General features: G+C 46.2%; 3 protein-coding genes and 1 non-coding gene across 6 annotated transcripts in view; 1 reads left to right on the top strand and 3 right to left on the bottom strand.

The window, feature by feature from the left end:
- The window catches only part of TRIM4 (tripartite motif containing 4), a 20,385-nt gene extending 10,154 nt beyond the window's left edge, over nucleotides 1-10,231 (bottom strand). Inside the window, exons 1-6 of one of the 2 annotated variants that reach the window (XM_029220688.1) lie at nucleotides 9,582-10,231; nucleotides 7,229-7,303; nucleotides 2,872-2,967; nucleotides 1,951-2,181; nucleotides 922-944; nucleotides 558-655 (exon numbers count right to left, since the gene is read on the bottom strand). In XM_029220688.1, coding sequence (XP_029076521.1) covers nucleotides 558-655; nucleotides 922-944; nucleotides 1,951-2,181; nucleotides 2,872-2,967; nucleotides 7,229-7,303; nucleotides 9,582-9,974 — 916 coding nt within the window. In that variant the 5' untranslated portion in view covers nucleotides 9,975-10,231. The remainder of the gene's footprint in view (nucleotides 1-557; nucleotides 656-921; nucleotides 945-1,950; nucleotides 2,182-2,871; nucleotides 2,968-7,228; nucleotides 7,304-9,581) is intronic. The other variant, XM_029220687.1, reaches the window with a different exon arrangement.
- A 4,908-nt stretch (nucleotides 10,232-15,139) lies between these two features.
- GJC3 (gap junction protein gamma 3) lies at nucleotides 15,140-16,534 on the bottom strand. The gene has a single exon (XM_029220699.1). It carries the CDS (start codon nucleotides 16,532-16,534, stop codon nucleotides 15,710-15,712), a length of 825 nt encoding a protein of 274 aa, XP_029076532.1. The 3' UTR covers nucleotides 15,140-15,709.
- A 28,015-nt stretch (nucleotides 16,535-44,549) lies between these two features.
- On the bottom strand, nucleotides 44,550-44,656 carry LOC114895102. The gene has a single exon (XR_003793412.1). It is a non-coding gene; the product is annotated as a U6 spliceosomal RNA (small nuclear RNA).
- A 19,129-nt stretch (nucleotides 44,657-63,785) lies between these two features.
- The window catches only part of ZKSCAN1 (zinc finger with KRAB and SCAN domains 1), a 38,779-nt gene continuing 32,600 nt past the window's right edge, over nucleotides 63,786-69,964 (top strand). The window contains exon 1 of one of the 2 annotated variants that reach the window (XM_029220672.1): nucleotides 63,786-63,932. The gene's annotated coding sequence lies outside the window, so the exon portion shown is untranslated. Of the gene's footprint in view, nucleotides 63,940-69,964 lie in introns of both variants that reach the window. The other variant, XM_029220669.1, reaches the window with a different exon arrangement.

Raw genomic sequence — 69,964 nt, 5'->3', positions numbered from 1 at the left:
AGTCTTTCCTACACTCATCTTCTCAAACTCAATTCCTGCCTTTCCCCATATGCACCTTATGGTTGAGTCACATCAGATACCCTCTCCTCCATTTTCTCCACACCTTAGCTCATGCTGCTGCCTCTGCCTGGAACAGGATTCCCTCATTTTCCACTTGGCAAACTGCTACTCATCCTTCAAATTCCCAAACAACTGTCATCACCTCTGCTGTGAAAACTTTCCCACTTCACCCCCAACAGAGGTCTTCCTCTAGTTTTGCAGTATTTTATTCATACCACTGATAAACACTGGATCCCACTGTATTAGAGTAAAGTGATATGTGTCTGTCTCTCCAATTTGTAAGCAAATAGGTCTTTTTCTTTTTGTATCACAAGTACCCTGTAACACACAGTATGTGTTAAATGGATGTTTCTTGAATGAAGCATATATCCATTTATTCCTAACTACTTATTACCATTTTCCTGACCCTCCTGTCAGCTGCATGCTCTGTTTTCTCTTTCCTTTCCAGACTTCTCTCGTTCATTCTCTGAGCTCCAACTCCCAGAAATTCTGCTCACCTTGAAATCGCTTCAGCATTTCCTTCATCATTGGTAGCCGGCACACAGTCTTCACCTTTAGAACTTCAAAGGAATAGTTCACATCCTGGTTCTCACACCTAAGAGAAGTGCAGAAGGCTGCTCTGCTTAGGAGACAACTAGGACACCCAAGACCCCCAACTCCCAACTGAAGGTTCAAATCCCAGAGCTCAGACTACTTCTCTCCCATTCCTCCCGGCAAAAGTGAACAGTGGAACTCCTCCCCGACAACCCCCTCACGTCAACGTCCACACTCATCTATGGAGCCCAGGCCTCATTTCCCCTCTGCTTGGCCTGTATCTTTACCATTCTACTCAAGCCCCCATAAGAAGGCAAGAGTTTGTACCTGGTCAACACATCTTTTGGATTCTGTGAAGAGAAGAAAGAAATAAGTTATGTACCTTCCCCTAGAGATCTGTTACTCAACTTTGTGAGCAGGTATTTTTCTGTCAGTTGCTTTTATTAACGTCACATATGCTCTCATGCTGTCAAACCCAATGCATTAACACAATGTAGTCTTTGTTTCATGTGACCCCTCTGAACCATTTAACAATGTTGACCAATCCTTTCCTTGAAGCCCTCCTCTTTCTCCTTTGGCACTATGACATTAGCTCTCTCCTGGCTTTTTGCTTACTTCTCCGTCTACACTCTTTCAATCACAGACAAATGTTAGTGAGGATGTGGTGGGAATATAAAATGGAAAAAGGTAGTTTGGAAAAAGGCAGTTTCTTTAAAATTTGAATATAAATATAGCATACAGCCTAGCACAGAGAGAAATGAAAACATATGTCCACACAAAGAATGACAGACAAATGTTAAAGCGGCATCCTTCCTAATAACCAAAAGGTGGTAACAACCCAAATGTCCATCAACTGGTGAACAGATATAAAAATGTGGTATATTCTACAATGGAATACTATTCTGGAATTTAAAAAAGGGATGCAAATACAATACTAATATATGCTACAACATGAATGAACCTCAAAAACATTACACTAAATGAAAGAATCCATATACAAAAGAAATGTGTTATTTCAAAGATTCTTCTATAGTATATCTTTAGATACGAAATTGGAACTTCACTGCTCAGTCAAATTGTAAAAGTTCTAGACAGTTCTTGGAATCTAAGTATCTCATATTACCTGAGCTCATCAGGCCTAAATTTCACATTAATTTCCTTTGAAAGATGAATCTTTGACTCTTTAATTGTATAATAAAAATAATAACACAACAGCAACACAGAGAAAACATGTCTTCTACTAAACCCACTCACCAGGAAGGACATTCAGTTCTAAAGGCAAGAGGGAGTTCAGTTAGGGATGTTAAATAACAACTCTGTAAAGACAAAGACTACGCCCTTCCCTGCCGGTCTCACCTGGAGCAGCTCCAGGGTGGAGCTCTGGCTCTTCTCCCCCACCTCGAAGATGAGCTTCTTCATGGAAGTGATCATTTGATTGAGCCTTAATGTGTTCTCATTCTGTTTCTTCTTTGTCTCTTCTTCTTCTTGGCTCAGTCTCTTAATAAACAATTGCTCTTCTTCAGCCAGGAAGACGTGCAGCTTTGCAAACTCCGCACTGACTCTCGTTCGCTTATTCTTCATCTTCTCCTATAGCCACAGGGGACTGGATCAGTCCTTGTTCTGCCTGGTCCTTCCTCCTAAATTCCTTGCACATGACTCCCTAACAACCCCTGATCCTTCCATCCAAATCACCTCCTCCAGAAAAGTTCCTGCCCAGCCCCTACAAATTTCCCCTACTCCTTTCTTTACACCTACTTGATATCTTTGTACTAGTCTATATAGTATTAGTTCATTCTTTGTAACATCTGAGTCTCTGCTATGATAGCAATGCCTTGTCTGTACACTTTTTAAACTAAAATGCACTTGCACATCTATTATTTAATTTAGCCCTCAGATCACCTACCATTTAGTTAAATCTTAGATGTGCATATGTGCGCCACATCATGCCTCCCAACTAGACTAGCATCTCTGGAAGCAAAGTCCATTTGCTTTCCACAGTGCCACAGACCCAAATCAACTTCAATGTAGGAAGCCAACCTAGGGAAAAAGCAGGAAGGAAAGGAACACTACCCTTGAGATATGAGGATGAAGTGTGTGGAACTCATGTTGCCCAAAGACACAGGTCAGTAGAGGTAGATTCTTCCTGTTCTATCACCTTATGTGAAAGGGGCCTAACAACTGGTGAGATCCACAAGCTCTTCCCAGCGAAAGCCCTTGAGCGGCCTCAGACTGAAAGGACTCAAGGGCAAGAAATACCCAACCAACTTCTGCTCTTACCTTCCACTCTGCAGCATTCTTCACTTCCATGTCCTGTAAATGCATGGCTTTATTCATCTTGGCTGTCAGACTATGTTGAGTCTTCAGAAGTTTTTCCTGTCAGCAGAAACACGCATAAGTAAGAAATCATCTCTCCCAGCATCTTCCTTGTTCAAGAGCTAAAAGTCACCTAATTCAAACAGGGGATGAGATTGAGAAAATGCTGAAGATGACTTCAGGCTAATGCATAAGAATTATTCTGGGGCTTCCCTGGTGGCGCTGTGGTTGAGAGTCCGCCTGCCAATGCAGGGGACACGGGTTCGTGCCCCGGTCCGGGAAGATCCCACATGCCGCGGAGCGGCTCGGCCCGTAAGCCATGGCCGCTGAGCCTGAGCGTCCGGAGCCTGTGCTCCACAACGGGAGAGGCCACAACAGTGAGAGGCCCGCATACCGCAAAAAAAAAAAAAATTTATTCTGGTCTAAAATCACCATAATACAATATAGAGTATGCCTATTAAATAGACAAAAATTTAAAATTGTTAGAAGATTAATAAATGCCTAGTCCTGGCAAGGGAAAAGGCCTCTGGCACCATAATAGTAGGAGAGTGAAGGTCCCATCTTTTTGAAGAGCAACTGGCAGGATTTAACAAAATTTAAAATATGCATAATCCTATTTCTAATAATATCCAACAAAACATTAGCAAAAATAATATGTATAGGAATGTTAACTGCAGCATTATTCACTACCCATCAATGTGAAATCATTAAATTATGGTATATTGATACTCTACATCAATTTCAGGTAGCTCTCTATATGATTCCGTTTTGAAAAGAACAAATATACATGTGTCTGTGCAAGTGTGTGCGTTTGTATCTGAACAGAGGGAAAATCCGGAAGGGTATATACCTAAGTATTATTAACACTGCTTATCTCTGGGGAATAGGAATGGCTTGAAAGTTGGAGGGGGAGGACTAGAAATTTTATAAAACTCTGTTTTGTTTGAATTTCTACAAGAGGCACATATTCTTTTTATAATTAGAAAAAAACAAATAAGCTATTAAAAAAATTGAGTCGATCAGAAGGAACACAGTGGGCTGCAGAGGGGAAGCACCTAACAGCAGAATCTCAGGGATGACCTTAGAGACAGAGGCAGACAGGTTAGAGACATGCACAAATCACTGTCAAATCTGATGTACGTGTGAAGGCTGTCATGAGATAAATAGCTCCTTTGAATGTGACCAAGATTTTTTTTTAAGCTTTCAAATATATCTGAAATAGAACTTTTCAGTTTTTAAAAGCCCTTAACAATTTTCAGTATGTATGAATTTTCCTGTTTCATTACCTAAGCTTTTTTGTATCTTGCCACAGTTGGGCTCTTATAGTGGTCCCCTGAGTAAACTTGGTAACTTTCTGGGAGCAGAAAACTTCTTCGCTGCAATAACAGAAACTGCCACGAGGTGGCAGGACGGCAACACAAGCATTTCAAAGCTGGGTAGACGTACCAAAGTTTAAAAATCACTCTCTTCATTTAACATCAGACAATTGTGTGTATATAAAACTATAATAAAAGAGCAGACATTTATAGAATGAAGACATTTGCTGACTTGTGATCATGTAGTTCAAACGACATGAAACTTCAAATCAGGTCTGAGTTTCAGTCTAGACCTTCACAAACTAGCTATGGATCTGTGGTCAAGTCAGCCTCACACATTTTCTGGGCCACAGCTGCCTTACCTAGAAGATGAAGACAACGAGACTAGATGGTCTTTTCTTAAACACCATCCCAGCACTTAGGTTCTGTGAATTTCAGTCACTGTAACCTCTGTATCCAACCCAAGCAGGGAGGTCTACCTCCAAAATACATATCAAATCTGCCTATCTGCCGTCCCCAGCCACCTCCTAGTTCAAGTCACCTCCTGTCTACACAGCTACAATAACCTCATGACTGGGCTCCCTACTTCCAATCTTGTCCTTCTCTTATCCAGCGTCCACAGAGAAGCCAGCATAATCTTCTAAAGACCAGTCAGATCATGTCAGTCCCCTGCTTAAGATTCTCCATTGGTCTCCCGCATCACTAAGAAAATTCAAACACCTTGCGGTCCGACATAACCCCCCTCTTGTCTGCATCTCCCAGCTCGTGCTGCTTTCCCCCTTGCTCGTGATGCTCCAGGTGTATAGGTCTTTCAGTTCCATTGATAGGTCCTGCCCTTCCCAGCCCAGCCTCAGGGTCTTTGAATTTGCTATCTGCTGCCTGGGATGTTCTTCCCACAGTTCCTCAGATGGCTGATTCCTCATCCATCAAGTCTCAGCTGAAATGTCATCTCCTCAGAGGAGGCTACCGCGTTCCCTTATTAAAGCCCGTGTCGCTTCTCTGGCACAGCACTATCTTTCTTTCACAGCACATATCATCATCTGTGGTCATTTACTGGTCCATGGTGTGCCTCTCAGCCCACCCCAGCCAGACTGTAAGCCCCATGGTCTTTTCACCACTGTTTGCCCAGTGCTGAGTCTGGTACTGTAGTACAGCAAGTGACACAGAACAGGTGGTTCAAGAAATACTGAGTATCTGTTAAATGAGTTAATAGCAATGAAGGGATTAGCTCCCAGAGTCACAGACTAAACATTGGCTTGAGGGAAAGAAGAGCTGGAAGCCTTTTCCAGGCAGTTTGCTCCCTGAAGCTTCGGACGCTATTCTCTTTCTCTGTTCTCTTTTTCTCTCCAACCACCAATGACTCCATTAAAGACAACTTCTGCTCTGAAAGATTTTTTTGAGATTCCCTCTGTGAAGATACTAAGATGTAGGTCCATGATCCTCTATCCTATCTGTACACTAGAATCTCCTAGTGAATTTTTAAACAATGCTGATGCCAAGGGCCCCGCCAACTGAATCAAACACTCCCGGGGGTTGGGGGGTAGTATTGCTTAAAAGTGCTTCCAGGTGTATCCTGAGCCACTGGTGGGGCCCAAGAGGGTGAGCAGAGTGGACTAGGAATTCATCAAAGCAGGTTTCCTGGATGCAGTACTCAGGGGCTCAGATCCTCAGAGAAAGCATCTCGCACACTGTCTGCAGGGCTCAGGTGTGGGCATAGGATGGGGGATATTTTCCATGGATTTAGGGAACTCCAAACTTTTAAGTCACAGTGCACCCACCTGAGTATGTGCTTGCAATAGGATGGTGGAAACAGAACTGCTCCGCCCAAGAGCAACTTAATGTTTTTCTAGCTAACCTGGGGTGGTGTGGAGGTGGATAAACTGAGCAGCGATGAAGCAGAGAAGGGTGCAGAAAAGGACAGACAACGGGCAACTGTGCCTAATGACCTGACTCCGGAACACCTGGCCAGTCAACCCCATGACATTCAACCCTCCCCAGCGTTACTCTCACCCACACCCTACCTGTTGGCCCGTTTTAGTTTAATCCTGAAATCCCACCTCTTCCGATTAGTCTTCTCAGTTAGATTAGCTGTAGCAGAGTGACAAGTGACATGGACTATAGGAATTAGAGGAACTCAGTCCAAGCTTAGCCACTTCCTAGCTTCTGTGACCTTGGGTAAGTGGTCTCACATCTCTGGGCCTCAGCTGCCTCATCTACAAAATGGGGAAAACAGAATCCATCCAACAGGGCTGCTATGGAAATTTAAAAATTACTATACGAAAAATGCTTAGAACCGTCAGTGATGCATAAGTAATCAACACCTGATAGCTATCATTAATATTATGGTTATTGCCAAAGGTTGAAGCTTTAAGGGTTATTTTCCCCTTTCATACCCAACCACTTACACTTGCCTCAGCCCTCCCCCATAAATTTTTTTTGGGGGGTCTTTTGGGGTTTTTTTTCCGGCCGTGCAGTGTAGCATGAGGGATCTTAGTTCCCAGACCAGAGATCGAACCCACGCCCCCTTCAGTGGAAGCGCGGAGTCTTAACCGCTAGATCGCCAGGGAAGTCCCATATATTTTCTCTTCCATTTCTCTGATGGGTCCTTTCAATCTCTTTTGCTGGCTACTAAGCATTGGTGTTTCCCAAGCTTCTCTTCATGCCCCTCTTTTTTTTTTACCTTTTATGTGGTCCCTCCCAGAAAATCTAATCAGCTTTTACTTCTTCTAAGACTTCAAGGGTAGGCTGATGATTCTAATCTAAAATACTGTGTTTCTAGCTTCCTATGCCCCCTGCCTCTTGTCCCTCTTCCTTGGACTTCCTGTCACAGTTACTTTACTCTCAACATGTCCCAAATAAGCACCAGATATCCAGACTGCCGTCCTAGACTCCTCTCTCTCTCCAACCCATCAGTTCCCATTAGTCATTCAGCTCCAGCTCATCGTAACTCCATGCCCTCCTCTTCTCCATCACCCCTGCCCTGCACTAATTCAGGCCCTTACTACCTCTTGCTTGAAGTGGTGCAACAGCAGCCCAATTGGTCTTCTCCATTCATCCCCGTGGATGCCACAATGCACTTTCTAAAACAAAAGAACTGATCGTGTCATCTCCTGCCTTAAAATCCTTCAATGATCCCCATTCCCTGGAAGAGAAAGCTCAGTCTTCTCAGTATGGTCAACAAGATCCCGCACAACATGATCCCTGCCTCTGTCTTCAGCCTCAACTCCCACCATCCTCCCTGCCATGCACTACCCTCCTGAAGCACAGAGCGACCTCTGGTCTTCTTATTTATCACATGCTGTTCCACGTTGCCACACTACTGAATATGCTGTTCCCTTGGCCTGAATATCCTCTCCCCTGCCTTGCTGTACTCATCCGTCAAGGGTGGACGCATGTTCCACTCCCCTGTGAAGGCGATCCTCACTCCTGTCTGATCGCTCTAACCTCAGACCTTCTGTGTGTTGGTACAAACGTCAATAACTCTCACACACACTGAGATTACAGGACTACATGCTTATGCCCCATACAAGACAAGGCCCATGTCTTTCTCATCAATTTACGTCCAGATTCTAGAACAATGACTAGCATACAGGAAGCACCGATAAAGGTTACTGAATAAAAAAATGAATGTACACTTTCTAGTCTAACTTTGCATCTGTTTCCTGTTTGTAGTCAGCTGATAAAACTGTACAGCATTTCACAGTTTACAGTACACTTTAACTTGTATCATTAAATTCATGTTTTCAACAAGTACTTACTAGATACCAATTCAGATGGAGACCACCGGAGTGACACCGTCAGTAATGGAAGGGGGTGGGGCTACTCTGGAAAGGATGATCAAGGAAGGTCTTCAAGCTAAAGTCTAAAAGGATCTAAAGGATGGAAGGTATGAGTAGAGAGTGAACAGGCTTGAAACAAAAGCAAGAAAGCCAGTGTGGCTGGACCAGAACATGATAAACCGATTTATTTGACTGAAGCTTCCTAACCCATAAGATAAGGCATAACAGATAATCTCCAAATTCAAACATTAAGTGATTTTCCCAATTGATGAAGGAAGCTAGTAAAATCCAGACTCATCCCTACAAGCCAGGTTTTTCCCAAATCATTAGTTGTCTATGACATCTGTAGGTATAAACCCGTACTGTCCAATACAGCATCCATTAGCCATGTGAGCTCCTGAAATGTGGATAGTCCGAACTGATGTGTGTAAATGTAAAGTACACAGATTTCAAAGACTATCATGAAAAAAAAAAGGTAAAATATCTCATTGATAATTTTTTATATCAATCAATGTTGAATGAATGTTCATTGCAGCCCTATTTACAACAGCCAGAGCATGGAAGCAACCTAAATGTCCATCAACAGAGGAATGGACAAAGATGTGGTACATACGTACAATGGACTATTACTCAGCCATAAAAAGGAACTTGCAGAGGCATGGATGGACCTAGAGACTGACATACAGAGTGAAGTAAGTCAGAAAGAAAAAAATAAGTATCGTATATTATTGCATATATGTGGAATCTAGAAAAATAGTATAGATGAACTTATTTTCGAAGCAGAAATAGAGGCACAGACGTAGAGAACAAACGTATGGATACCAAGAGGGGAAGGGGGGTGGGATGAACTGAGAGACTGGAAATGACATATATACACTACTATGTATAAAATAGATAACTAATGAGAACCTACTGTATAGCACAGGGAACTCTACTCGGTGCTCTGTGGTGACCTAAATGGGAAAGAAAGCCAAAAAAGAGGGGACAGATGTATCCATATAGCTGATTCACTTTGCTGTACAGCAGAACCTAACACAACATTGTAAAGCAACTATACTCCAAAATGTATATGCGAAATCACACTATCTGTGCCCATCCAAGTCAGAGAACAGCTGTAAGAAACTGAGTTCTCCATTTTCTGATTATATTTTGTTTCATTTTCACAATAAAGAGGAAACAGAATGAGCTTTAAGAAAAAAAATCAATGTTGAATGATATTTTTGATAATTGGGTTAAATAAATTATTAAAATTAACATCACCTGTTTCTTTTTACCACTAGAAAAAATTTTAATAACATATGTGGCTCGTATTTTTGTTTCTATTGGACAGCACTGGTGTATAACCTCTCAGGATAACCGTCTTAAACTAGAAGCTCCCGGAAGCCAGTCCCTTGAAAATTCTGCGGTGATGACTGAGCCTTGCACCGGCCCTCCCAATCCCAGTTTTAACTCCAGCTCTGAGATCCGTGAGTAGCTTAACTTTTCTGAGCCTGGTGGGGATAGGATGGGGGTTCATGCTTCCGACGTGAACAGTAAACGTTCCCAGGCAATACCGGCAGCCCCGTAAGGGCCGGCTCACCCGGTAGCTCGCGAAGGCCTCGTCGACGGGGGCCATGGTGTGGGCCTGGTGCTCCTGGGACTCCCTGCACACCAAGCACACGAGCCGCTGATCGTCCTCGCAGAAGAGCCGCAGCGGCTCCCAATGGCGGCCGCATAGGCCGTGGGGCGCGGGGCCCAGGTGCCGGCGCCGCATCCTCTCCGTCAGCCTGGCCAGGGCCCAGTTGGGTCGCATCGCAGCGGGCGCCGACGGCTGCCGGCACTCGGGGCAGGGAACCGGGCTGCCGCTCTGCGCCCAGCTGCGGCGCAGGCAGCCGCGGCAGAAGTTGTGGCCGCACTCGATGGACACCGGGTCCTCGAAATAGTCCAGGCAGATGGAGCAGATCAGCTCCTCCTGGAAGTCCTCGGCCTCCATGCTGCTCCTCGGATCCAGAGCCGGAGTCGTGGTTGGATGAGAGGTCTGCAGGCTGCGAGAGGTAGCCTTTGGACCCGCGGCCACCGCCTCCGGCGGGAGGGAAAAGTGCAGCCTCTTCCGGGGTTCGGCACCCAGCGGGGCAGCGCAACCGCCGGGCGGCAGCCCTTTCCCACGCGTACTGAGGGCGCCAACCGCGCGAACCTCCGGGTTTCCTCGCGAGGGCTGCGCGCTAGGCGTGACGGGACTGCGGGCTGCAACTGGACGAACAGTAGAGATGCGGAAGTCCCCCAAGAAGCCTAGAGAGGCCTCGAGGAGCCCGTAGTTCGGGGGACGCGCCGGAATGCGACGACTGCGCAGCTGCAGCAGCTGCTGGTGAAGCGGAAGGGTCAGGTGCTCATTAACTTCGTCTGGCCTTGAGGTTGGCGGGATGAGGTCAATGTTCGCCGTCCGCTCCGGAAGATTTAGGCTCTGGAGTCCTAGGCGAGCTGCTGCCCAGAAGGGCGTTCCAGGCGGGCAGCAGCCTAGCGGCAGAAGGGCCAGAAGAACGAGGCGCATCTGTGCGGCCAGGCCTGGAGTGCGGTTAAGGAGGCGCCGTGCCCCGTAGGCTGGCTCTTCTTGAAGTCTCTCCTTTTTCTTTCAGCCTCATTCTCCAGGAGAGGAAGCCGTTCTTGTCCTCCAACCCCAAGGTCTAGTTGAGTTTCTAGAAAGGCAGGATTTCTGGCTCCCCACACGAAGCCCACCAACTCGAAGCCCACAAGCTCTCCTGGAGTTCGAGGATTCAGGCGAACTGGAGAGCCAGTTTTCTACGAGGCGACCAGGGAAGGGAGTGTTTAGCCCCACGACCTAGTGGGGAGCTGTCTGATCACTCTGCACTCTGATTTCCCTCTCTTTCTTCCCCAGCACAAGAGACACACCAGGTAGAGGAAGCCCATTCTTAGAGCAGGGGCCTCACTCACCCAGTGCAGATAGAGGGTCTAATAATTAAGTTAGGGGAAAGAATCTAGGGTTAGATGGTCTTCCCCAGGTTTGAGACTTCCCACCAGTATTTTAGGTGATTCAGTGCGGAGGAGGACTGTGGGCTAAAGGATGCTCTAAGCCAGCTCTGGGTGATCTGCTATGAGCGGCTGTCATCCTATATGCTAGGAAGGAGCAGATCCTGTAGCTGCTGGTGCTGGAGCAGTTCCTGACCGTCCTACCTGAGAAGGTCAACACCAGGTTGTGAGAGCAGTACCTGGAGAGTGGAGCTGAAGCTGTAGTTTTTCTGAGGGCATTGTGAAAAAACTTATAGCATCGGGAGAGTGGTGGGAAGGAAATCAGGTGTTTTAAGTTAAGATTCAGAAGCACAGATGCATTGCTTTTTGGTACCCAACTTGAAGATGGCAACCGTTTTGCTATCCCAAGGCACATCCATTGAGGTTTTCAACAAGCAGTGTGCTTGCCTGTTTCAGGGAATTATCTGTTCCTCATCAGTGGATTTTTGAGCTTGTGTTTCTGAGGTGCTTGGTTTTTTATTCTTCCCTCTATTCCTTTTCTTATGAAAGAAATTTTTAATTCTTCCTGTGTCCCAAAATCATATACCACCTTTCCTGTAATATGCTCTGTAAGTGGTCACTGAATGTATGATTAAATGATTTGGAAAGGGGGTTCCTGAGATCACTATTTTGGGGTTTTGGTGAAAGTTCCACAGAATGTCTTTAAATGTTTACAACAGATAGCTGCGTTTTCCTTGTAAATTGGAATACTATCTTGAGAAGGAATCTGAGGGCATTCCCTGGCAGTCCAGTGGTTAGGACTCTGTGCTACTACTGCAGGGGACCCGGGTTCAATCCCTGGTCCCTGGTTGGGGGAACTAAGATCCCACGTCTCGCAAGCCACACGGTGCGGCCAAAAGAGAAAAAAAAAAAGAGAGAGAGAGAGAAGGAATCTTGAGTCTTAAATATGGACCAAGCAGAATGAGGTGCTCTTATCAGTTACTGATGTTTGCCATGAGTATCTGTGGTGTGAGTGTCTTTGTATCTGTATGTCTGCCTTTGTATTGAACTATATCTCCTTAATGTCTTTGTGTCTTCAATCCTGCCATGCTCCTGAAATGAACATCCTGCTTTACTGAAAATATTGAGGCTCCCTGATTTACAATTTTATTCATATGGAATTCCAGGGGATCCCAATTGGCCAAACAATCTTGAAAAAGAAGAACAAACTAGGGGTACTCACACTTCCCAATTTCAAACGTTATTACAAAGCTGCAGCAATCAAAACATGGTACTGCTATAAGGATAGACACGTAGATCAATGGAATCGAATTGAGAGTACAAAAACAATGCCATACATCTACAAGCAGTTGATTTTCAACAGTGGTGCCAAAGCCATTATATGTAGGGAAAATAGGCCTTTCAACAAATGGTGCTGGGACAACTGGATATCTCCATGCAAAAGAATGAAGTTGGACCCTTATCTCATACCATATACAAAAATTAATTCAAAATCAAAGACCTAAATGTAAAGCTAAAACTATAAAATTTTTAGAAGGAAACATAGGTCTAATCTTCATAGTCATGGATTAGGCAATGGTTTCTTAACTATAACACCAAAATCATAAGCAACAAAAGAAAAAATTGATAAACTGGATTTCATCAAAGTTAAAACCTTTTGTGCATCAAAGGACACTCAATAAAGTGAAAGACCACCCACTGAATGGGAGAAAATATTTGGAATATCAGATCCTTAAGTCTGATAAGGATCCAGTATCCAGAATATATGGAGAACTCAACAATAAAAATACAAACAGCCCAATTTTAAAATGGACAAAGATTTGAGTAGACATTTCCCCAGAGAAGCTCTACAAATGGCCAATAAGCTCATGAAAAGATGCTCAACATCATTAGTCATTAGGGAAATGCAAATCAAAACCACAATGAAATATCACTTCACCCACTAGGATGGCTAGAATTTAAAAATCAAACAAACAGAAAAATAAAAACAAAATACCAAGTGTTGGCAAGGATGCAGATTAAATTGGAATCCATTTGTACATTGCTGCTGGGAATGTGAAATAGTAAATAGTACAGCTGCTGTGGGAAAAAGGTTGGCAGTTCCTCAAATATTTAAAGTGTTACCATATGCCCCAGCAACTTCACTCCTAGGTATTTACCCAAGAGAACTGAAAACATAAACAGAAACTAGTACATGAATGTTCGTAGCACCATTACTCAGAATAGCCCAAAAGTGGAAACAATCCAAATGTCCAGCTGAAAGATGAGTAAATAAAATGTGGTATAGCCATACAATGAAATAATAATCATAAAAGGAATGAGGTACTGATACATGCTACAACATGGATGAACCTTGATAACATGATGCTAAGTGAAAGAAGCCAGTCACAAAAGACCACATACTGTATGATTCCATTTGTATGAAAAGCCCAGCCTAGGAAAATCTGTAGAGACAGAAAGTAGATTAGTGGTTGCTTATGTTTGGGGGCGTGGGGATTTGCGGGTAACAGCTAAGCACTATAGGGTTTCTTTTTGAATTGTTGAAAATTTTCTAAAATTGTGTCAATGGATACACAACTCTGACTATACTAAAAGCCATTCAGGGTTTCCCAGGTGGCGCAGTGGTTAAGAATCCGCCTGCCAGTGGAGGGGACACGGGTTCGAGCCCTGGCCCGGGAAGATCCCACATGCCATGGAGCAACTAAGCCCGTGTGCCACAACTACAGAGCCTGTGTTCTAGAGCCCGCATGCCACAACTACTGAAGCCCGCGTGCCTAGAGCCCGTGCTCCACAACAAGAGACACTGCAATGAGAAGTCCGCACACAACGAAGAGTACCCCCTGCTCGCCACAACTAGAAAGTCCACGCACAGCAACAAAGACCCAGCGCAGCCATAAATAAATAAATTTATTAAAAGCCATTGAATTATATACTTTTAATGGGTGAATTATAGGGTGTGTGAACCATATGTCAATAAAGCTATTTTAGGGACTTCCCTGGTGGGGCAGTGGTTAAGAATCCGCCTGCCAATGCAGGGGACACGGGTTCGAGCCCTGGTCTGGGAAGATCTCACATGCCATGGAGCAACTAAGCCCGTGCGCCACAACTACTGAAGCCCGCGTGCCTAGAGCCCATGCTCCGCAACAAGAGAAGCCACCGCAATGAGAAGCCTGCGCACCACAGCAAAGAGTAGACCCCGCTCACAGCAACTAAAGAAAGCCTGCGCACAGCAACAAAGACCTAACGCAGCTATAAATAAATAAATTTATTTAAAATAAATTAATTAAAAAATAAAGCTATTTTAAAAGGGACACCATCAAGGAGGAATTCAGAATGATGACATTTGCTTTTTTTCTGTCCTTGGTCACTTGGCTGGGCTCTGGCTATGCTAGATACGGGATTCTTTATGAAACACTGTAGCAGAAAGAAAACTGTTACTTTGCTAGTTGTTGCCAAAGTGTCTTTGGGGAATCAAGTATCTTTCCTTAGGAATGAGCCTTCCTAATTTACTTGGGGATCATCTGAGATTCAGAGGATACAACCAAACCTGGAAACTGCTCTTTGTTGAGAATTTGAGGGCAAGGAAGAACTGAGAAGGGAAGTGTTTCTGCAGAAAAGGTGGGAGGCTGGGATGCTTTTGGACAGAAATGACTGAGAGACACAAGAAAAGAGAAGCCTGATATTCAGCATTAGATCATCTGCTGAATCACACTGTGATATAAATGTCCCTTACTGTCAGCCCTGAATCAGCAATAAAACTCTGCTGTCTTTTCTGTGTGATACTGAGAAGTATGAGTTTAAAAAGTAACGACTTGGCCCCTCCCCCCCCATATGAAACAATGGAGCAGCTGCAACGTACAAGGCAGAGAATGAGGACTGAGCAGAAATCAGATCTGTCAGTGGTCCAGGGTATGTAAGCCTCTGAATTCACAGGAATCTTCCAGAACAGTGTGGCTGAGTGTTTGAATACATTGAATCTATATATTAAAGGACCCTGGGTTACATATGCTTGGAAAGCCAGAGTTTCTGAATATGACATATATTGCAGGGCTGGATGCATTTATAGGTTACAAGATTTTAAAGGTGGGGGGAGCAGAGATGTGGACAGCAGGAAAGAGGAGTAGACTCATCGAGACAGGAAAGAGGATTGTCCTCAGCAACAGTAATGCCAGCAACAGTGGTCACTATTTATTGCGCAGGACAGAGAGGCACGGTTTTATGGAGGTTTCTGCTGGCTGACTCTGGAACCAAGCCCATGAAAATTGTGATGCTGACACCAGGGAATTCTGGTGAGGAGGCACAAGCAGGAGATCTCCAAGGAAAAGCTTCAGACACCGTGGCCCCCCAAGGCTCTTGGATATGCTTCAACAGCCTTTAATTTACCATGGAGATAGGCACCCCACTCACTGGATGTTCGGACAAGGATGCAGTCAGAGGGTTTCCTTCAGAGGTGAGCCAGGTGTCTTCATAATTCTGCAAAGTAGAGGATCAAGCAGAAGCTCAGCCTTTTCCTAAGTGGGAAGAGACCTAAATGGAAGGGCAGGAGGTACAATCAACTGAGCACTTGGGTCCTGGTTCATTGGAAGGAACCATCCAGTTGATGGGGATGCAGCTGGGTGATGGGGTGGGATGAGTGGTTAGGACACCTCTGCGTAGAACCTGGTTTTCTACTTTGTAACTTGTGGGAGTTGTACTTCCAGGAGGGTGAGGGGCTTGCCGTGGGGGATCATCAGGACCCATACATCATGGACAGGTAGAAAGAGGGACATCAGTGCCCCTCTCACCTGCTTCTGCAAACCGTTCTTTTGTTTCCACCACTGGGAAGTAATCAGTCGGTTCCTTGTGTCTTTGGGCGCTCTCTGAAGTTGGGAAGTAGTTAGAAGAGGGAGATTTGTGCTTCCAGATCTTCCACCATCTCCCCAGGCCCAGGAGCACAAGCTCCAAAAGCGTGAACAAGAGACAGAGCCCAGTGACCCCAAACATGGTCTTCAGGAAGATGGTCTTCTCAGAGGGGCGAGACAGATTACAGCTTATACTACCAAGGCAAGGCTCTCGACGACACGCAAAGGAGCTGGGCATCTTGAACCCGTACAGATGGTATTGCCCCCCCAAAGCTGCCCCTTCAAGGGCCAGTCGCACCCCCAGCTGTGCCACATAGGCCCAGAGCACCCTGGGGCTTCCAGGCCCCAAGGCATCTCTGCTTTTCTCCCCTTGGCGGATCAGGGTCTCCTCTTCCTTCTTCACCTTTTCAGATTCCTCCCAGTGCCAGATCACATGATACAGAGTGAAACCCATGTAGAGGGCACTGGGTACAGCCACCAGGGTGACCTGGAAGGCCCAGAAGCGCAGCGGGGAGAGAGGGTGGAAGGCATCGTAGCAGGCAGCCTTGCAGCCCAGCTGCTGCGTGTGACACACGAACTCGCTCTGCTCATCGCCGTAGACCCCCGTCCCACTGGCGGCCAGCAGCATGAGGCGGAACCCCAGGAGCACGGGAAGCAGGAGGCGCCCCACGGGGGTGGAGTGCCGGCTCTCCTCCACCACCAGCCGCCTCAGGAACCTGCCGCACATCCTGTTAGGGAGCAGAGGACAGTAGTGAGTGTAGGTGTAATGCTCACTGTCCAGTGGGAGAAGTGCCAGGCCAGCTCTTCACTCCCAATCCAACGGTGACTAAGGCAGGCTTCCTTGCTCCTCTCCTAGGACCTGGCTGATCAAATACCACGACCGGAGGGCACCTCTTTATAGTTAACTGAATTATCTATGTAGAATATTAATAGTGAGTGAGTGTGGGTGTGGCTTTCTCTTCTGTCCCCCCTCCTGTACTGCTGGAGGGGAGAGGAACTCTAGGCCTGCGGGGAGGCCAGGGTCAGTCTTTGTCTCTCTCTTTCCCTCCCTCCCGCTCCTGCTTCCCAAAGGCTAAATAGTCAGAGACCCGAGTCCTCTGAAGACCATTGCTTCCCTAGGTGATGGCTGCTAGGTCTGGTGCTACTGTCAGTGTCACCTGAACGAAATCAGTGCTGCCCCTGGGAGGGGTGTGCATTGCATTCTCTGGCTTCAGGGCCCCAGGTGCTCACAGGTATGTCAGTCTGGCCCCCATCACAGTGGTGAGACTGAGGTGAGGTTAGGTTAAGGGGCTCGGTGGGGATCCAGTGAACAAAGTGAATGTCAAGGCTTGCTCTAGTCTGATGTTCTTCAGACCTAACCAGCTTAGGAAAGGAGAATACTTTGAAGAAAACCCAGCAGAATCTACTGGTTAAACATAATGGTGTTTGGGCCAATGCCAGAGGTGACTGGATCAAAATTCAAAATTCAACTCTGCTTTGTCATTGCTCCTTGGGTTTACATCTCCCTCGTGGTGAGAGGTGACCATGGTCAAGGACAGGCTTCAGAAATTCTTCTGTTCTCTGGACAAAATGCCGTCATGCTACAAGCCCAGTTTGCCATCTTCTCTGTCCCCCTCAGCAGCCCTGCTCAACGCCAAGCTTCTCTTCCTAGCCCTTCCCCTTCAGCCCAAACTCTTACATACCTGGTTCCCCTCACTCTCAGAAGACCACGCAAAGCTCTTATTCCAGAGAAAATAGACTCGTTAGTGTGAAACCCTGAAGCTCCTCCTTCTCGTATCTTCACAGTCACGTCCTGCTGTAGCATCTCAGAGAAAGAAGTGTCTTTCCACTTGTGCAAGGCTGCCCTCCCTTTCAACTCTGTGTCCCTGGGGCACTCCTTCCAGCTTCCTCAAGAATTTGACCCCCTAATTATCTTTTCTGTAATTCAGACCATCCTTGTTTCTGCCCTGACCTTGAACTTGCTTAGGTTTCTTCCTGTTAAGTCTAATAATAATAACTTGAATTTCTAAGTTAACATGGCAGCAAGTGAGACAAGCCTAATTTATCTCACGTCGGCTTCCCAATTATAATACCCAGAGAGATGCACAAAACAATCTTAAATGAGTATTAGTGTTATAAACTACAGATAAGAATGGACCACATGCCAAAACTTAGGCAGAATGGTCACTTTTGTGCAATCAAAAGAGACGGATTGAGATGCTTCCAAGGGACAGTTCTAAGGGCCTCAGTTGACCAGAGAATTATGTCACCATCCACCAACTGTGAGAAACCATATTTGAGCCACTAAGAATCAGAGTCTGAACCTCTGCCTGCCCCTCAGTCCCTGTCTTTCTTCTTCCTTCATAGACTGTGAAAACTTAGAAGTACGTCAGGCTGCTGAAAATTCTTTTCTATAAAATTGGGTTAAAATTTTTAGAAGAAATTTATTTCCAGTCTCTAGAAAGATGCAGAATTGGTCCCATGATTAAAGATGGCATATTGAAGATAAAGATTTATCCCTTCTCATCCCTAAGACTCCTCAAAAATGAGAGTCAATGGATCTTTACATGTGTACACCCACTATAAATAGAGTAGAAGAAAGATCATCAGCTTGATCTTTGCAGGCAATAGGACAGATTCTGGGGGAAATTAGATCAGGATGCCAGAAAGCACATTGGATAATTCTCCCAGAATTCAAAGGAAGAAGATGAATAATTGAAAATAATAAAAGATAGGGCTTCCCTGGTGGCGCAGTGGTTGAGGGTCCGCCTGCCGATGCAGGGGACGCAGGTTCGTGCCCTGGTCCGGGAGAATCCCGCGTGCTGCAGAGCAGCTGGGCTCGTGGGCCGTGGCCCCTGGGCCTGAGCGTCCGGAGCCTGTGCTCCGCAGCGGGAGAGGCCGCAGCAGTGAGAGGCCCGGGTACAGAAAAAAAAAAAAAAGATAAATAGATAAGGAACAAAATCTGTTTCTAATTTGGAAATCAAGACAACAGTAAAACAAAGTCACTAGCTTACGTATTGGTGAGAAAGCACTTCGTGAAGTGTCTAGGAAAGAAGTGGTTTCTCCATAAATGTTTCAGTTTTGTTTGGTGAAAACTGAGCTCCACAGCAAGTTTCAAGGCTGGTCCTGGGTTTCTCAACCTTGGCACTGTTGATGCTTGGGGACTGATAATTTTTGTTTAGGGATAGCAGGGGTGGGGTCCCACGCTTTGTAAGATGTTTAGCAGCATTCCTGGCCTCTATCCACTAGATGCCAGTAGCATACTTCTCCCCTCCCACCCACAACTGTCTCCAGGTAATGCTAAGTGTCCCCTGGGGTCAAAATCACCCCTGGTTGAGAACCACTGCTTTAGGGTAGCACTGGTCCATCACCTCTCCACTCTTGGCTTCAGTTGCCAGCTCTGTAAAGCAAGATGTCTGCGCCAGAGCATCTCAGAGGGCTTTTGTAGGGCATGATAATCAGCCCATTTCCAGGCTGGTTGTACATCCTCCCGTGCGGATGCCTGCAGCCTCTCCCACCTCTTAAATTCAAAGGGTCCCAGCACTTCGGGTTGGGGGAGAGCCCTGGGCTCTGGGGGTTTCTGCCCTGGCCCTCCTGGCGAGTCACCAGACTAAATGTTAACTTGGTAAATTCTCAAGTCAAGCTCTCCGCCTCGTCTCATTTCCAAGTGCAGGCCCAGCACTGTCTACACATTTTGCCAGCACATCCCCAGCAGACCTGGAATTTAACACAGAGCAGCCCTGGCATATTCCAAGTGTCGGGAGTTTGAGTAGCTTCCTGAAGCCCTCTCTCCGGTTCTTCTTTCCCGTGCCCACCCCAGACCTGTAGCCAGACACCCAGATGTCCTCTGAGAGGCTCTCAGAACCGAACTGAGGTCTCCAGGGCTCACCACGGAGCTTTGGGGATTTGGAAGGGAGAGAACAGAAAAAGCAGGGCAAGAGGGCTTGCTTGAGATCCCTTGGTTTGGAGCACCCTTCCTGCCCTTTGCCCCGCGGCTGTTATAACCAAAACAATGCTTATTCAACACACATTCCAGGGCCTCCTGGAGGGTGCAGACAATAAATATCCTGCTCCATCTCCCCAAGTCTGCAGACCAAAGGGAGTTTCCTATAAACCGAAGCTCAAACACAGCTGTCCGTCCTCCCTCCTCCCCTGCTTTCCTGGGACCCAGTGGTCTCCCCATCTGTTCCAGCCGTCCCCAGCCCACCCCTCTCGTTCTCTGAGACCCGCGTCCTCCTCCCACAAACACATCTGCAGCTTTGCCCACAGGGGGCCAGAGACCCCAGGCCAAACTTCGAGACCTAGGGAGCTGAGGGCTCAGCATTGTTGAGAAAATTCAAGGGACCACTGTTTCTCCAAGGGGAGAAAGAGTTTGCAAATCAATTTATTCTGGAGGGGGCTGGCAGGATCTGAGCCCTGTCAAGATTTTAGAAGCAGTTCCTATGAGCTCAAGAGTTGGGAGAAGGAGGAAAACCCAGAGTTTGAGGGGATTTTCGAATACGTAAACAGATTTTTTAAAATTCCATAGCAATTCTGTTAAGAATTTTTATAAGCATCTCTTGTTCTTTGGGAGAAAAATTTCAGGATACTGTGGGCGGCAGAATCCACCTCAGAGAGTTAAGGCGTGAAGGAAGGACGTCCACTGAGGCCAGCACTAGAGCAGCTCCCTGCTTCCAGCTCACCCCACCTGGCCTAGAAAACATTCTAGATCTTTTACTAAAGCACGGTCCATGGTGCAGCAGCCCTGTCATCACCAGGGGTGCAGAACCTCAGGCCACATCCCAGGCTTAGCAAGTCAAGTCTGAATTTTAATAATAATCCCCAGGCCATGGGCGTGTGCATTAGAGTTGCAGATGGCAGATGCACAGCCCAGAGCCCCAGGCAGTCCCCACCACCACTACCCCAGGCCCTGTGCCAGCCCAGCTTTGCTCTGCCCTGGCACTCACCTGGCAGCTTCAAGCAGAAGCACCAACAGCGGGGGAAAGAGGCAGAGGTAAGAGCCCTCAGGCTGGAGCCCGCAGGGTCCCAGCTCTCCCCCAGGCCCTGCCTCCAAGCCTCCACCCACTCCTTCCCCCCCCCCCCCCCCCCGCCGCCCCTTGTCTTTCCTGGCAGCCTTAGCGCAGGGTCAAAGAATTGCAGCCAGAGGGGCAGGCAGCCCAGCTGCTAAAGAATGGGCTCTGGAGAATAACCCTCTGTTGTCGAGGGTGAGGGCTCTGTCTTCTAAGTGAACTGAAATGGGGATTCTCAGATCATCTGAAGGGGGGGCAAAGGCTTCGGCATGTTTTCAATATAGGGACTTGCAGGCAACAACAGAAAAGAATTCCACACATTTACCTCTGGACATCCTCTCTTCTTGGCTGGGAGAAACGGGCTCTCTGCAACTCAGGGAGCCCAGCCCCTCTCCACCAGGCCCAGGGAAGATTGCAGCACCTGAGTTCCAGATACTGGCCCTGTGGAGATCTGGAGCATCATTCCACTATTTTCTAGCATTTAACATTGTTGTAGAGAAGTTCAAGTCCACCTCAATAGTCTTCATCTTTTAAGTGATTTGATCTTTTTGACAGTTTGCCAAATGGATGATTTTTTACCTTTGAAGCCTGTTCACTCCTCCAGGGGATACTATTCAGCTAGACGTAGAAATCTCTCACTGGCTCTTTCCTGTTCACATCTGGTACACAGGAAATATGGATGCATCCTTAGGGCCAAGAAACTCTGGGCATACAGGCCATTTCCAACACAGCCACATCTCCTTCCGTTCATCTGCTGGATATCCTATCTCCTGCCTTTTTGATTTATCAGTCGGGAATCAACACACTGGAGTCCCTCTCACTAGGCATGAGATACAGGAGGCAGCACCCTCACCGCCTTCCCTTGGGAGAACTAATAGCACATCTCTTTCCAAGGCATCTCTTTCCCTCCAGAGTTAATCCTCTCTCCCTCTAATTTCCAACAGCTCTGCCATTTTATACAACTTGGACGTGGGTGTAGAGTTCGAGCGACATAACTTATTTATTTGGTTTTCCTTTGAAATATTGCATTTTAGACTAACAAATCACTTTAGAATGTCATATGTGTTCTATTTTCTAAAATATTCCATCTTGAAATCCCCGTCCAAATTTCCAATACCTTGTTACACCAACGTCTATTTAGTTGCTTAATAAATGATGGATATTCTAAGTGCTAAATGGTTATTAATTCACACTTCGTAACAACTTTATGAAGTAACTACTGTTACTGCCCTCTTACAGAGGAGAGAAATGAAGAATGGAGAAGTTAAGTAACTTGTAAAAGGTTGACCAGCTAGTGAGTAAAGGAGATGGGATCTGAAAAAGCAATCTGGCTGCAGATAGCAAACCCCTAAACACTACTGTACTCTTAGCCTCATCATATTTCAAATTACCAGCCTTTAAAGACCTTTTGATGGTAAATCCACTATAATTTCATACCTTCAAGAAAATAAAAATCCTCTGCTGGCATTTTCTCCATCTTAATGACTAGCTATGCCACCAACCCTGGATTCCAAGCAAAAACTTAGGTGTCATCACTGACAACTTCTCCTTCATTGAACACATCTTACCATTCTACTGGTTGTACAGATTTCTGTCCCATGAATTAAGAAGGTGCCTTAGTTCCAGACTGAGTTACCGGGACTTCCCTGGTGGCACAGTGGTTAAGAATCCACCTGCCAACGCAGGGGACATGGGTTCGAGCCCTGGTCTGGGAAGATCCCACATGCCGAGGAGCAACTAAGCCCATGTGCCACAACAACTGAGCCCGCGCTCTAGAGCCCGTGCTCCACAACAGGAGAAGCCACTGCAATGAGAAGCCCACACACTGCAATGAAGAGTAGCCCCCGCTCGCAGCAATGAAGACTGAATGCAGCCAAAAATAAAGAAAGAAGGAAATTTACAAAAAACAAAAAAAGACTGAATTACCAAAATGTCACCCTAGTGTCACTGTTTCTAGACGTGTCCACCTCTAATGCATTCCCTGCGTTGCAGACAATATTTAATTCAATTCTTATTTAGATTTACCAACATGTTTACCAGTTTCTTTGCTCAGTGTTGCTTCTTCAATTTTATGCCTTCCTCCGGATTAAATCTTTTTCTCCTTCTTTCTCTCTCTTTTTTTTTTTCTTGGTGACCGTGGTCTTAACCATTTCTGTGTTCATTTTAGTAGTGTTAAATATATTCACATTGTTGTTTTTCAGTGGATTTCCAGAACTCTTTCATCTTGCAAAACTGAAACTTTGTACCCATTTCTACCTGCCCTCAGACCCTGGCAACCATCATTCTATTTTCTGTTTCTATGAATTTGACTACTTTAAACCTCTCATATCAGTGGAATCATAGAACATTGTGACTGACTTATTTTCCTTAGCGTGATCTCTTCAAGGTTCATTCGTGTTGTAACATCTATCAGAACTTCATTCCTTTTTCTAAAAATTTATTTATTTTTGCTGTGTTGGGTCTTCATTTCTGTGGGAGGGCTTTCTCTAGTTGTGGCAAGCGGGGGCCACTCTTCATCGCGGTGCGCAGGCCTCTCACTATTGCAGCCTCTCTTGTTGCAGAGCACAGGCTCCGGACGCACATGCTCAGTAGTTGTGGCTCTCGGGCCTAGTTGCTCCGCGGCATGTGGGATCCTCCCAGACTAGGGCTCGAACCCGTGTCCCCTAGCATTAGCAGGCAGATTCTCAACCACTGCGCCACCAGGGAAGCCCAGAACTTCATTCCTTTTTAAGGTTAGATGATATTCCATTGTGTGTATGTATGTGCCACATTTTGCTTATCCATTCGTCCATTGATGGACATTTGGGGTGTTTCCACCTCTTGGCTATTGTGAATAATGGGCTATGAACATAGGTGCACTAAATTTTCTTCTTGAGGTACAACCTTTAGTATTTCTTCTACTAGGGAACTGTCTAGGGGTAAGCTCTCTTTTTTTCCTTCTTTTTTTTTTATTGAGGTATAGTTGATGTACGATATTATACAACATAGTGATTCACAATTTTTAAAGGTTATATTCCATTTATAGTTACTATAAAATATTGACTATATTTCCTGTGTTGTAAGATATATTCTTGTAGATTATTTATTTTATATGTAGTAGTTTGTGCCTCTCAATCCCCTACCCCTCTCTTGCCCCTCCGCCCCTTCCCTCTCCCCACTGGTAACCACTAGTTTTTTCTCTATATCTGTGAATCTGTTTCTTTTTTGTTAGATTCATTAGTTTGTTGTATTTTTTAGATTCCACATGTAAGTGATATCATACAGTATTTGTCTTTCTCTGTCTGAGTTATTTCACTTAGAATAATACCCTCCAGGTCCATCCATGTTGTTACAGATGGCAAAATCTTATTCTTTTTTATGGCTGAGTAGTATTCCATAGTGTGTGTGTGTGTGTGTGTGTGTGTGTGTGTGTGTGTGTGTGTCACATTTTCTTTGTCCATTCATCTGTTAATGGACACTTAGGTTGCTTCCATATCTTGGCTATTGTAAATAATACTGCTACGAACACTGGGGTGCATGTATCTTTTCGAATTAGTGTTTTCATTTTTTCTTTTTTTTTTTTTTTACTATATACCTAGGAGTGGAATTGATAGGTCATATGGTAGTTCTACTTTTAGTTTCCTGAGAAACCTCAATACTGTTTTCCATAGTGGCTGCACCAATTTACAGTCCCACCAACAGTGCAGGAGGGTTACCTTTTCTCCACACCCTCTCCAGCATTTGTTATTTGTAGAGTTTTTAATGATGTGTTTGCCCCTTTAAAAAAATCTCCTTCTCCCAACCCTCCAGGGTATCCATCTTCCTAAAATATATATTTATCATACCTTTATCTTTTTATACTTTTAACACATATCTACTTTGTTTAAAATCTGTTTTTAATGTTGCCTGTTTTTACTTTTTATATATGTGGTAGAATTATACAGTTCTGTGACTTCCTTTTTGCCTCTGTATTATATATTTTTAGACTCATACATGTTAACATGAGTATGAATGTAAGTAATGCTCATACATGCAGTTGAAGTCCATTAATTTTCACTGCTGTGTAGTTCTTCATTGTTTAAATAAACCACAATGATTTATATGTTCTAATATTGATGATATTTGGGTTGTTTCTCAGTTTTGCTATTTCATCAATATTGTTATGCACATTTCTCATACATTTCTATATCTGCACCCATGCAAGATTTTCTTTAGAGTTTTCATCTTTGAGGAATTACCAGAATGTAGACTAATGTTAGATAGAATGTACCCAATCCTATAAGGCAATGCCTAACAGTTTTCTGTGATCATGACCGTTTGATTTTAAGTTGCATTTTTCTGAATATTAATGATGTTGATCTACTTTTTATATGTTTGGGGGCCATTTGTGCCTCCTTTTCTTGCCTAGAGTAGACTGGGTAATGCCCCCCAAGATATGCACATCCCAATCCCCAGAACCTGTGAATGTTGCCTTATATGAAAAAGGGACTTTGCGAATGTGGTTAAGGATATCGTGGGACTTCCTTGGCCGTCCAGTGGTTAGGACTCTGCGCTTCCACTGCAGAGGGCATGGGTTCAATCCCTGATTGGGGAAATAAGATCCTGCATGCCGCTAGGTGTGGCAGGAAAAAAAAAAAAAAGTTAAGGATCCCGAGATGCGGAGATTTCCATGGATTGTCTGGGTGTGTCCAATGAAATCACAGGGTTCTTTATAAGAAGGTGGCAGGCAGTCCCGCCAATAACTCACCGTAAATATAAATTCACACATAGTTTAAAAGTAAAAGGATGGAAAAATATACTTAGCTAACACTAATCAAAAGAAAGCTTGAGGGCTTCCCTGGTGGCACAGTGGTTGAGAATCTGCCTGCCAATGCAGGGAACACAGGTTTGAGCTCTGGTCCAGGAAGATCCCACATGCCGCAGAGCAACTAAACCCGTGCGCCACAACTACTGATCCTGCTCTCTAGAGCCCATGAGCCACAACTACTGAGACCATGTGCCACAACTACTGAAGCCCACGCACCTAGAGCCCGTGCTCCACAACAAGAGAAGCCACCACAATGAGAAGCCCGTGCACCGCAACGAAGAGTAGCCCCCGCTCACCACAACTAGAGAAAGCCCGCGCACAGCAACAAAGACCCAACACAGCCAAAAATAAACAAATAAAGTAAAATAAATTTTAAAAAAAAGAAAGCTTGAGGGACTATATTAATATCAAATTAGGTTTCATAGCAAAAATATTACCAGGGATAAAGAGGTCATTCCGGTATTATAAAGGGGTCAGTTCATCAAATCCTAAGCATTTATACACCTAATAACAAAGTTAGGTGACTAGCAACAAAACAAGTTTCAGAAAGGTTGAATCACTTGTGAAGGCCACTCAGGCAGTAAGTAGAAGAGGCAGGATGGGAACCAAGGGTGAATCTAGGGTCCAACTCTTTCCCCCTCTCAAGGAGGAGCCACTGAGTCAGGTGCCTACAGCACCTCTTTGCTGACGGCATGTGATCACCTCCTTGGAAACAGAGAACTGTGAGCCCGCCATTCGGGGCTATGCAGACAGTCCGGCCGCAGTGACCAAAGTCCTTGACTAATTGTCTGTAATGGGGGTGGGAAGTGGGGAGATACATAGGACTCGGAGAATAGGCACATTTTTCAAAGTTGCCTGGATTTCTCCTGATTCCTCAATGGCTCCATTTATAAATGTCCACAGTGCCTGGGTCAGTGTGGGTATCAGGGCAGGAGGTTAAGGTTGGTGCTGGAGCCTGGGGGAGGGGGCTTCTGCCTAATTATTTCTAAGCTTCTGACAGGACCCTAAAGCACCAAGACAAACTTCTCTTTCACAGTAAGTTTCTGAGGATTGGTGCCAGGAAAGAAGCCCCCAAGGGTCAAGAGAACTCTCCTCCCACTTCTTTATTCCACCAAACAAGGCCCTCTTTGTCTCCCCTCCTCCCAGCAGATGAGACCAGGCTTCTCCCACAGCCATATGTTGACGAAAAGTGCCAGGACCTGGAGCAGCAGGGTGCCTGGGGTGCAGGGGTCACCCAAGGCTGGGGAGCATCTCTGTACCCTCATGGTGATGGGAAGAGAAATCTTTCTTCCCTCCCTCCCTCCCTCTTTCCACAGCTGGATGTGTCTATCTGCTTTGGGAGAGAGAGACACCACCAGGAACGAGGATTGAGAAGGAGTCGTGTTGCCGAAATTGGGCATCTGTACACCAGTGCCGGGTTAAATCTCAGAGACAGAGTTTTGGGTGAAGTAGAAAAGAATAGCTTTATTGCTTTGCCAGGCAAAGGGGGCCAGAGCGGGCTAATGCCCTCAAAACTGTGTCCCTCCCTGGAGGGGTTAGTGAGGAGTCCCACAGTGTTCTAGGAGCAGGGCGTGGTCAACTCGTGGACATTCTTCTGATTGGTCGGTGGTGAGGTCATGGGGAGTCAGCATCACCAACCTTCTGGTTCCAACTGGTCTAGGGTCTACCTGTGTGGTCAGCACGCGGTTAACTTCTTCCACCTGGAGGGGGTTTCAGTATCTGCAAAACAGCTCAAAGGACATGGCTCAGAATATTATCTATAGCCCTCGAGGAAGAGCTAAAGGTCCTTGACTTTGTTTAATGGCTAAAGTATTATTAGTTTGTCTTGCTTGACTGTTTTTCTTTCTTTCTGCATTTTCTCACTTCTCTGATTAAATTTATTCGTTGAGTAAAGTTTTTCTACAGACAAAAGGCAGGCAGAGGACATGGTGGTGGGGGGGTGTTATTCTGGAAAGGCCTCATAGGGCCCTGCTCAGTTACAGTCAGTAGAAGGAAAGTGTCAGAACAAAAAGAAAAGCAGGCTTCCCTGGTGGCGCAGTGGTTGAGAGTCCGCCTGCCGCTGCAGGGGACACGGGTTCGTCCCCCGGTCCGGGAAGATCCCACATGCCGCGGAGCGGCTGGGCCCGTGAGCCATGGCCGCTGAGCCTGCGCGTCCGGAGCCTGTGCTCCGCAACGGGAGAGTCCACAACAGTGAGAGGCCCGCGTACAGCAAAAAAAAAAAAAATCTCTCCAGAGAATCGGATTCGACAGCACTGGGCCGTGGATACTATGTGACCTGGAGAGGAGGGAGATAAGCTAGTCCTGGGCCCATCATTGCGTGACAATCTGAAGGTCACAAAAATATAAACCAGTACTTTTTACATTAACTACATTTCAATGAGAAAAGAAAGAAAGAGATTATATTCAGCCGACTCAGGAGTGCCCACCGAGCTGATTTTCCTCTCCCAGCCCACTGATAGGCTCCTCTTGTGGCTAAACGGGATATTACCTCTAAGAGTCTAAGAAACACCAACCCAAGTGTCAATGTCGGGTTTGGACCTTACTAAAGTGAAGGTGTGTGGTGTCCCCCACAGGAGTTCCAGGAGGCCGGCAGTGAGGGCTGGATCATCCTGACTGTTTTCCCTGGAACGGTGGACCTGGTTTCCTAAGAGTGCACTGACATATCCATGGCTGGGGTGCACACAGATGGGTTGATCAGCTTAGCACACAAAGTACCCCCAACACACACTGCCAGCGGAGAATCAGATGCAGGCAGGGGAGGGGCGTGAGACCATCCCCTGGGGCAGGTGCTTGTCAGACTCTGGAATTGAACCCTACCTGCAAGCCAATAAATTAGCCTGTTATGTTTCATGGATGTGACAGAAGACAGGACAGCTCTGGAACACAGACAAAGAACTGATAATTATGGCACAGCAAGCAGCATGGCCCCTAAATCCCAGACAGTGACTCCACCGGACCCAGGTGGTAGGCTTGGAGGGAACACAGAGCTTGGGGAATGACAGCGAGCTGGCACAAGCCTGATCTTTTTCCAGAGGGGATCAATACCTCATCCCTGGAGGTGGCTCCGTGCAGTACCCTGAGAAACAGCCTGGGTAAAGATAACACAGGACTTTGCATTGTTGAGACGCCCAGAACGTGCAGCGAGTTCAAAACCCATGGCAGATTGCCCCTCCCAACAGCACCCTCCCCAGCTCCTTGTCCCCAACCCCCACCTCTATGCCAGATTGGCCCACTGTCCACACGAGCTGATTGCTCCTGCTGGTGAGGCAGGACTGCATCAGAATGATGCTCACACACTGATCTCTGGTTGCTCTCATGGGCATGGGACGCAGGACGGGTTCAGGATTCTGGGCTATAGCAGCCCACAGCCCTACCCTTCTGTGTGAGTTTGGAGGTTGCGGGGAGAACCTGTGAGGTGCCCCCTCCAATCCACAGCACCCCAGGGCAGTGAGGGTGGCAGCTGGTGTCCAGCAACCTGGACGCCCAGCAACCTGGACGCCCCCCTCTGTTTCTCAGATCAGGCTGGGGAGCGGGGAAAGCACCTGTCTTTGTAGCTGGGCTTTCCAGATGAATTAAGCAGAGGAACATCCTCGCTTGCGGTGATCAGTGTGGTGACTCAGTGCTCTCCTGGCCAGGCATAGCCAAGAGGATTGACTGCTCTTCTTGCTGCCCCCTTGGCCCTCCCCCTCCTCCTCCTCAGCCATATGGTTGGTGAGGTGTGGCTCAGGGTCCCCCTGTCTCTTGGGGATCCCCCTCCACCAAGGGGAGGGAGGGTTCTCCCGTCATTGGACATCCCCCTCCAGCCCCTCTCACTGGCCCTGGAAAGCTCCAGGTGGTCCATGAGGCACAGGAACAGAGCAATGGGTCATTCTGTTTCTGTAGCCCCTCATGGGGGGGGGGGTTGAAGAAATTTCCCAGAAACTATAGTAAAAAAAAAAAAGAAATAGAAAGTAGGAGAAAAGAGATTTAAAAAAATTAACCTGGCTGGCAGGTTCAACAGCTACACAATAGGAGTTCCCTAAAGAAAGAATTGAGGAGGAATAGACTCATATCTTGCATTCCAAAATGCTAGAGAAAAAAATAAATTGTTTTACAAGCTTCCAGAGGGGACAAAAAAAAAACAGGTCACATACTAAAGAATCAGAAATCAGAATGTCTCCAGACATTTCAAGTGTACCAATGAAAGCCAGAAGATAACAGAGAGATGCCTCAACTTCTGAAGAAAATAATTTCTAACCTAAACTTCTATACCTAGCCAAACTGTCACTCAAGTGTGAGGGTATAATACAGACATTTTCAGATATACAAGCACTCTAAAAATTTACCTCCAGAAGCTTCTTGATAATGTGCTCCGTCGAAATGAAAAAGTAAACTAAGAGAAGAATATATATGTGGTATAGGGGACATAGAAGGTGCCACACAGGTAAGAGATGGAATTCCGAAGATGAGGATGATGAAGGGAGATCCCAAGTGTGGAGAGCAACCTGTCTAAACCCGAGATTTCTGAATGTCTTGTGATGAGATTAATATGACTGGTGAGAAGCTTGCAGTTGAATAAGAACATCGAAAAGTAATAACTATTAGCTCCACTGAAAATAAAAAGTTGTGTGAGAAAGTGAAATGATTATAGTTTACTACACAGCAGAGGTGTGAATATATTACAGAGTCATAATAATGAAAATAATGATGCTCTAACCTAAATTCTCATATAAGGTATTTATGTTGGGAGGATGGATGATGGGAAATGGACGTGTGTGGTGGTGGAGGCTGGGAAAGGATGAAGGTAAGTCATCATCTTCCAGGATATTGACTTTATAATGAAATATCAAGAAAGCATTTTATTTAGAGACATGGAGGTAAGTATCTACAAAATAACCAGCTAAAAGATAAGAAAACTCATCACGTGAAATATAAAGAAAAAATATTTTGGAAACCATATTACTTTTTTGCATAAACCAAGCACTGGAAAAAAATACTTATGGTCTTAAGCAAAGAATTTTTACTGGAACATAATTAACAGAAAAAGGAAAGAATTGCGAAAAGGTCATGTAATTGGAAGTAACTGTGTGGAAATTTATTTAAAACAAAAAATGTGGCTCACACTTTGCTGTACAGCAGAAACTAACAGAACACTGTAAAACAACTATACTCCAATAAAAATTAATTTTAAAAAATGTGGCTCAAGCCTCAACTGCTTTTATAGCTTTATAGGATAAAATGATAAAAATGAAACATTAAAGTTTTTAAAAAACAGAGATGGAAGTGATGTTGTGAATGAAGCAGGAAATGAAGCCAGACCACCTGACTGTGTACAGGGTCCAGGAGGCCATACATTCAGGGTCTCACACCTTCCAGGGAATGTTGGGTTGAAAGCTCTGGAGTAAAAACACAAATAAAAAAACAAAGCAGGGTAGCACTCAGGAGGTATGCCTACAATGGACAGATTCATCATGTTCAACAAAGAAATCCCAGCCTGAGTCCCTTTGGACCCTGCAGCCCCAGACACCCATCAGAAGTGGGAATTGGAGAGCAGTTCAGTGAAGTGGCTGAGGCCTGCCTGGAGGAGGAGTGCCCTGAGATGCTCAGAGGGATCACCTACTACCTGAACTAAGTGTTCACTTCTTCTTATGTTCTACTCATCAGCATTGAGCAAAAGAAGGGCCAAGAAGCCTTGAGGAAAGGGGACATAGAGGGTGCATGACTCAGTGGAAGAGAAGGAGGAAGGCTTAGAGGTGTGGAACAATGTTCCTCAGAATCCTGCTTAACCCACCAAAAGTACTCTCAAAAGCTGTAGGTTCATGACAAGGTTGGGGACAGGGAAGGACATTGTCAGCCCACTCCTGGGACTCAAGAAAAGGGCCTAAGTCTGGATTCTGTCCTTGTCCTGAGCTCCCCAGGGAGACACTGGCCTGGATAAGCCCCATGGTTCTATAATTCTCACTTATGGTAGTATTTTTTTCTTACCCTGTATTTGGTGGACAATACGTGGAAATGCTGTCTTTAATAATTAGTCATGGAAGAAGAACCAAATAACTCAGAAGGAAGTAACACAGCCAGTGATATTTCAAAACAACTTCTGACCTTTGAACAAATAAAGAATAACACGTGACAGGAGAAAAGTTTCAGATCAACGAGGAGACGCAGAGTCCACGTGAACAGTCCACGTAAACAGTCCAGGGCTGAGGCAATGTGAGATCTGCCCCACTTACAACAGGAGAGATGGGCAAGGGGGAGAAAACCTCAGAAGACCTGAGTCCTGGCCAGGTGTGGGGAAAAAGAGAGGGCACAGAGCCACTCGGACACCCAGAGAAACTTCCTGGAGGGGTACAGATTTCAGGGGAAGCCTAAGACAGCTTGCCAAGAAGAGGTTAAAAAGATTGTTCCTGGGCTTCCCTGGTGGCGCAGTGGTTGAGAGTCCGCCTGCCGATGCAGGGGACACGGGTTCGTGCCCCGGTCCGGGAAGATCCCACACACTGCGGAGCGGCTGGGCCCGTGAGCCATGGCCGCTGGGCCTGCGCGTCCGGAGCCTGTGCTCCGCAACGGGAGAGGCCACAACAGTGAGAGGCCCGCGCACCGCAAAAAAAAAAAAAAAAAAAGATTGTTCCTGACCAGTCGGGTGTGAGACAGTTGAGATGTGAAGGTGGCAAGGTCCTGACAAGGGAAGCAACCCGAGGGCGGGGCCATGGGCATCGACTGGGCACAGCAGGGAGGAAGAAGGGGTCCAGAGAGCCAAATGTGGGTCCTGCCATGGTCACCTCCTGCCCACCCAGCAAAGACCCACCAACAGATTCCCTGCGGGCAGGACCAACTTCCGGTGCAATCTGAGGATGTCCCTGCCGCCAGGAGAGGCTCGTTGCCACAAATTATCTCCTTCTCAACAGTTCCCCAGTCCCTAAGTACTACCTCGGCTCTCTATGGAGGATTTCTCTGGGGATCGTTCACCAGCTGGATTGGAGGGATGCCATGCTCCGAATTAGGCAGGAGACACCAACCGGGTATAGGACTTAAATACATTCTCTGCGAATGCTCTCTTCAATTCAGCTGAATGCTGATTTTCAACCTCGTTTCTCACTAGAACTGGCTGTTCCAGCCAAATAGACCTTGTTGTTTGTCGTCATCACACATTTTTAGTGTTTTCACTCCCTTTCCTTTGTTCATTTAGTGGTGAATTCATTCAAGAATTCTATATTGAGTATCTGTTTTCTGCTTGGTACTCTAAAAAGCACTGGAGACCCAGTAGAACAAGGTAGGTACAGCCCCTTCCTGCGTGGAGGTTACCCCAATTCTGCTTACTGAAACAACCCTCACTGTTAAGGTCCAGCTGCAATCTCACCTCCTCCCACGACCGCTTCCATGATAACCAATTCCAACATGCACTCTTTTCATGCTGAGATTTCTTTCAGGTAGAAATATCAGGGGAGATTTCAAGAAGAAGTTTGAGTGAAGCCTATCTGTACATCATCTGAGGGTGTCACAAGAGATCCCAGACCACCCATCACTGAGGCTCTTTTTTTTTTTTTTCCTTCCCAAGTGAAAAGAAAGAGAAAGAAAAGTAAAGAAATCAAAGCTGGGACTATCTGAGGGAAGAGCATTTGGGGCAGAGGGCACAGCAAATGCCAAGTCCTGGGGAAGGAAACATCTAGGTGTTTGAAAGACAGAATAAAGACCAGTGGGGCTGGACCATTGTGAACAAGAGGAAAGCCCTAAGAGAAGATGTTGAAACCAGATCACCTAAGACTTTGTAGGCCTTGGAAAGGAGTTTCTATTGCAAATGGAACTCTGGTGGGTTTTAGCCAAGGTGGCAATATGATTTGATTTAAGTTTTTAAAATAGCCCTTCGGCTGCTGTGTGAGCTGACCACAGTGATGCAAGAAGGGAGATCAGGAAAACAGATCCAGGCCCCAGTGAAGGGCTTGGACCAGAGTGGCAGCAGTGGAGAAGGTAGTAAGCAGCCAGATTAGGATATATCCCGGAGATCAAGCCTACAGGACTTGCTGATGGATCTGCGAGCACTGGGTTTGCTGATGGGCTGGATATGAGCTGTTGGGGGGAAGGGACCACTCAAGTCTGCATCCCAGGTTTTTTCTCTGAGCCACTTCCTGCAGCCCCACCTCTGCAGGCCGTCACATTGCACACGGGCTTCCTGTCTCAGCTTCCCTTGATGGAAGCCCGGGCCTGGACTGTGGCAGAGACGATGCTGTGTGTCCACCAAGCCAATCCATTGTCCTCCTGGATACACAGGATGGCCTCAGTCCCCAGGCCCCGGACATCTAGGCGGGGCCATATGTCTCAGTCACTAACTGTGAAGTAAGTGAGAAACACACCTTTATTTTAAGCCTTTGAGATGCAGAAGTGTTTTTTTTTTTTGATAACTCGGTTTGCCTTTCACGATTAATGCATGGACCTTCCTCTATTTTCTGTGCCCACCCTCTCCTAGGATTTTCACTCCATTTCCATGGATTTGAAGCCATCAATCTGCTGAAAGCTCTCAAATTTGTATCTTCAACCTAGGTGGCTGGATTAATATCCCCGACAGCAGGAGAGCTCCAGGAAGTAGAAATACTTTCTACCGGGGAGGTTAATAACTGCTATCGCTCATTCTTAGATGAAGTGGCCCAAACTGAAGAGACCCAACTGAACTTTTCCCTGAAGCCCCCTTGGCAGATGTCTCCTCATGCCCCTGGCTGCCCCAGAATGGGCAGAAGGAGAGAAGACAACCCCCCTCTCCCAGGTAGCCTCATTTTATTTTATTTTCCTCTTCCCCGTATGGAGGTTAAAGTTCATCATAACTCTGAAATACACAGCACAGGATCAGCCCGATGACTCAAGGCCCCTACGGTTTTCCTTTATGCAGTTACTTCCCAAATTTTCTCACATCCTCATATTGCAGCCCCTTGGTTGTTTATAGGAGATGAGCCTCTGCCCCACACACCACTTTCTAGTGGGTTCTCTTCCTGCCGGGCAAATGAGTCAGGGTGAGCAGCCTCGGAAGCTGGGGTGAGGGGCACTTTCTACCTTTCTCTATCTCCACCCTGAGTTATGAAATCTCTACGCTGTGACTCTAACTTTGGGAGATCATCGCCCCCTTGAGAATCTGATGAAATAAGTTGGCCCCTGTAGCAGATGCCTTTGGTAACCTGTCCATAACCTGTCAGCACCCGATGTTCTTGTACATGACTGTATTAGTTTCCTAGGGCCGCCGTTATAGAACACCACACAATGGGTGGCTTAAAAAACAAATTTATTTCTCCCAGTTCTGGAGGCGAGAAAGCTGAGATCAGGTGTTGGCAGGGTTGGTTTCTCCTGAGGCCTCTCTCCTTGGCTTGCAGACGGCCATCTTCTCCCTGTGTTGTCACGCAGTTGTCCCCCTGTGCACACACACCCTGGTGTCTCCTGTGTGTCCAACTTTCCTGTTCTTATAAGGGCACCAGACAAATTGGATTAGAGCCCACCCTAATGGCCTCATTTTAACTCAATTACCTCTTTAAAGGCCCTATCTCTAAGTACAGTCATATCCTGAGGTACTGGGAGTTAGGGCTTCAACACATGAATTCGGGGGAACACAATTCAGCTCATCACATTGCCCTTGGATTTCAAACTTCTGCTTCTCTGCTCTGGGCTGATGCTTATCTTACACACTGCAAAACTATAAAGGCCTTCTGGGTAACAGTATGTCTTCTTAAGGATTCCAAGAAATGGAGAATTAAGTCCTAAACATCTGTATTTTAATATAGGAAATTAACCTATTTAAATATGTTGTGATTTCTGACACAGTTAAATTGATTGCTTTCATCTCATCTTCTGTTTCCTAGTTACTGTGTTTTCTTGTTACTTCAAATGTACCGCGTGTGAGACACGCAGCTTAGGACACCATGGTCAGCGTGACAGGCACAGCCCCTGCCTTTGCAGCACCTGCAGTCTTGCAGAGCTGTATTCAGGAACATTCTTCAGTGCCGCTTCTCTTTAGGAACCAGGGTCAGGGCTCTCCCAGCTCTACTGACTCCAGCTGTCAGGCATCTCCCATCTTCCTCTCCACGTCAGGCATCTCGCATCTTCCTCTCCACCCTGCTGGTTAAGGGGACCAAACGCTGCCAGGTTGCAGTGGCTTGAGCAGTGATGGTGGGGCAAGAACTGGAGATAGTCAGTTCTCACAGGGCTTTTTTCTGGAAGGCCTAAGAATTGAACAGTGGTAGACAGCACGGACAAAGAGGTGACACAGAGGAAAGTTAGGAAGGTAACCGGGGGCTGCATTCCTTCCTGCCGCCCAGGGCCCCTCCATGCCCTGGGCTCTAAGACCTGCCATCGCCATGATCAGAGCCTCACCCAGGGCGCTCCTCCCAGGCATCACCTCCTTGCCTCCACACTGGCTTCGGGGTGATTCTCCAGCCCCACCCCTTGCTCAGGAAACCATGTTTCTGCTGCTTCTCAAACGCAGGCAGGAGGAGGACTGCCTCCAGCTGCTGGTCTTTCCTCCGAGGGGGAATGGAAAGCGAAGAGACAGACACAGCTGCGTCTGGAAGCAGGGCCCAGGGGAGAGCTGGGGTTCAGGTGGGCTCTGGCCAGAAGGCTCTTTTCTCTGCGCTTCTACCTGTGGACAAGCCCTTGCTCGGGCCTCCAGGTGAGTGACATGGGCAGAGAGCAGCCAGGGGAGGGTGCCCAGGACGGGGCAGTTCACCACGTAGCTGCCCCTCACTGGCATTCCTTCTCACATCTCTCACCCTCTTTCCCCATGGTCACCAGGCTTGTGAAAGGCCCTTAGTGAAGCCATGTGACAGTTTTGCAACATTTACATATTTTAAAAATCTGTCCCCGGAGCCACCACTGTGAGTACCCCCAACGCCACCCCATCGCTGACCTTGATTTTGCCTTTCCCCACCCTAAGGGGGGGAGGGTCCCTCTGTCTGCTCTGTAAACAGAGCCAGAGCCTCTAAATCTTGCTTTATCAACAAGTCCAGCTCCTTGGCAAGATGTCACCCTTCCTGCCTGTGCACACTCCGTGTCCCCAGTGGGCCGTGGATTATGTGGTTCCAGGCTCACACGTGACAGAGAGCCTGGGGTGCATGGCTGGGAGGGAGGAGGCTGGGTTCCCAGTGTGGGTGCGTGCCCTCGTGGCCGGGAGCACCGGGGCAGGATGCTGTCCTGGGAAGAGGGGAAGGAGGAACGAATGCTTGGGCTGCATCTGTGCAGAGAATTCACTGGGAGACCCGGAGCTCTGAGAACCAGGGGAGTGTTTAGTCTAAGGCACGGGAGGCCTCCTAATCAGGAAAAAATCGTGGTATGTTGTGGATAACAGGACAGGGGAGAGTTCTCAGAATTTACAGGAAAAGCTCAGTCTAGGCTGTTTCCTGGGTTCTGTTGTGCTGCCTTCTCCCCCTTCCTTCCTCTCCTCCAAACCCCCAAGCCATGCAGCCAGCTCTGGGCACCTCAAAACTCAGATGCCAGGGATCCGGCCGGGGCTGGGTGGTTGCAGCACTTTTCCTGATGGGGGAGAGGATGGGATTTGGAGCTCCTGGGAGCTGCTCAGATGCCTGACACACAGAAGAGGCCAGGCCCCTCTGTGTTAAGTCCCAGGCCTCGGAAGAAGGTGGGATTAGGAGACGGGGTCTACTTCTCAGAAAGAGCCGGGGCTGCGGCAGGGGCCGGGCAGAGAAAAATGATGGAATTACAACATTGCCCTTGCCGCCCTCAAGGGACCACAGGGATGAAGGAGTTCTCACCGCCCTGGGTCTTTCTTCTCTTTGTGAGGTTCCCGGTGTGTGAATACTTTCAAATAAAAAAACGGGGTTTACAGCAAAAGCATCGGACTCCTTTAAGTTAGGCGTGAACCTTCCGTATTGGTCTCCCATTTCCACTTTGCTGTCCCGCAGGTGCCTCCGAGGCTCACGGCACCTGCTGAGGGGGCGGTTAGCTTCTCTGGACCCTTGAGCACGCAATCCTCACGTGCAGGGCCTTAAAACCCATCGTGCGGGTCAGTCACAGTTCTTTCTTATGGGCCGCAGCTGCGGCTTTCAGGATGCTCAGCGGGAAAGGCATTTCCGCCCTAGGATGCAGACTCAGTTGCAGCTGCAAGTTATCGCCAGGAGAGGGCACTGTGTGTCCAGCTAACGGGCTCGGAGAGGTTCTCCCAGCAGCTCTAAGAACCTGCAGGGCTTGGCCGGGAGCCCTGGGTGAGAGGAGAGAGGAGGGCATCTCTCTTCCACTGTATTTGTTGATCCCTTTTATAATTATGGGATCATCTCACTCCGTTTTCACACCTATTCCCCAGCATTGCCACCTGGATGTCCTGAAGACGTCTCAGAATCACGAGTCCCAGTTCCAGCATGATCTTCCCCACTCCACCCCACCCCCAAAGAAAACCAAAACTACTTTCCCTCTTCACCATCCTCCTCCTCTTCTGCCTCCTGATCCTTCTCCTCTGGGTTTCTCCTCCCAACCTCCCAAGCTAAGGTTCCTGTCCCCTCCCTTTCAGCCCCGGCAGCCTAGATGTCACCAAATTATGCTCTGACTCGGGCCCTTTTCTCCCGCAGACTGCTCCTATCTTGCTGCACCTCCATCAATTATTCACAGTCCTCACAAGTCTGTCTCCTTTCCTAACATGCTCGATGCTCTGACAACACAGGTAAGATCACGTCATTTCTCTCTTAAATTCCAAGATGAGGTGGAAACAACCCAAGTGTCCATCAAAGAGTGAACAGATAAACAAAATGTGATCTATCCAAACAATATTCAACTTTAGAAAGGAAGGAAATCCTTACTCATGCTGCAACATGGATGAACCTGAGGACATTCTACTAAGGAACAGAAGAGCTTGGTTTAATCCAGAACTGGCTGTTGGACCCAGAGACTTCTTGTCTGACTTACTTCACTTAACATAATGCCCTCAAGATCCCTCTATGTTGTCAAAAATGGCAGGATGTCCTTCTTTCTCATGGCTGAATAATCCCATATACCAGAAGAAGATAGATATCGCATCGTCTTTATCCATTTATCCCTAGATGGACACTTAGGTTGTTTCGGTATTTTTACTATGGCAAATAATGCTGCAATGAACAGGAATGCAGATATCTCTTTAAGATCCTGATTTCATTTCCTGTGGATATCTACCCAGAAGTGGGATTGCTGGGTCGTATCGTAGTTCTATTTTTAATTTTTTGAAAAACCTCCATACTGTTCTCCATAGTCGTTGTACCAGTTTATATTCCCACCAATAATGCACCAGGTTCCCTTTTCTCTACATCCTCACCAACTTTTGTTATCTCTTGTCTTTTTGATAACAGCCATTATAACAAATGTGAGGTGATATCTCATTGTCTTTTTTTTTTTTTTTTTTTTTGGCTGAATTGGGTCTTCATTGCTGCGCACGGGTTTTCTCTAGCTGCGGCGAGTGGGGGCTGCTCTTCGTTGTGGTGCGCGGGCTTCTCATTGCAGTGGCTTCTCTTGTTGCGGAGCATGGGCTCTAGGCTTGCGGGCTTCAGTAGTTGTGGCACGCGGGCTCATTAATTGTGGCTCGCGAACTCTAGAGTGCAGGCTCAGTATTTGTGGCTCACGGGCTTAGCTGCTCCGCGGCATGTAGGATCTTGCCAGACCAGGGCTCGAACCCGTATCCCCTGCATTGGCAGGCGAATTCTTAACCACTGCGCCACCAGGGAAGCTCCTCATTGTCGTTTTGATGTGCACTTTCTGGATGATTGGTGATACTGAGCATCTCTTCAAGTACCTGTTGGCAATTGGTATGTCTTCCTTGGAAAAACGTCTATTCAGGTCCTCTGTCCATTATACAATAAACAGATTATTAGGTTTTTGATGTTAAGTTGTATAAGTTTCTTATATATTTTGGATAGTAACTCTTTATCAGATAGATGGTTTGCAAATATTTTCTCCCTTTCCATAGTTGCCTTTTCATTTTGCAGATTTTGTTCCCCTAAGCAGTTCTTTACTTTAATGCAATCCTACTTATTTATCTTTGCTTTTGTTGCTTGTGCTTTTGTTGTCATCTTCAAAAAATTGTTGCCAAGAACAATGTCAAGGAGCTTTTTCCTTGTGTTTTCTTCATTAGTTTTATGGTTTCTGGTCTTATATTTAAGTCTTTAATCCATTTCAAGTTAGTTTTTGTGAGTGGTAGAAGATAGGGGTCCAGTTTCATTCTTCTGCAGGTGGTAATCCAGTTTCCCAGCACCATTTACTGAAGACACTCTTCTGTCCCTACTGAGTCCTTCTGATGAGAGGCAGCCCCGGGCAGCAGAAAGCGCACTGACTGTGGTGGCACAGGTCCGGGTTCTGACCCACTCTGTCAGTGAGAGGCCCTGAGCCCTGAGCCACGGAGAACTTTCTCCATGTTGTTTCCTCCTCCTCTGCGGGGAGCTAGGATGATAACCCACTGTGCTCCAAACCCTTAGCTGAAACAGGCCTGAATACATTTAAGGGGAATTTCTCTTGCACATAAAAGTTCTGGATTTGATTTCCAAGTTGTTTCTTTCGATTCACTTTGCTGCCGCTGGAGTGGGGCACACGCCCTGGGAGAGGAGGTCTTGCCGGGTCTGGCCCTGGTCCTCTCCCGCCACCTGCGATTCTGGCGAACCACTGAGGTGTGGGGCCTCCTGGGTCCTAGAGAGGACGCCTCGCCAGGCTGACGCCGACTTACTTCCGGCCTTTGTGTGCTGCAGTCGACCGCGGCCCGGGGGGTCAGTTCTCCGCCATCCCGACTGCGGAGGTATGTGGTGAGGCGTGTCTCTGAGGCCCCGAGGAAGAAGGCATGGGTTACCGGGTTATGCGATGCCAGTCTCGGCCTGTGGGGCCCAAGAAGGCTCGGCGGCCAGTTGCAGGCACCACGTCTCCCTACCCTCGCATTTTTGGTGTTGCCCTCCTTTTGTGCTCCCAGCCAGCCCGGGGGGACTTACGGAGACTTGGGGCGGGAGCGGGGGTAGGTCCGAGGTTTGACCCCTCGTTCTGGCCTCCTTGGAGCCAGCCTGGCAGCGGAGTTCAAGCCGCCCCCGCTCCCTCCCAAGTCCACAGAAACAACTTTTGAAACGACCCTGTGGGAAGTCCAGGTTGTTGAACCGCAGAACAGACGCTGGATCCCTCGGCTTTGCATGTTCTTTATTCTTCCACATGCACTTAATCAGCCGAGCACTGGCCTGGGTGTAGGGGGAATAAACATCAGACTAGATTTTTGCATTTCCCGAGCTGGGCGTTCTAGCAAGGGAACTGACGTGTGTTGTCGATATAATGTGAGATACAACCGAGAGATGGAGAGATACCGATAAAGAGCTGCAGCGGCTGAGATCAAATCCTTAAGATTTTGCAAAGGGGGGTTGGGGCGGGGGTGGTATTCGAAGGAGAATAAGAATTGGATCTGTGGCACTGCCCAACCAGCCAAGGATATTCCGGATAGAGCTGGTGCAAAAGCCTAAAGGTGAAAGGGTGGGGAGAACTGCAGAGAGAGCAGTAAATATTTCACTACCATTCTGGTAAATGTTTATTCTGCACTGGGTAGTGGAGATTAATGAATGTGTGGCCACAAATCCCTGCTCTAGAGATTTCTTCTAAAAATAGTGAAAGTGGTCCAAAGGTACAAACTTTCAGTTATAAGACATTCTGGGAATGTAACGTACAGCATGATGACTATAGTTAATACTGTGTTATATATTTGAAAGTTGCTAAGAGAGTGGATCTTAAAAGCCTGCATCACAAGAAAAAGAATTGTTAACTATGTGAGGTGATGGTGTTAAGTAATTGTGGTGGTCGTTTCACAATATATACATATTATCAATCATGTTGTACACCTGAAACTAATACAATACTATATGTCAATTATAGCTCAGTAAAACCAGGGGAACTTTTTTAAATAAAGGGAAAGGTAGCTTGATGGAAGGGCTGTGAGGAAAGCTTGAGGCTATAGAGTTAGGGAGACATGGGCTAATACACAAAGATTAGGGACAAGTGTGCATAAGCCTTTCCAAAATAGAGCATGTGACCACCGGAGCTAACGGGGAAAGAAGGGGCGAGTACTGTTCTGGATTGCCCCGCACCTTGCTGAGTTCAGCTTCATTGGTGTGCTTTGCTTGCAGGCGCCGGTGCTTTAGCAGCTCAAAACAGTAAACTGAGAAAACTTGTATATGAAACAATAGGGCTTCACTTTATACTAATATGGTTCCCCTGTTTACCAAGCGTGCATGAGCTTATTCACATTCCAGAAACACACAGTCTAGGTAAACAGACTATCTGGTCTGTTTTCTTCTGGTCCTTTTGTAATGCCTCAAGCTACATTTTTCTTAATTTCTCAGGAGGGGATGTGATGGATAATAATCATGGTTCTATTGCAGAGACTCACAATTATCAGAAATTGGGAAAGCATGTGGGGGAAAAACTGGGGTGGCGTGGATGAGATTGAAATATACACGATACAGGTAGTCCTCAAGTTACGAGGGTTCCATTTACAGATGTTCTGTATGTACGGTGGCCGGATGCACCCTACCTACTTCTTGCTCCACCCTCCCCCACGCCACCCCACCCCTAGAATCCACCACCCCTGAAGACGCTGACCAGAACCCAGGAGTTAAGGCGGAAGGACACGTGTGATGAGGCATCTCAGGGCAACCATGACTCACTGCCTTTTCCTGCCCCTCACTGCTTACCATTAAGTTATGCCGTCTCACACCCTTTCACAAGGGTGCACAAGCTCCCTCTTTACGTCCCTGCAACAGGCCCCTATCTTTCATCATTTGCCTTTTACCTTAAAAGACACACTGTCCTTAACACAACATTGTAAATCAATTATACCTCAGTTAAAAAAAAAAAAAAGCAACACTGTCCTTTATCCCCTCACCCTCTTCATACCATTTGTGAACTTAAAAATGACAATAATCACTGCTGATTTGACTCACAATAATCCAGAGATATAAGTGTATCAAGAAAAGAGAAGGCCATAAGTATTAAAGTGAAATCACATGGGTGCCACCAGCACTTCAGTTATTTGAAAGCCCAGATACCTCACTCAGAATCCCCCCAGAAGTAATCTCTTTTTTCAGTAGTTCTCTAATCCTCGAAAACTAGCATGCAAACCAATATAGCATTTCTAACCCAATTTTATTGTTTTCCTTTTGTACTTCTATGCTAGGATTTCTACTGATTTTCACTGCAGGTACACAGGGTTTTATCTACATGATGTTTTACCTAAACTTTTGTGAGAGCATAACTGATGTCTACAGCACTACTTATTTGGGAAAATAAGCTCCAAATTCCCAAAAGCCAGTCTATAACGGGACTATTGGAATATATTGTTATATGTTAGAGATAACCATTTACATGTTAATGTTTTAGTCTTCGGATATTTATTGTTGTAAATAATTTTTCTGCATTCAATCCACATTTATTGACCTTTTGCTAATATTTTCAGAAATAACACTTTTAATCATTCTGCATGGAAATCTTTCTAAAATTTATGACACCTGCCTGTGTGTGTACGATTTAACTCATTTTTCTCTGACTTGGTCAACATTATGAATATCCTTTACACAATGACGCCCTCAGGGTTCTTTGCCCTACACAAAACAGTCTAATGTAACTTTCTTAGCTCCATTGCACATTTCTTGTTATTATTTTTATTTATTTATTTGCTTATTTATTTATTTATGGCTGCGTTGGGTCTTCGTTGCTGCACGCAGGCTTTCTCTATTTGCGGCAAGTGGGGACTCCTCTTCGTTGCGCTGTGCGGGCTTCTCATTGCGGTGGCTTCTCTTGTTGTGGAGCACGGGCTCTAGGCATGCGGCCTTCAGTCGTTGTGGCGCACGGGCTCAGTAGTTGTGGCTCACGGGCTTAGGTGCTCCGCGACATGTGGGATCTTCCCGGACCAGGGCTCGAACCCGTGTCCCCTGCTTTGGCAGGCGGATTCTTAACCACTGCGCCACCAGGGAAGTCCTGTATATTTCTTTTAAAAGAAAAAGTAAACAGAAGTCTCATATACACAGATAATTTGCGCAGACAATTAAATATGAATCCTACTCTCATGGCAGTTATTATAATAGTCTCTGAAGCTTTTTAAGTTATTTCTAAATGACTTGAGAAGTCTGAATTTGTTTAAAATGGCATTCTTGGCACAATCCTCCCCATTCACCATTTTAAAGACATGGTTTAACACAAATGTTTACTTAGTTATGTTCAAAGAGGAACTCTAAGCCTGCTTAAGAATAAAAGCTCTATCCTTTGCTTGGGGCTTTGTCCTTATTATTTCTGCAGACTGCCCTGATATTTCTTATCCCATCTATGTAGTAAACGTATTTACAGGAGTGAAGTGATTCGTACACACTTGTTTTCCAATTTCCTTTAGGCAATGGATAGGAAAACATTATTTCCTGGATCCACTCTGTCCTGTCATCACTTATCCCTCCTGGTCCCACTTGGAATGTCAAAACACCCTCTTTCTGGGAGCAGGTCTGTAATCACAGTCTGTTCTTAGCCACATGGTCCTGCTGCTGGGAGGGTAGGATGGGAAGTAAAACCGCAGCAGGGATGAATGCTCTTTCAAGGAAGTCCCCTTCTCAATGGCTCTATCTGTGGTAGAGCGTTGCCCAGTGACGAGAAACGCTATGCCACCAAAGGGTCCATCCCAGAGGACTAGACTGTGCTGAGCCTTGGTTTTGTCTGTTTTTAAGTGGAGACTTCAAACTCGCCCTCCCACCTCACCTCCCACCTCAATGAAGAGTCGATGAGATACGACAGATGAAAGCACTGTGGAAACTACAGAACATTAACACATGTCACAGCCACAAGGCATTAAGCGTGTCTAGGAACCACCCATGGTACTAGATGCTTTGTAGCCATGATAGGATCTTTTTTTTTTTCTTGAAGACTATAGAGTTTTTGTTTAACTGCATCGATCTTACATATATGTTTTCTTTGTCTCATGCTGAAAATCTCAGTTCTCAAAGAAATCAATATAATCATTCATTTACTTTATCCCATGATACACAAAAACTATGGAACACTTCACAAATTTGCGTGTCATCCTTGCTCAGGGGCCATGCTAATCTTCTCTGTATCGTTCCAATTTTAGTATATGTGCTGCCGAAGCAAGCACAGGATCATTTTTTTATTTTGGTTTTTTTGTTTGTTTTTTTTTTTTTGGCTGTATGTGGGCCTCTCACTGTTGTGGCCTCTCCCGTTGCAGAGCACAGGCTCTGGACGCGCAGGCTTAGCGGCCATGGCTTACAGGCCCAGCCGCTCCGTGGCATGTGGGATCTTCCCAGACCGGGGCACGAACCCGTGTCCCCTGCATCGGCAGGCGGACTCTCAACCACTGCGCCACCAGGGAAGCCCTAGGATCATTTTTAAAAGTCAGAACAGTTGCCAAAATGCATCAGCTGCAGAGTGGCAGAGGCTAGTCTGTTCGGGTTCAAGGCTCAGGCTCTTTTCACTAAAACCCTCCAGATATAGGCTCTTACTGTGCTCACACTTTAGAACAGGCCCCAAGCCATCTGGAAAACCCATGGGCTCTATGCATTAGGGAGAGTTTTGCTGTGCAATATTCAAAAGGAAAACTGAAGTGTTTAAGACAAGAGGGTAGTATGATCTTGTGTTCTGGAGATAGCCAGAGATGCTGGAATATTCTTTACTCCAAATTTTGTCCTCTTCGTATTATCATATAGATGCACAAATGACAAACGACATGGAAAAACAGAAGGACTTGATTGGTTTTTTTGAAAACTGCTAAACAACAACAGCAAAAAAAAGTTTTTCTTTTTTTAAGAAATGCAAAGGAGTCCTTTTCCACTGGGGCTAAAATGTTTTCTTTTGGTTTTGAGAGCTGTTCAATTTATCACCTGAATACAGGCATGTATTTTACTCTGTAGAAAAATTCTGGAGCTCTCGCTTCCTGCCCCAGAAATGCCCGGCTGCTTCTCAGTCCCGCGCTGGTGTCAACTTGGGACCATCCCCACCCCCCATATGTTGGATTTCCTGCTTCCGGATCCCCTTTCTCTCCTGATTATTCCTCCTTTTGGTGAAGCGTACTCTTCTAGAAGCATCCTGAGATAGAGTGCCTGTTGGAGTTCATATTTTGAGACCTTGCATATCTGAAAATGTCTTTTTGCTCTCCTTTAAAAAAACTCTTTTTTTGGGCTTCCCTGGTGGCGCAGTGGTTGGGAGTCCGCCTGCCGATGCAGGGGACGCAGGTTCGTGCCCCGGTCCGGGAGGATCCCACATGCCGCGGAGCGGCTGGGCCTGTGAGCCATGGCCGCTGGGCCTGTGCATCTGGAGCCTGTGCTCCGCAGCGGGAGAGGCCACAGTAGTGAGAGCCCGCGTACCGGAAAAAAAAAAAAAAAAAAAAACTCTTTTTTTTTAGTTTGGGCATAAAATTCTAGTTTGGAAATTATTTTCCCATGGAATTTTGTCTCCTAACTTCTAATATTGCGATTAACCCACCCAGGAACATTCTGATTCTTCGTCCTTTATATGAGAACTCGTTTTGATTTCTGGAAATCTTTAGGCTCAAAAATTTCACATCTATGGTTTGTTTCTTTCCCATTCATTTTGCCGAGTATTCAGTGTGCTGTGCATGTTCTCTATTTCTGAGAAATTATCTTAAATTCTTTTACTTATAATTTCCCCCACTTCATTTTCTCTGTTCTCTCCTTCCAAAATTCCTAAAATTCAGATGTGGGACCTCCTGGGTTGCTTCTCTCATTTTCATTTTCCACTCATTTTTAAAAATTTCTTTGTCTTTTTTGTTCTATTTGCTGTCCTATTTCCTTAACCTTCTCTTCTGTTGAATTTTCCATTTTTGCTCCAATAATTTCCATTTCAAAGATACTCCTTTTGTTTTCTGAGTGTTCCTTTTATAGAGCACCCTGCAATTTCCTCCCATATCTCTGAGGACATTAACATATCTCTGAGGTTCTTGTTCACGATTTTCTCCTGCTCCCTCCATTGCCATGGTTTCCTGGTCTTTCTCTTGTTGTGGCTGCTGTTATTTCATGGGCTAGAGATGACCTCAGTGTTTTTTACTTCTTCACAGCAGGCTCCAAGCCCACCAGTGCTAAATTCAAATCCTCACACATCCGATTGCTTTAAATATAGCCCAGAGAAGGGTATTTTTAGCCACCTGAGCCTGCCCGCTTTGCAAAACTGCACCCAGCATCAGCTTACCTTAGATAAGACAAACCCTGGGGCCATTAAAGACCCCAAATCTGCTCTTGCCCTTCAGGGGTCTCTGACCTGGAAACTCCCCACCGCACTGCTGAGTGATGCCACAGAGGCACAAAAGTCCCCTCTGTGATTCCACTCTCTCCTGGGAGTTCCCTTGCCCGGTTCCCGCTCTGGGTACCACAGCTGCCCCTGTAAGGTCTCCTGCAGCTGTCTGTAAGGTCCTTTTCACGCAGTCCCGACCCAGTAGGCCTGTTCTGTGATCCTGACACGTCATGGTCCCATCTCTTCCTTGATCAGCCCTGAAATTCTCCGCCTCACCAGACGTAAAGATGGGGGCTTTGCTCACATGTCTTGGCCGTCCACTCACATGTCATCGTGGGACTCTGGAAGGTCCTGGCTGTGGGCAGGGCTTGTCCACCACGAGCTTCCCTCAACTCCCAACTGTCAGCATCTAGATCTCGTCTCTTGGTCAGTTTCTCCGGGGGGAAACCCTCTAGTCTCCCTCCTGAGGAGTCCAAGCCTGGCTGCCAGTACTCCAGATGCCCGGGGAGGAAAGGACCTGACCCTTGAAGGGTAGGGGGTGAAGGACAAGGCCACTCATCCACTGTGGGTCTGGGAGCCTGCACCCCTCAGGCTACCAACTAGACCCAGCTGGATCGAGGCCACCAGGCACAGCTGAGGTGTGGGTGCTGTACCAAAAACAAGGGATTAAATAAATATCTACTTCCTGAATGGTGAGACCTCCCCCCAAGCCCGTGTCCCAGGCACATAGTTTTTCCTAGGACAGGAGATGGCAAACTTCTTCTGTAAAGGGCCAGACAGCAAATATTTTAGGCTTTGCGGGCCACGTGGTCGATGTTACAACTCTTCAACTCTGCCATCCTAGCGCAAAGGCAACTGTGTAAACGAAGAAGAGTGGCTACCTTCCAAAGTCGCTTTATTTATGGGCTGAAATTTGAATTTAATATAATTTTCACATGTCATGAACAATGATTCTTTTGATTTTTTTTCCCAAGCATTTAAAAACATAAAATTTGATATATAAAATAGATAACCAACAAGGACCTACTGTACAGCACAGGGAACCCTACTCAATGTTCTGTAATAACGTATATGGGAAAAGAATCTGAAAAAGAATGACTGTATGCATATGTGTAACTGAATCACTTTGCTGTACACCTGAAACTAATACAACATTGCAAATCAACTATACTCCAATAAAATTTAATAAAAATAAAAACATAAAATTCTTAGGTCGCTAGCTCTACAAAAAATGTATCAAGCTGCAGTTGGCCCAGTGGTGGAAGTTTGCTCATCCCAGTCCTAGAACATCGTGGTCGAGGGTTTATTGTCAAAGGCCTCTGAACCTCTCTTACTCCTCCCCTTAGCAATGCTCCCAGCGCTGGTTTTTACCTGTAGGTATGAGGGTTACCAGTTCTCTCTCCCTCGTGCAGCCTCCAAGACGTGCCATGGAAATGTAGACATTTATGAACTGCCTTGGAGTGGAAAAGGTGGTGACAGCGATTCTGAGAGTTCCTGCCAAGTTCTACCCCGGGTGGAACAAGTCACTGATTGTTCTCTTTCCCTGGATTTTACCCAAGGTGATACAGGAATGCAGTGAGAGGAGATGTCTGGGGAGGGTGGGGCCCCTGAGACAGCCCTAACTCCCAGGCCTTGAGCTTATGAGTCAGAACCTCTGTCTCCGGCAAGAAAGATTGTTTTCCGTAGGCCAGGACCTTCTTAACTCCGCTTCCAAGTTGTCAAGGAAAGAAATCCTCAGTTGTGGGGGCAAAATGGGGGTTTGGCAGAGAGAAGAGCTGCTTCTGCCACTTCTTTTTATTTTTCAGTTAATTTTTATTGGAGTGTAGTTGATTTACAAGGCTGTGTTAGTTTCAGGTGTGCAGCAAAGTGAATCAGTTATACATACACATAAATCTGCTCTTTTTTAGATTCCTTTCCCATGTAGGTCATTACGGAGTATTGAGTAGGGTTCCCTGTGCTCTACAGTAGGTCCTTATTAGCTATCTATTTTATATATAGCAGTGTGTTTATGTCAGTCCCAATCTTCTGATTCTTAATGTGCATTTTGGGGGCAAATCAGGTCTACCTGCTAAGCCTCAATTTCTTTATCTCTAAAATGGGGATAATCATTCCCTACCTCATTGGGTAGTTGTGTGGATTAATAAAATAACATACCCCCTAAAGTCCCCATCACATCAAAGGGGCTCAACAAATGGCAGAGAGTATAGTTCTAATTTATCTGGACAAGGAAACTCAGAGAGGTTAAGGCACCATCCAAAAGGCACACAGCTCATTAAGGGTGGAGGCAGGAATAGAGTTTGTTTTCTCGACTCTCCAGCTGATATTCTTTCTTCTACCCTGCACTGCTGGAAGAGGAGGTTTTAGTTCTTTTACTTACCACACCTGAAATTCTACAGTAGGGAAGGTGTCAGGGATGAAGGATATCAGGTCTGTTCCCCCCTTTTCTCACAGCCCGCTTGGTTTCTGCTGCAGAGGACAGACCCACTCCTCCCATGGCCAGACACTGGGCAAAGCAGACCTCTCTGCATCACACGGCACAGGGAGTATTGATGGGCATCACCTCTTCGCCACCTCCCCTCTCCCCCCTCCCTGCAGCCACCCCCATCTCTACCACCACCCGCTTCCTGATTCAAGCTCCCTTCCTCTGGACAGTTACAAAGATTCTTTGTAATGTGTTTACACAGGGAGGAGTGAGAGCAGGGGCCTGGCTGTACTCAAACCACAGGGGCCCCCAGCCCTGTTTACAGAAAGAGAGAAGGAGAGCCAAGATGGATGACCCCGTTGCCCGGGGGCCTGGATTGAAAACAGAACCCAAGTCCAGATCCCAAGGCTCCTCGTTTCCTGGGGTTCATCACACAGAAGCGGCATGGAGGCGCTGCTACCCAGGAGGCCTGTTTACTTGGCTGGGTGAGAGTTGTTTGCACAGGGAGGGAGGTGGCAGTGCCGTCTGGCTGTTCTCTGGCTGAGCGAGGAAGCGGGCGGGGGACCTTCGCAGGTCAGGCCCCGTCTGTGTTCCAGGGCCTTGGGGAAGGCAGGCCCCTGACAACAGTCTTTTGGAGACGCTCTCGTCTCTTCTTTGAGAGTGAATCTGGCGGATTTGGAAAAAATTCTCAAAACAGTGCTAATTATTTTCCCCTTTAATTCATACCCACACCAAATAAATCATCTAGGACCTTTCAAAGTGGGGAGAAATGCCATTTTCAGCACTCAAGGAATGGTGATGTTTCACACACGAGGTACAGTTGACAAAGCATTGTCATTTCCACCGTTTCACGTGACCCTCAAGACAGCAAGGAGGTGGGTAGCTGCGGCCAAAATCATCCCTGTTTTACCAATGAGGAGCTGACACTTAGAGAGTCAAGTCACTGGCATGAAACCTCACACCCAACAAGAGGCAGAGGCCCAGTGACTGCAGGTTATGAGCTTTTTCTACTCCGTCCCCTGCCTCCCACTTGGCTGTAAAGTAAGGTGTGCAGAGACCTTGTTCCGATATGTTACGTCCTTCCAGTGGCCCCTGGGAGAGAGCCTTGCATCTCAGGGACCTAGCAGAAAGCAAAGGCGGTGTGAGCTGCAGGGCACTGTGCCTGGACCACGGGGTCTGTCCATGGGTACCGTCAATGGGGCATTCCCCGGGCACCAGACAGAGCTTTATGTGGACCAGCCGGGTGAGACGACACAGAACATACACACTCTTCTACCACCAGCGGAATCATGGCGGCGGGGGAGCGTGCTGTAGGACCACCGAAGCTTTCCTCCAAGTTCATTTCTCCCTGTCTCCTCTTGGGCTTGTCCCCGTGCATTCAAACCTGTGCGTGTCTACCTGGAGCCGTTACCTGAGTTCCATCTCTGTCCCTCAAGTCCAGCTGCCCTGCTCCATCCAAATTGCTTTGACCTGTGAGGTCAGCTGGAACTTCTCAGCTCTGCTCCCGTCCCCACTTAGCCCAGCTCCAGCACCTGACTCAGCACCTGGCCGGCCTCACTTCCTGGTCTTTCCCGTCGCTGTCAAATCCTGTCTCCCCTCTTTTCTCACCAATCCATCCTTCAGGGACCACTTTCCCGTGACAACTAATGTGCTACCATGTCTTACAGCTTGCAAAGTCCATTTGCCTACGTGCATATAGAAAAACATTCATACCGACTCACATTTAAGAGTTAGCTTCTCCTCCCTGCTGGATCTCTATTCATCCCCTGCCTAAACTACCAATACTGGGTTGTTATATATTTTTTAATATTTATTTATTTGTGTATTTATTTATTTGGCTGTGCCGGGTCTTAGTTGCGACATGTGGGATCTAGTTCCCTGACCAGGGATCGAACCCGGGCCCTCTGCGTCGGGAGTGTGCAATCTTAACCACTGGACCACCAGGGAAGTCCCTCTAACACTGGTTGTTTGTGAGTTGTTGTTGTTGTTTTTTGTCTTTGCCTTCAATGCACCTGAGCTCTGCCGCCATTTTTCTTTTAACCGACCTACGTTAAGATCTTCACTACCTTCCTGATAAATTGCTCCTTATACGCTTTCAAGCATCCTTCCTAATGTGAAGGTCTCACTTCCTTTCCTCCAAAAATTCTAAATAGCCCCCTCCTGTCTCTTTCTTCTCTCTCAACATTCAGAGCCTGTCATCGATTGTTAAAATGTGACTCCTGGAACCAGCAACTTTAAGGGTCAGGTGGCCATGAATGACAGTTCACCCCATGGCCAGCCACCCCGTGCTGCCTGGGTGCGTTTGCACATCCACACCTTGCTTCTACCCTGCCGGCTCCTTGCAGCAGTGACAGTCCTTTTCCTTTATAAACTACACAGATGTTTAGAGGAAGCTCTGGGTTAGTTCAGCTGCTCTCTGGGTTCTATCCCGACTCAGACACGTCCTGTGTTCTATTACCTATAGGTTTGGCATTATACCGAAGGCAATTTGGGGGAGGCATTGTGAGAGGTGACTCCCAGCTTGCCTGTGATTGAAACTCTGACGATCAGAGAAGTCCTAGGAACATGTCCTAAAGTTGAGTCCTAGAATTTCATAGAGGGGCATGCAAAGCCCTGTGCCAGCCCTAAATGGACCAGAGTTCTAGAAAAATCCTAAACCAGGACTCAGGCACAGGGACAAGTCAGGATTCCAGACATGGGAACTCAGATTCAAGGAGACCTGGTCTTTGGAACAAAACAGAAATTCAGGTCATAGAACTGGTGCCCAAGAGCAGCCAGAGTGACCTTGTGCTGAGACCTAAGGGTCAGCTGGGTCCCCTCACATCTTCCCCTGATATGAATGGGCCTGCAAACAAGGGGGCAGCTCACCTATGAAAGGACCACCAGTGGTCCCAGCTGGGCAGAACCAAGCAGGACTTCACTTCCTCCTCCTTCTGGGTCACCTCACTGCAGTCCAGCCACTGTTCCTTCTCATTTCTGCATTTAAAACTTAAGACTAACTCAAAAATATATGCACCCCATGTCTATTGCAGCATTATTTACAATAGCCAAGATATAGAAACAACCTAAGTGTCCATCAATGGGTAAGTGGATAAAGAAAATGTGGTATCGGACTTCCCTGGTAGCACAGTGTTTAGGAATCCGCCTGCCAATGCAGGGGACGCGGGATAGAGCCCTGGTCCAGGAAGATCCCCCATGCCGCGGAGCAACTAAGCCCGTACGCCACAACTACTGAGCCTGTGCTCTAGGGCCCGTGAGCCACAACTACTGAGCCCACGTGCCACAACTACTGAAGCCGCGCACATAGAGCCCATGCTCCGCAACAAGAGAAGCCACCACAACGAGAAGCCCGCGCACCGCAACGAAGAGTAGCCCTCGCTCGCTGCAACTAGAGAAAGCCTGCGCGCGGCAACCAAGACCCAATGCAGCCTAAATAAATAAATAAATAGAAAAATGGTACAGATGAACCGGTTTGCAGGGCAGAAATAGAGACACAGATGTAGAGAACAAACGTATGGACACCAAAGGGGGAAAGCGGTGGGGGGTGGTGGTGGGGGTGGTGGTGTTGTGATGAATTGGGAGATTGGGATTGACATGTATACACTAATATGGATAAAATAGATAACGAATAAGAGCCTGCTGTATAAAAAATAAAATAAAATTTTTAAAAAGACAAAATATTAGTGAAGTATTTAGCGTAGTTGACATGGACATATACTAGATTAGTTGATTTGTTTTTTCTTATTTTCCCATGTCTATTTCGTTCTTAAGTAGTGTGTAAATATGTAGCCCATTTGCAGGTAAGATAGTGATTGTCATGAGGCTCCAATGAAATGTACCACCACCCTACCCCACCCCTTTGCAATCTATATATATAAGTGCATATCCCTAGAATGACTATTGGCATTGTCAGCTCAACTCTGAATTGCTTGTCTAGGTGAGGTCTCTGAGAGGCCAGTGTGTCCCCTGAAAGTGGTAGGTTACCATTTCAGTCACCAAGATTACAAGTGGTGGTTCATATAGGAAATGAGACCACCAGGAGATTGACTTCAAGCAGATAGGAGAGGAAATTACTTTTTCCAGCCCTTATCCTCTGAGGTTTGAACTTTGAATTGCTTGCTAGTACTGCAAGAGAAGAAAGATGACTTCTATCATGTAGAAGCACGCTTAGCGTATTCCTTCTTGGAACCCAAGCCACGTGGAGAAGCTGTGTGGAGAACAATCAAGGCCTTCAATCAACAGCCCCAGCTGAGTTCCCAGATGACAAGCAGCACCACTGCCCACCCCAAGAGCCAGCCATCGTGGCTATTCCAGTCGGGTTGAGCCTTCAGAAGACTGCAGCCCTGACACATGGTATAGAATTGCACTGTTGGGTCCAGTTAACCCACACAGAAATTGTAAGAGACTAGAAATACTTGTTGATTTAAAAATAATAATAATAAAATAATAAATAAATTTATTTTAAAAAGAAAGTGTGTGTGTGTTTGTGTGTGTGTGTGTACTTCAATATTATTCAACCATAAAAAAGAATGAAATCTTGCCATTTGCAGTAACATGGGTGGACCTGGAGGGCATTACGCTAAGTGAAATAAGTCAGACAGAGAAAGACAAAAACCATACAATCTCACTTATATGTGGAATCTAAAAAAAAAAAGCCAAGCTCGTAGATACAGAGAACAGATTGGTGGCTGCCAGAGGCTGGAGGGTCAGGGTTAGTGGTGAAAAGAGTCAAAAGGTACAAACTCGGGCTTCCCTGGTGGCGCAGTGGTTGAGAGTCCACCTGCCAATGCAGGGGACACGGGTTCGTGCCCCGGTCCGGGAAGATCCCACATGCTGCAGAGCAGCTGGGCCCGTGAGCCATGGCCGCTGAGCCTGCGCGTCCGGAGCCTGCGTGTCCGGAGCCTGTGCTCCGCAACGGGAGAGGCCACAACAGTGAGAGGCCCGCGTACCGCAAAAAAAAAAAAAAAGGTACAAACTTCCAGTTATAAAATAAGTCCTGGGGATGCGATGTACAGCAAGGCAACTATATTTAATAATACCATATTGCATATTTGAAAGTTGCTAAGAGAGTAGGTCTGAAAAGTTCTCATCACACGATAAAACAATTTTGTAACTGTGTGTGGTGACGGATGTTAACCTGACATTGTGGTGATTGTTTTGCTATATATACAAACATTGAATCATTATGCTGTATACCTGGAACTAATATAAGGTTATACGTCAATTATACCTCAATTTAAAAAAATTAAGTACAGAAGAAATGGTACCCCAATCCAAAACGATGACTCTCCAGGTCTGGTATTTTGTCATTAAAGGGGAACACAAGAGATATTTTTGCAATTGTGTACACTCAGCATCAAAGAACCTCAGGCTGATAGATGCATCTTGAGGATTCATCCAGTCTGCCTTTTCTCAGATACAACATTCCCAACAAGAGACTATCCACCCTCTTTTTGACCATCTTTGAAACCATCCCTTCCTAAGGCAAAGCTCTTTCTTCTTTCTTACAAAGATTTTCCTATTGAACCAGAATTGGCCTTCCTAATAATTCCTACACAGTGGTCTTTGCTTTGTCTGCTGGAATCGCAAAAGAGAAATCTACTTCCTTTTCTGCATGTGGAAACAAGAGTCAGTCATTGTTATGGGCTGAATTATGTATCATCGTCCCCACACCAAAAGTGCATGTGTTGAAGTCCTAACCCCCAGTACCTCAGAAGGTGACTGGATTTGGAGACAGGGTCTTTGAAGAGGTAATTAAATTTAAATGAGGTGGACTTCCCTGGTGGCGCAGTGGTTAAGAGTCCGCCTGCCAGAGCTTCCCTGATGGCGCAGTAGTTAAGAATCTGCCTGCCAGGGCTTCCCTGGTGGCGTGGTGGTTAAGAATCCGCCTGCCACTGCAGGGGACACGAGTTGGAGCCCTGGTCTGGGAAGATCCCACATGCCGCGGAGCAACTAAGCCCGTGCACCACAACTACTGAGCCTGCGCTCTAGAGCCCGCAAGTTACAACTACTGAGCCCATGAGCCACAACTACTGAAGCCCGCATGCCTAGAGACCATGGTCCGCAACAAGAGAAGCCACGGCAATAAGAAGCCCACACACCGCAATGAAGAGTAGCCCCCGCTCGCCACAACTAGAGAAAGCCCACACGCAGCAATGAAGACCCAACACAGCCAAAAATAAATTAATTAATTAAAAATAAATAAATTCAAAAAAATTAAAAAAAGAAAAAAAGAATCCGCCTGCCAATGCGGGGGACATGGGTTCAAGCCCTGGTCCGGGAAGATCCCACATGCTGCGGAGCAACTAAGCCCGTGCGCCACAACTACTGAGCCTGTGCTTTAGAGCTTGCGAGCCGCAACTACTGAAGCCTGTGCACCTAGAGCCCCGTGCTCCTCAACAGGAGAAGCCACTGCAATGAGAAGCCCGCGCACCGCAACAAAGACCCAATGCAGCCAAAAATAAATAAATTTATTTTAAAATAATGATTAAGATGGTAACTTTAAAAAAAAATTTAAATGAGGTCCCTGGGGTGGGCCCTAATCCAGTAGGACTGGTGTCCTTAAAAGAAGAGGAGATTAGGACACAAACACACAGAGGGAAGACCAGTGAGGACACAGGGAGAAGGCCATCTGCAAACCAAGGAGGGAGGCCTCAGAAGGAACCACGCCTCCAGATGTTAAGACAATATATTGTTATGGCGGGCACTGCAGACTAATACAGGCTCCCAGCTAAGCCCCCTCTTCAGCCTAAGCAGACCCTGCTCTTCTTACTGAGCAGGGACCTTCCCTTGCTCCTTCCCCATGTGGCTACCTCTCCACTCCCTGCACTCTGGTTAGTTCCAGTGCTCAGAGGCGAAGCCCTGCAACCAGTTGCCCGACCACTTGTGGAGGAAGACATGCCTCTCACTTCATTGGACTCTGTGCTGCTGCTCACGGAGCCTAAGATTTATTTAACTTTGATTGACTCACCCTTGGCTCACCTTGAGCTTACAGTCCATAAAGAACCCCAGGCCTTGTTCACTAACATTACTGTCAAAAAGCCACATCTTTCACTTCTGGGCCTTCTATACTTGTTTTTTCCAGACTGATGTTCCATCTTGGATGGTAGCCACAGGGATGTTTTGTAGACTTTTCCCCCTACAAGCAGAACACTTGGCCCTGTTATATTTTAACTCATCCATTCCCTGTCTGTGGATTGGGGTCGGGGGAGGAGGGACAGAAATTGCTTTTCTACCTTCAACACATTAGTTAACACCGTTCGCTTAGGATCATGCGTTAATCCAACTTTATGACACCAACATTCTTGAGTATGACACTGATAAAAGAGGAAACAGGTCATATAAAGCACATATAAGAGGATCCTGTTGAACGGGAATAGCAGTACGGAGCTCAGTGGTAGCAGTCTCTGGAGACTCCATTTAAAGTTGATATGAATTTGTTAATAGAACTTGGGTCTGGTAATTCAACCAATTAAAAATTCCATCCAACTCTGCCCTTACCTGCCTTCCATGTATATAGCAAACAGTCATCGAGGGCCACGTTTTCCCAGCCTGTCCCCCAGGAATAAGATCCATAAAATCTCTGTCTTCTCTACAAAGCAATATCTCCAGGTACGTGTCCTTTGTACTTTGCACGAGCGTCTTCATTCTAGTGTTCCAAGATTTAATGATTAAGCCTGTTTTACTCCAGCCATGCCACCTATAATTTTTCAGACTCACAAGTCTTACATATAATATCCTCCTGGACTTCTACTTCTGGCCATAGAGCAGCTAAGATGATTAGAGAAACTCTCCCCATAGAGCATACCGAAAAATGATGGGTTCCATGAAAAAGGCATCTTTTATTAATACTGTATGTGAAAGAGCCGGTTGGAAAGTAAGGGAATTCCCTGGAGGCCAGAAAGGACAGTCCAAAGAGATAAGCGCACCCGTGAGAGACTTTTCCCTGAAGTGTCTGCTCACCTCTGGTGTCCAGAACGTGGGTTTTCAAAGGCCACACATGACACGATGGGAGACAAAGCTGGGGACCTGAGACCTCTGCCTAAAGCTAGGAACCTCAAAGGACAACACTCTGAGGGGTGAGTAAGAATAAAATCCACACCAAGGAAGAGGATGCTGGGAATGTGGCTCTTCGGGCCTTGGAAATTTCCCAACCACAAGACCACCCTCTCCAAAGTTTGTGGTCTGAAATCACACTATGTCAGTGACCCCAAAGATTTCTAGCTAAATTTGGTTTATAGTGACTCTAACTTATTAATGTTCCTGGTACAAGACTGAATCAAACACAGATTCTCACTATAAACCCAGGGCTCAACAGGCCCCTGCAGAGAGAACGCTGAGGAACTCACAATGAAATACCCCCAGGGTCCCTAGTGCCTGGTGTCACCAACGCCTTCAGGGAGGCACCCCTTCAGTATCAACTCCACCAGCTTTCACAGCCCGGAAGTCAAACTTGGGAGCCTTCAGTTTCCAGAGTGCCCTACAGAAACTTTTATTGTTCAGGGCAACCTGTCAGTCCTTAAGCACAGCATCTCTTTGTAATGGTAAACCATTACACTGAGTGGTACTCTCAACTCTTACCTTTGAGTTCTTTCAGAGTGATGCCTCCTGATCTCATTAGCTGAGTTTGTTTGCCAGCAGGTCTAGAACCTTGGAGCTACCAGCACTATTTCATATAGACCCTCTGACTATTTGGGGGACCAGCAATCTCATTTCTTAGAATCTGTCCTTAAGAAATCAGAGATGCCTTTAATGAGTATGCACAAAATTGTTTTGCTTTTCTCACAGCACCACTATGAAACTATCTTGATTATTTACTTGCGTCTTTTCCCCCATGTGGATGTAAGCTCCGTTATTTCCTCTTTTGATTCAGATTATGGTAAGAATAACAATAATAATGATAATGATAGGTAACAGACCTTGAGTATTAACTGTGTACCAAGCATTTTGCTATGCATTTAATACATTATTTATACATTATGTCATTTAATGCTCACAAAGACTTTATGAGGTTAGCATCATTATCACCCTTGTCAATGATTATCAATAATGATCAATTATTAATTATCATTATTTTACATATGAAGGAACTGAAGGCTTAGAGAGGTTATTAAAAAGCCCCCAAACACAACCGTGCAGTGAGTTACGGAAGTAAGACCTGTAGCAACTATGAATATTTTCTTCCTTATTTGTAGTATATAGTTATATATGTATTTATATATTTTTATGTATTCACTAATCTGTCCTTTTTCTTCTGTTTCTCCTATTATTTTATATAAAGAGTGTTACTAATTTTACATCAGAAATGGTTAACTTACAATTTAGATTTTAGGTTACAGACTGTACAGGTGAGATTGGAACCGAACAAGACATTAACACCCAATGGTGAATAAGTGACTGATGGGGATTTGTGGAAAGGCACAAAAGCATTTCATGTGTATGAGGAATCATTGCAACAACTTAAGTGAAAGTATAATGTGTTTTGTTGTTGCTGCTGCCACATGGAAGTTAAATCTTGATGAACAGTGAGAATGAGTGCTGTGGACTCTTCCTGTCTGCTCTCAGCTCCTAGCTTGATTCTCTCCCTTCTGGCTCCCACTCTGTATGGAAGAAGCTAGGACCGTGCAAATTACACTTTCCAGACTCCTTTGCCAGCAGGTGATTCTGGTGTCATTTGCTTTGGGGGTAGTGGCAGCAGCAACATCTTTGATGGTGGTGATGGCAAGCTGCCAGCTGATGGTGAAGCAATGGCCTGGGGATGCAGGTCCGTACGTGCCCAGGACTTGGGAGCTGGATGGACAGCCTGCAGGGAGGGTTTGAAGAATTCTTCCCCCAGAAAATTTTGGTGGGCAGAACGATCCCCCCCCCGCAAATAAAATCTATGCCCTAATCCCAAAACCTGTGAATATGTTATCTTTCATGGTGAGAAGGACTTTTCAGGACTTCCCTGGTGGTGCAGTGGTTAAGAATCCGGCTGCCAATACAGGGGACGTGGGTTCGAGCCCTGGTCCGGGAAGATCCCACAGGCTGTGAAGCAACGAAGCCCGTGCGCCACAACCACTGAGCCTGCGCTCTAGGGCCCGCGAGCCACAACTACTGAGCCCACATGCCACAAATACTGAAGCCCGTGCACCTAGAGCCTGTGCTCCACAATAAGAGAAGCCACCACAATGAGAAGCCCGCGCACCGCAATGAAGAGTAGCCCCCTTTCGCCGCAACTAGAGGAAGCTCGCACGCAGCAACGAAGACCCAGTGCAGCCAAATAGCACAGGGAGATCAGCGGGTGCTTTGTGACCACCTAGAGGGATGGGATAGGGAGGATGGGAGGGAGACGCAAGAGGGAGGGGACATGGGGATATATGTATAGCATAGCTGATTCACTTTGTTATACAGCAGAAACTAACACACCATTGTAAAGCAATTACACTCCAATAAAGATGTTAAAAAAAACAAAACAATCAGCTACATCCCTCATCCTTCTCCCAGAGGGCCCACCCACCTCCAGAATGTACAATTTCCTCCTGCAGTGCAAAGAAAAAGACTAAGGGACACGTGGGATCCTCCCGGACCGGGGCACGAACCCATGTCCCCTGCATCGGCAGGCGCACTCTTAACCACTGCACCACCAGGGAAGCCCCAAAAGACTATTTTTTTAAAGGGAAGGAATTGCAATAGTGCTTCCATATTGTTGGTGGAGGATCAGCATTCACTTCACATGCGGATGGCTCTTTGTTTAGGAAAACCCCTGGAAGGGAATTGTATAAGAAAGGGAAGGTTCCTCGCCCTGGGGCTCTTTAGACGAGAGGTAGCACACACGGCCACCTGCAAATCTCTCTGCGCCCAACTCAGAGGGGGTGTATTGTGTGCATGCCCAGTGCCAGTGTGCCCCTCGTTTGTTTGCTGAGTACCAAGTAATAATTGAGAGACTTCATCTAAAAATCCCATTTCTCTTTTCTCCTTGGAAGAATTAGCCTTTCTGGAAATTCTGAGTCCACACCTGGTTTGGCAACGATAGCCTGAAGGGTGAGTGCCTCCCTTGGCCAGGGCCTGTGCTCAACAGATGGACAGCCACCCACAGTCCCACTTCAAGCTCAGGTAACAATTAAATTTATCCCAGCCACTGGCTGCCTGGCCCCTGTGGGCACTTGGGGGTGGGGCGGATGGACGTACATAAAGAGACATCGATGTTCAATAGAATAAAAGCTCCAAGAGATTGTTAAAATCCTAGAAGGAAGAAGATGAGAGGGAAGATTTGGGTAAAGCAGAGAGCTTGGGTGCAGGGGGAGGGCTAAGCATGAGCGATCTGGGCAGGTATAAATTCCCGATGGCTGCAGCGGTTGCAAATGTTGAATATTCACCTTGAGTTTGATTCCAATCTGCATGTTATCATCTTCCTCATTGATTCAGAAACTGAGGATTAAATCTATTGTGCACAACAATCTTTTTTCTTCCCAGCATTTTATCCAGAAATATGTTTGCACAGCATATCAGAGGTAATGGAGCAGGTGAGGGGAGCGACCATGCTGGAGGAAAGCCCAGCTCAGGGACAGAGCCACTGCACCCAGATGCGCTGACAAGGGCCAGATAGCAGGCTGGCTGCCGGTGGTGGTCTCTCTGTGGAGCCACAGGAAGCAAGAGGGGACAGGTGGGAAGGCCAGAGGCCACACACAGTGGGACAGCTGGGGTCACAGAGGATGTGTCATGCAGGGGCAGGGGAAGGGGGGAGGCGTGAGGGCCAGGCCCTCAGTCAGCACAGAGGTGGCTGACCTGAGAAAGGTCCTCACGTGGGGACTGCTCCTTCCCTGGCCCGGCCCCTTCCACCCCGCCCTGCCCTGCCCACAGCCTCGCTGGCACAGGTGCACAACAATCTTGTGTTATGGACCTTTCATAAGTCCAGGAACTGAAGAAGAGGCCTTTCCAAGCCAGGGGACTCAGAGTAGACAACAGCAGGCAGTGGCACTTAGGGGCAGCAGGAGGAGAAGCTGACCTTGTCACAGCTGACCTTGTCACAGCTGACCTTGGAGCAGGCTTGAGACAACCCCTTTTTCTTTTTTTTTAAATTAATTTTTATTGGAGTATAGTTGATTTACAATGTTGTGTTAGTTTCAGGTGTACAGCAAAGTGATTCAGTTATACATATACATATATCCACTCTTTTTTAGATTCTATTCCCATATAGGTCATTACAGAGTACAGAGTAGAGTTCCCTGTGCTATGCAAGAGACAACCCCTTTTTCTACTACCAGAGAGTAACCTTTGGAAGAGGGGCCCCACAGATCCCTTAATTCTGCCCTGGGAAACCTGCAGTCAGGACAGAGAAGTGTATTTATATGGCTCTGGATATATGCATCATTTCACTTTGTATTTTGGTGACCCATGCATTGATCTAATATCCCCACCAGACTTTAAACTTCTCGAAGACCAGTGCTATGTCACTTTTTAAAAAAAATTTTATTATTCCGTATATAAGTGCTATCATACGGTATTTGTCTTTCTCTGTCTGACCTATTTCACTTAGCATAATACCCTCCAAGTCCATCCACGTTGTTGCAAATGGAAAAATTTCATTCTTTTTTATGGCTGAGTAATATTCCATTGTATACACACACCACATCTTCGTAATCCATTCATCTGTTGATGGACTCTTAGGTTGCTTCCATATCTTGGCAATTGTAAATAATGGTAATATATATATACATATATATGTATATATATACATTTTTTTTAACTCAGTAAACTTGCTTGTCAGAATCTGTCTTATTTAAATAATCCAAAAGACATCTGCACAGAGATCTTCATTTAAATATTTCTTAACCTAGCGAAACTTCTGAAGTATTCAGCATGTCTAGAAATACAGGAATTATTAAATAATTAGTGGTACAGCTGCTTGACGGAATACTATACAGCTATTAAAATGATACTTATCCATTTTGTGTAGCAAAATTTTCAATGTTAATGATATGATATTAAGCTTTTTTAAGTAGCATGCATTATTTCACATCAACCACATCGGGCTTTTCTTTGTGGCAAGGAACAAAGTGAGACTCTTTTGTTGGCAAGGGATTTATTCTAAGGACACACGGACACACGGGGAAGTAGGGAGACAGGATACAAGAGCATCTGCAGCAAAGTCAAGCGGTGCAGAGAATAAAACTTTGGGACCTGAGAGTTATTCAGGCTGTCACCTCCTTATGCTGTGGGTTCTCAGCACTAGGTGGCTGGGCTCCCTTCGGTGAGCTCTGCCATGTGGTGCATCAGACCCTCTTGGTCTTTGTTTCTATAGCTCAGTTGAGTTTTCTCTACTGAAACCACTGCTTACCCATGACACTCACGGCTTTGTGGCTTCTGTCACCTAATGCCTTCTGCTGACTGATTTCTGCTTGGCCCCAGTTTTCTGTGTGTCTCACATTTGAACTCCCCAAGAAAGGAGATCTAGTTGCTTTAGTTCCCTACTGTCGCATTCATCAGAGCTCTCAGACCAGACCACCTCAGCATGTAAGCTGTGCTTCCATCAAGTGCCCAAAACTGTTCCCATCAGCTCTGGTCCAAAAAGTGGCCACACAATATGAATGTGGCAGGTGCTTCAAGTACACCAGCCACATATCCAATACAATCATAGTTTTGAACCATGTTTAAAATAATAAAAACATATACATATGAAAACAGATAGGAAAGGGATACATTAAAACCATCATAGTTGGGTTACGATGGAGGGATTACAGCTGATTATTTTTCTCCATTTTGCAATTTTCATTTAATGATACTGTAATTGCCTTTTAGTTTTCAAATATTTTTTAAAAAGTAATCCCTTCCAAGCAATAGGAGTCATGCAACCAAGCTATTAAGTTCAGTCTCTCCCCCAAACTTGCCTTGGAATATACAGCAAAGTCACAATCATTAAAGCCTGTGGTCACCCTTGCTCAGCAGGTGGAGTATTATTTCTGTTTTATCTTGCCAGGTGAAGGCCACAATTGTTGTAGGTTGTGAAAGCACCTTGAAGGCATAAGTGTCTGTTATTATTCTGAAAACTTCTTTCAAATCGCTATAATAGCATATCTCACATGAGCAGAACATAGAACCTGTAACTAGCTTGGTTGTAGAAAGACGTCCTTCATCCACAGGCCAAGTATTTAAAAATACCACCCACTCAATTGTCAGACATCTTCAGGGCCCGAGAGAAACTACCACGGCAGTTTTGTGAAACCAGCCACCGCTGGCTTCACTTTGACCTTCCTCTGTGTACACCCTTCTTTCAGCTCCCCTGCCACAGACATACAATTATTAAGTATTATTATTTCTTGGTAATAACTATAATTACTACAAGGACTGCCAGAGATGAAAAAGGAGAAATCGAATTATCAGATGGACTGGTGTCAGAACTGGACAGTCTGTTTGTATCTCAAAAGGCCTGAATCCCTTCTCCTTCGTCCCCAGCCTTCACACGGGGCGCACAGGCTGAGGGCGGAGACCCCAAAGCGGGAGATGGGACCACGGCAGGGCAGGGGACTGGTCCAGCGTTCGGGAACCGAGATTCCAAAACCTCCCGCGCTCCTAGAGAGGACCCGGAAGCGCGGCGCAGTCCCGGAAGACGAGGTGCTGACACACTTCCGGCCTTTGTGACTCATTGTGTCTGTGTCGAGGCGTCAAGAGGGCCTAGTTCCGTGCGCGGCGCCCTTCGGCCGGCCTGAGCCCCAGAGTCAGCTCCCCTTGCTCGCCCAGCGCCCCTAGGCCGCTCCCGGGGCTCACGGTGAGAGGTGGGGCCGGCCTCTGGGGGGGAGGGCGGGGCCGCAGGGGTGTGTGCGTGGGGGTGGGATCTGCATCTGAGGCCCCGGGGTCCCCTCCGGGCGGCCGGGGCGCAGCATGAAGCGAGTCCGTGCCAGCGTCCCCGCCCCAGGCCAGGCCGTCCCCGCCTCCCCACCGCGGGCCCAGGCGGGGAGGGGGCGACGGTCCTTGACCGGGGGTCCTGGGAGGCCGTCTGCGGGCCCCTTCCGGGCCCCTCTCCTGCAGTGTCGTCATCGTCGCTTGACGTTTCTGAGAACCGGGTCGCGAGCGAACCGACCCCTGTCTGAATGTTCTGCTCTGCTTTCGTCGCCATTTGCTTTGATTCCAGTGAGAGAGGTTTTTTTTCGGGGTCCTTGCAGGACCTCGAGGTGAAAAATGCGGAAGGCTGAGAAATGGACACGTTTCAAGGTGCCGCATACGTGTTTCCAGATCACCTGCTTCTCCGCACCCCACCCCCACCCCCACCCCCGAGCGGTGATTAAAGAGATTTTGAAATCTAGTCAGAGTGGGTAAAGAAATGATTCGGGTCTAGTAGAGATTATATGTACATCCCACTCTCTTTCAGCTTTATGGACTATTTCGAAGTCTTTTGAAAACGAGCTGTCCGGTAGATGAGGTGGATTTTCCACTCCTGGGTAGTAGTTATTCTGCCTGACTTGGAAGGGGTGAGGAGTGAAAGGAATTTGTGGAAATTGCGCGGGGCCGTTAGGAGACTGATTAACTGAGTGACCTTGGATAAGATAAGACACTTCCGCCAACTCTCAGTTTTGTCATCAATCAAATTAACTAGGTTTTCCCCAAAGACCCTTCCAACTTTGAGATAATTTGATTTGGTCAATGTAATTGAAAAATTCAGCTACAGTTCAGCCTGACACTGACCCCCTGCCCTCCGTTTCCTGCAGTGGTACTCAATAAGATACTTTCATTATAGAGAGCAGCTGTTACATGGCCTGGGACCTAAGAAAGCATTTATTGTACAGACTACTGCTAGGCGGATTGGAGGTGGTCAGTAAATAGTTGTCGAATTGAATTGTGGAGGATTCATTGTAACCAGTCAACAAAGCCCTGTTACTGTATTTGCCAGCCACGTGTGGAGAAATAGCTTTATTACTTAGGGAACCATAATGATCATTTGCCCCAGAATGTTTCTCCAAGTTTGTATTGTCTCTGAATTACTATGCACGATGCTTGTTCATTATTTCAGGCAGTTTTCACCAATCTTAAAATACAAACAGGGAAGCTAGCTACTTAATATCATAGTCTTTTGCTGATTCCCTACTTGGTCTAAGCATTTAAATTTTTCCTAACTTTATATTGTATCTAAATACAGATGAGTGTTATGTTAAATGTTACCTTTTCATTCTGAGTATCAGTATTCTTTGGGTAGCTAGTTGTCTTTTAAAGGTAGCTTTTTCATGTTTTAAAGCATCTTAGAGCTCTGTTCAGAAATGGGTGGGAGGCAGTTTAAACTTTGAAGACTATGCCCTGGAAAAGATACTGGCCTGTTTAGAAAATAGCCTTTGGAATAAACTGAGCTTGTAACTCCAAGCCTTTTTTGTAAGAAAATCTTTCGTATTTACCTTCGGGGAGAACCAGGTACTGGGGGTAATCTTATCTAAATCGGATAGTGTGTCAGAATGGTTTTCGGCTCAAAGGGACCCCAGAGGTAGTTTTCTGCTCCTCTGTTCCCTCCCCCACCCCGCCCCAATTTGACAGATAAGGATACTGGATGTCAGAGAGGTTAAATAACTCACCCAGGGAGGGACTCACTCTTATTCATGGGAGACTAGAATTCAGGTGTTCCACCCTGTGCTACTTTCACTATTACAGGATTTCTCCTGTTGCTTAATCTTTTAAGCAGGCTGAAAATTGGAAAGTATAGTTACATCTCTTAAGTTTATTGAAAAAATTTAAAACACTTTTCTAGTGCCTACTAAATGCCAGAGACTGTTTGAAGTGCTTCATATATGTTAACTCCTGTAATCCTCACAGCAGCTCTGTGAGACAAATACTGTTTTTTAACCCAGAGGAGAAACATCTGTACTTAGAGTAACCTAAAATCAGCTGGTAAGTGGTGATGCAGTTTAGTGAAACCCTTCCACGCCTGTAATTTGAGGGCAACTTTGAATGCTGTATGAATGGGCCAAAAAGAGTAACATTCAGTCAAGTATTTTTTAAAAACTAGTGCTTGCAAAGAGGTCATACTAAGTGGTCTGAGAGGTACAAAGACACATACTCTTAACAATAGTCCAGTCGAAGAAGACGGCGTGAGATTACCAAGAAAGAACTTGAATAGCGAATGCTTGGTGGAGACCATTAGGGCATAGAGTTTAGAGAGAGGAGAAAAGATTGTGTGCGCAGATCCCCTGAAACCTAAAATAAAACCCAGCCCTTCCGCCGCTGTTGTGACTTTTCTCCTGCCCAAAGTAGGAGCAGAGAAATGTTGGGGGGGGTACCTGTCAAAATTGGGGGAAGAGGGACTGTGACTGTGCCCTCATCTCTGTCCCTTTAGGTCCCACTTCCTCCTCAGAATCCCTTCCTGTTGAGTCGCACTGACCCAAGGAACATCCTACTCTTCAAAACTGGCTAAGGTGTGGGCACAAATTAAGATTCCTTTCCTTAAATGCCTAAGATGGAACAGAATTTTCATAAATGAGATTTCTGACACCAGACTAGATGCCACACTAGCTCTGCTCAGTTGTCTCTTTCGAAGGTCCCACCTGGTTAGAGTTTAGATGATTCCCACTTGCATCTCCTGCTGTGTCTCCTTAGTCACGCAGCTCTCCAGTGAAAACAGTGGATGGCAGGTGAGGCCCATTCCTGAGTGGTCATCCTTCATAGGCCTTCCTCTTCGAAAGAATCCGTGTGTCCACAGAAGCCCTTCCTTACCCCACGCGTTGGGACAGAATGAGTTTGGTATGATGGTTGGAGCTTGAGCTGAGGGGTCCCACAGACCTAATTTCAAATCCTCGCTCTGCCATTCAATTGCTCTGTGACCTTGGGTATGTTATTTAACATCTGTAAACCTTAGTTTTGTCATTATACAATGAGACAACAATGGTACCTACCTCCTGAGGGTGTTGTGTGAAATGCCTGGTACATAGAAAGCACTCAGTTAACATTGGTTCTTCCTATAATGCCTACTAGAGAGAGGCCTCTTGAACAGATGAGGGGCAAGTTGCATTTTAGCTTAGCTCTGAAGGATAAGTAGGATTTGAAAAGTCAGAGAAGACTGGGAGGGAAATCCCAGGCATTATCATGGGAGAAAAGGATGGTGTTCAAAATGGAAGACATATTTAGGAAGTACTGAGTAGACTCATTTTGCTGGATGGAAAAGGTTCATGCAGGGGGGGGAGAGAAATTCATGGGAAATGAAGCTTGATGGGGAAACTGGGACCAGGTGCTGGGGAGTATTGACTACAAGGCTCTAGAGTTTTAGGAAGAAGATCTGAGAGCAAGGTGGGAGGTGAACTGCCGGGGGGTGAAGGCAGGGCACCAAAGAGAGGAAGCTGGCCTCCATGGAGCTAGACAGAAAAATAAGTATGAACAAAGAATTACTTCTCCCTGGTGCCTGGAGACTGAATGCATGTAAGAAGAGAGGAGTCAAGGAAGGTGAGATTCTGCGCCTGAGTGATGAGATGTTCCTGGGCTGTCTGATCACTAATTGCCACTAAAGGCAATAAGACGGCAGGGGGCGCTGTAATGGCTTGAGTTGTTCTTTTTTCTTTTCCTTTTCCTTTTTTTTTTTTTTTAATATTTATTTATTTATTTGGCTGAGCTGGGTCTTAGTTGCGGCATGTGGGATCTAGTTCCCTGACCAGGAATTGAACCCGGGCCCCCTGAATTGGCAGCGTGGAGTCTTAACCACTGGACCACCAGGGAAGCCGCTGAGTTGTTCTTATTTCTTCTGTGCCGTTCAACAGTCTCCCCAGTTCCCTAGAAGATAAGTAAACAAAAGTCCTTGTCCTTGAGGGGCTTAGCTGGGAGGTGGAGATAGGAACAGCAGCTCAAGTAATGATAATACAAGGAGAGTAGAAGTGCCTGATAGGAACAGAGAAAGTACCAAGGGTGTTCAAAGGAGGAAGATATCTTATTTAATTCAGAATGTCAGGAGACAGTGTACATCTTGAAGGGTGAGTGAAAATTTGGCCAGTAGAGGTGGATAAAGGTGGGAGATTGGTCCCAGCAAAGGGGTGAAGATGCAAAGTCACACCCTATGCTTGGGGAACATTAATGGGCCCAATAGGCTGAAACATAGGGGATCACTACTAAGGAAAGTAATGGGAGTGGAAAGGTCGAGTGGGGTGTGTTGTTTGAACACTAATCGGTAGATGTCAGGGATTCATTGACAGTAACTGAGGGGAAGGAGGGAATGCCTAGAAGCATACTTTGGCAATACTAAGTTGACCTTGGTATGTTGTTCGTATTAGAAAGGGGAGAAATGGACGCTAGAGAGAATGTATGGAGCTAAGGCCCTAGTCTTGGCAGGAGATGTGGAGCCTGGATTAGGGTGGTGGAAGACAGTTCTGGGAGGCATAGCTGGAAAAGATAGTCTTGCTTTTCACTTTTCAGAATGAAATAAAGAGAATAAGCCTTACAGGAATTATTCAGCCTCCAGCTGGGAGAAAGCTAGCCAAAGGAGTGATCTCTTGGACTCCCTACTCACTGCCTCTTCCTCTCTGGGTCCCAGCTCCAGGGGGGCTGTTTCCTGGAAGCTGCCTTGTAGCTGTCAGTCACTCCTCAGGGCTTCCCCAGCACTCAGGTTGTAACCTCCTTAGAACTGTTGGCACATCTGCTTTGTACTGTAATTATTTGTGTAAAAATAGGAATCGTGCTTCTCATCTTTTTATTCCCCTCAGTCTAGCAGGACACTTTGCATACTGTAGATTGCAGAAATGGTTAGGAAATCGAATACTCATAACTGTAAGGACTTTCCAGGTAAAGCTGCTCTGAAGTTAAAAAACAAAATATATTTCCTGCAGCAAGGTGGGTGGAGTGCAAAACAGGTCTGAAGGAGTGGATGGGAAGGGCTAGAAGATGGTTTGCAACAGGACTTTTACCAGTTTAAAATCATTGGAGAAATGACTTAATTCCCACATTGTTTTTACATTTATGTAGTAAGCCTTTTTGAATGTAATATTCTTTATTGTTATTATAGACTGCTATTTTAATAAGGATTTCTGGTTTTCATTAAGGACCAAAGTAAGAGAAAAAAAAACTAATCCTGTGATAAATCTCAGATTAAAATCATATTCTTTGCGATTAGAACAGTCATCTCCAAACTTTTCTGGTCACACGTTCCTGTCAGTAAAAACTTCAGAAAAATTATATACATGTACCAGTGTTTTGTATAATTAAAAAAATACATTAAGTTGTGCTATTCTAGAAAAAAATTTGTGCTTTCAACGTACATGATCCTTTTTCCATCAAAATTACTAATAAGTTTTCAGTGAGAGCCATGTAATTAAAAATACTTTGCTAGTTTAAAACTCTTGGCTTATCTCTTTGTTATAGAACAATTGGATGCTCTGTCTCTAAAAGTTGAATTTGATGCTTAATTTTGATGGCCGTAGAGGTGGAAAAAAAAAGATGCTTCACAAAGATTTGTCAGTTCAGATGGAAGCGACACATTGTTGCCTCTGCTTAGCAACTCATGATTGATCCTATCCACCAACCATGTTAAATTTTTGTTCTTGAAGTTCAGCTACTTTCTCACTTATCGGTTGACTTCTTAAGTTTGATTTAGTTCCACATTTGTTTTTACCTTCTGACCTGGCTGAGTTAAAAATTGCTGTGCAGGGCTTCCCTGGTGGCGCAGTGGTTGAGAGTCCGCCTGCTGATGCAGGGGACACGGGTTCGTGCCCCGGTCCGGGAAGAGCCCACATGCCACGGAGCGGCTGGGCCCGTGAGCCATGGCCGCTGAGCCTGCGCGTCTGGAGCCTGTGCTTCGCAACGGGAGAGGCCACAACAGTGAGAGGCCCGCGTACCGCAAAAAAT

The sequence above is a fragment of the Monodon monoceros genome, unplaced genomic scaffold, assembly GCF_005190385.1.
Source record: "Monodon monoceros isolate NGI ecotype Baffin Bay Population unplaced genomic scaffold, NGI_Narwhal_1 Super_Scaffold_13, whole genome shotgun sequence".
In the NCBI taxonomy this organism is placed as follows: Eukaryota; Metazoa; Chordata; class Mammalia; order Artiodactyla; family Monodontidae; genus Monodon; species Monodon monoceros.
This window is presented reverse-complemented; position numbering and strand designations above follow the sequence as displayed.

Excerpts from the sequence above, each read along its gene's own strand:
- GJC3 (XM_029220699.1), bottom strand. The coding sequence starts at position 16,534 with ATGTGCGGCAGGTTCCTGAGGCGGCTGGTGGTGGAGGAGAGCCGGCAC.